Source organism: Mytilus trossulus, chromosome 3 (assembly GCF_036588685.1).
Source record: "Mytilus trossulus isolate FHL-02 chromosome 3, PNRI_Mtr1.1.1.hap1, whole genome shotgun sequence".
Taxonomy (NCBI): domain Eukaryota; kingdom Metazoa; phylum Mollusca; class Bivalvia; order Mytilida; family Mytilidae; genus Mytilus; species Mytilus trossulus.
In genome coordinates this window covers 82,969,473-83,041,561 of record NC_086375.1, presented here as the reverse complement: position 1 = coordinate 83,041,561, position 72,089 = coordinate 82,969,473, and the positions used below count along the sequence as shown (strand labels likewise).

Genomic DNA, 72,089 nt, shown 5'->3' with positions numbered 1-72,089 from the left:
TCCGTCAGTATAATATACCGAACTAACAGTGGAATTACCTTTTGAACAATTGAAAAAGCACTGACCTTTCTTATAAACACAAGTTGACGTTCGAAAATACATAAATTTGTGTTTTAAAATTTCTCGTATGTACAACAAAGGTAGAATATTTTTGTAAAATGTTGATGTCCGAAAAGGACCGTTTATATGATATATAAGTAGTAGGTACTGGCACTGGTAGATCCATGTCCATAGCATTATTTTTTCGTCATCCGATGGGCTTACTTTATCCTGAAAGTGCTAAAAAAATCTACTGTCGTCTTTAACATCATTATTAGTCCTTCTTTGAAATTCAATGAAAATCAAATGAATTATGCTATGTCACGTGAAAACGTGTTACAAAATAGAATTGTTTAAAATATATGTAAGGTATAATTATCCGTAATGCAATAATGTAGTGTAATGTTGATCACAATGAAGCCCTGACCAAAATGTTAACAACTCAATCATCTTCATGAGTAACGCTGAGGCCTTAGGTAAAATTATTTGCTCCTTTTTGCATAGAAGAGACGAAATTGCAATGACAGGATACATCCGATGTGTAGCCTATAAATACTCGATTAGAACAAAGGAGTAGGTTTAGTAAGACCCCTTTTTGGCCCTAAAATATAGCAGTTTTACAAAATTGTTAAAATGTAAACTTTTGGTTATTTATTGAAATGTAGAATGCTTATGCTACATGAATATGGGCTGTTTTTGACAATGCAATGCACATATATCGAGTACTAGCATTATTAAGTCATGCTAAATTAATTAAATTCTCACAATTTTAGCATTTTGGTTAAATTTTATACGATTTCCGTCTCAAATTAAAGCGGCCTCATTTGTGTTCATTCTTAATTTTGAAATGTAAGTTGTATTTGATGACAATACCTAACATACATGAAGGTTGCGGTCATTTTTGACAAAAAACATCTTGAAAGTGACAATTTTTGGCATATTTGAGAGATTTTTATATTTTAGCCTGAATCGGAGTGTTTTAAATGACTAAATCAGTTAAAATCTTTCACGTAAACTAATTGAATCAACTAGTCTAAGAATAGACACTTAAGTGTTTAAAAATTGTCCAAAATCTTTCGTCAGATGAACCTGAATCGGCCCTTACTGAACCTACTCCTTTATTATTCAGTGTATTCCGTCTTTATTGATTTTGATGTTGTGCATTTCAATGCTGATCAGACCGTTTGTTTTCCCGTTTGAATGGGTTTACACCAGTCATGGTGCAGGCCCTATATAATTAGATGTTAGGTTTCAGCTAAGGCTCCGTGTTGTTCTTTGAACTATAGGGGTTACAAATATTGGCACTCAAACCACATCATCTTATTTCTTTCGTAAATAGATATTTACTCCGTGATTATTGTGGAAGTAAACACAGTGTTTTTATCTTTTTAAATGAATTATCCCGCTCGAAATAAATATTCCAACTTTTTGTACAACTAGCTAACGGTATATAATGATATAAGTAAAAAATTAACATTTACCTGCAAACAATCGGCGCAAATGAGAGAAAAAATCGGCCAAAGTGAGAGAAATAAAAAGGGTTCAAGTGAAAATCGCTGCTGTTGAAGTATTATATCAGCGAACTAAAATTGAGTACTAGGATGGACATATATAACTTTCAAATACTGTAATAATTAAAATGATTTTCTAGATGAATCTAGTTTGTCTAGCGAAATAATAATTTTATTTTTTATCTCATTGTAAGTATGTTAAACGTTTTAATATTCATGTACTAAATAGTTAAAACTTTGTTAAAATAACATTGTTAGGCTATTTATAATTTCATTAGAATCTTTTTAAGTTATTAATCCAATTACAATCATAATTTATTAACGTCTCAAAACCAGGCAGAAGCTAGCGAACAATAGCTAGCGAACAATAAGCCAGCGAACAATAAGGCGATATATCGAGAAACCAAAAAAACAGAATAAGACAACAACGGCCGTTAAATAAAAAAATATTCAAAAAGGCAGAAAATCAGTTAAAATATAGCAATTTTAACTCAAATTTGAAATGGTTTTTATCCAATCTATTGATTTAACAAGTCGCATAACTTGTTAGGCTAATATTCAGTACCACAATAACTCTGCATCTATCAAAGGATTATTTGTAGGCGTAGGGCCACCTATGCACCCTCTTCAATTTAGAACGTATGTAAAAGTAGTCCTACCCTGTAAATTATAGCACCTTTTATGTCATTGTTTAAACTAGAGCTAAAAATTTGAAAAAAATGTAAAAAAATTAGGGGGGTCGGCTTATTCTAGGACTTCTAGAGAAAAATAATGAGGGGTGTCACGGGGTATGACTATATAGGTCTTGTAGAGGAGAAACAGGTGCTTCTTTTGCGCTAGGTATCAAACGGAGCTATGTTCAAAAATCAGAAACTAGAGCTCAAAATTTGAAAAAAATGTCAAAAAATTAGGGTGGTCGGCCTATTCCAGGGCTTCTAGAGAAAAATAATGAGGGGTGTCACGGGGTGTGACTATATAGGTCTTGTAGAGGAGAAACAGGTGCTTCTTTTGCGCTAGGTATCAAAGAAAGCTATGTTCAAAAATCTGAAACTAGAGCTAAAAATTTGAAAAAAATGTCAAAAAATTAGGGGGGTCGGCCTATTCGAGGGCTTCTAGAGAAAAATAATGAGGGGTGTCACGGGGAATAACTATATAGGTCTCGAAGAGGAGAAACAGGCGCTTCTTTTGCGCTAGGTATCGAAGGGCGCTATGTTCAAAAATCTGAAACTAGAGCTCGAAATTTGAAAAAAATGTCAAAAAATTAGGGTGTCGGCTTATTCTAGGACTTCTAGAGAAAAATAATGAGGGGTGTCACGGGGTGTGACTATATAGGTCTTGTAGAGGAGAAACAGGTGCTTCTTTTGCGCTAGGTATCAAAGGGAGCTATGTTCAAAAATCTGAAACTAGAGCTAAAAATTTGAAAAAAATGTCAAAAAATTAGGGGGGTCGGCCTATTCCAGGGCTTCTAGAGAAAAATAATGAGGGGTGTCACGGGGAATGACTATATAGGTCTTGAAGAGGAGAAACAGGCGCTTCTTTTGCGCTAGATATCGAAGGGCGCTATGTTCAAAAATCTGAAACTAGAGCTCGAAATTTGAAAAAAATGTCAAAAAATTAGGGGGTCGGCTTATTCTAGGACTTCTAGAGAAAAATAATGAGGGGTGTCACGGGGTGTGACTATATAGGTCTTGTAGAGGAGAAACAGGTGCTTCTTTTGCGCTAGGTATCAAAGGGAGCTATGTTCAAAAATCTGAAACTAGAGCTAAAAATTTGAAAAAAATGTCAAAAAATTAGGGGGGTCGGCTTATTCTAGGACTTCTAGAGAAAAATAATGAGGGGTGTCACGGGGTATGACTATATAGGTCTTGTAGAGGAGAAACAGGTGCTTCTTTTGCGCTAGGTATCAAACGGAGCTATGTTCAAAAATCAGAAACTAGAGCTCAAAATTTGAAAAAAATGTCAAAAAATTAGGGTGGTCGGCCTATTCCAGGGCTTCTAGAGAAAAATAATGAGGGGTGTCACGGGGTGTGACTATATAGGTCTTGTAGAGGAGAAACAGGTGCTTCTTTTGCGCTAGGTATCAAAGAAAGCTATGTTCAAAAATCTGAAACTAGAGCTAAAAATTTGAAAAAAATGTCAAAAAATTAGGGGGGTCGGCCTATTCGAGGGCTTCTAGAGAAAAATAATGAGGGGTGTCACGGGGAATAACTATATAGGTCTCGAAGAGGAGAAACAGGCGCTTCTTTTGCGCTAGGTATCGAAGGGCGCTATGTTCAAAAATCTGAAACTAGAGCTCGAAATTTGAAAAAAATGTCAAAAAATTAGGGGGGTCGGCCTATTCCAGGGCTTCTAGAGAAAAATAATGAGGGGTGTCACGGGGAATGACTATATAGGTCTTGAAGAGGAGAAACAGGCGCTTCTTTTGCGCTAGATATCGAAGGGCGCTATGTTCAAAAATCTGAAACTAGAGCTCGAAATTTGAAAAAAATGTCAAAAAATTAGGGGGTCGGCTTATTCTAGGACTTCTAGAGAAAAATAATGAGGGGTGTCACGGGGTGTGACTATATAGGTCTTGTAGAGGAGAAACAGGTGCTTCTTTTGCGCTAGGTATCAAAGGGAGCTATGTTCAAAAATCTGAAACTAGAGCTAAAAATTTGAAAAAAATGTCAAAAAATTAGGGGGGTCGGCTTATTCTAGGACTTCTAGAGAAAAATAATGAGGGGTGTCACGGGGTATGACTATATAGGTCTTGTAGAGGAGAAACAGGTGCTTCTTTTGCGCTAGGTATCAAACGGAGCTATGTTCAAAAATCAGAAACTAGAGCTCAAAATTTGAAAAAAATGTCAAAAAATTAGGGTGGTCGGCCTATTCCAGGGCTTCTAGAGAAAAATAATGAGGGGTGTCACGGGGTGTGACTATATAGGTCTTGTAGAGGAGAAACAGGTGCTTCTTTTGCGCTAGGTATCAAAGAAAGCTATGTTCAAAAATCTGAAACTAGAGCTAAAAATTTGAAAAAAATGTCAAAAAATTAGGGGGGTCGGCCTATTCGAGGGCTTCTAGAGAAAAATAATGAGGGGTGTCACGGGGAATAACTATATAGGTCTCGAAGAGGAGAAACAGGCGCTTCTTTTGCGCTAGGTATCGAAGGGCGCTATGTTCAAAAATCTGAAACTAGAGCTCGAAATTTGAAAAAAATGTCAAAAAATTAGGGTGTCGGCTTATTCTAGGACTTCTAGAGAAAAATAATGAGGGGTGTCACGGGGTGTGACTATATAGGTCTTGTAGAGGAGAAACAGGTGCTTCTTTTGCGCTAGGTATCAAAGGGAGCTATGTTCAAAAATCTGAAACTAGAGCTAAAAATTTGAAAAAAATGTCAAAAAATTAGGGGGGTCGGCCTATTCCAGGGCTTCTAGAGAAAAATAATGAGGGGTGTCACGGGGAATGACTATATAGGTCTTGAAGAGGAGAAACAGGCGCTTCTTTTGCGCTAGATATCGAAGGGCGCTATGTTCAAAAATCTGAAACTAGAGCTCGAAATTTGAAAAAAATGTCAAAAAATTAGGGGGTCGGCTTATTCTAGGACTTCTAGAGAAAAATAATGAGGGGTGTCACGGGGTGTGACTATATAGGTCTTGTAGAGGAGAAACAGGTGCTTCTTTTGCGCTAGGTATCAAAGGGAGCTATGTTCAAAAATCTGAAACTAGAGCTAAAAATTTGAAAAAAATGTCAAAAAATTAGGGGGGTCGGCTTATTCTAGGACTTCTAGAGAAAAATAATGAGGGGTGTCACGGGGTATGACTATATAGGTCTTGTAGAGGAGAAACAGGTGCTTCTTTTGCGCTAGGTATCAAACGGAGCTATGTTCAAAAATCAGAAACTAGAGCTCAAAATTTGAAAAAAATGTCAAAAAATTAGGGTGGTCGGCCTATTCCAGGGCTTCTAGAGAAAAATAATGAGGGGTGTCACGGGGTGTGACTATATAGGTCTTGTAGAGGAGAAACAGGTGCTTCTTTTGCGCTAGGTATCAAAGAAAGCTATGTTCAAAAATCTGAAACTAGAGCTAAAAATTTGAAAAAAATGTCAAAAAATTAGGGGGGTCGGCCTATTCGAGGGCTTCTAGAGAAAAATAATGAGGGGTGTCACGGGGAATAACTATATAGGTCTCGAAGAGGAGAAACAGGCGCTTCTTTTGCACTAGGTATCGAAGGGCGCTATGTTCAAAAATCTGAAACTAGAGCTCGAAATTTGAAAAAAATGTCAAAAAATTAGGGTGTCGGCTTATTCTAGGACTTCTAGAGAAAAATAATGAGGGGTGTCACGGGGTGTGACTATATAGGTCTTGTAGAGGAGAAACAGGTGCTTCTTTTGCGCTAGGTATCAAAGGGAGCTATGTTCAAAAATCTGAAACTAGAGCTAAAAATTTGAAAAAAATGTCAAAAAATTAGGGGGGTCGGCCTATTCCAGGGCTTCTAGAGAAAAATAATGAGGGGTGTCACGGAGAATGACTATATAGGTCTTGAAGAGGAGAAACAGGCGCTTCTTTTGCGCTAGATATCGAAGGGCGCTATGTTCAAAAATCTGAAACTAGAGCTCGAAATTTGAAAAAAATGTCAAAAAATTAGGGGGTCGGCTTATTCTAGGACTTCTAGAGAAAAATAATGAGGGGTGTCACGGGGTGTGACTATATAGGTCTTGTAGAGGAGAAACAGGTGCTTCTTTTGCGCTAGGTATCAAAGGGAGCTATGTTCAAAAATCTGAAACTAGAGCTAAAAATTTGAAAAAAATGTCAAAAAATTAGGGGGGTCGGCTTATTCTAGGACTTCTAGAGAAAAATAATGAGGGGTGTCACGGGGTATGACTATATAGGTCTTGTAGAGGAGAAACAGGTGCTTCTTTTGCGCTAGGTATCAAACGGAGCTATGTTCAAAAATCAGAAACTAGAGCTCAAAATTTGAAAAAAATGTCAAAAAATTAGGGTGGTCGGCCTATTCCAGGGCTTCTAGAGAAAAATAATGAGGGGTGTCACGGGGTGTGACTATATAGGTCTTGTAGAGGAGAAACAGGTGCTTCTTTTGCGCTAGGTATCAAAGAAAGCTATGTTCAAAAATCTGAAACTAGAGCTAAAAATTTGAAAAAAATGTCAAAAAATTAGGGGGGTCGGCCTATTCGAGGGCTTCTAGAGAAAAATAATGAGGGGTGTCACGGGGAATAACTATATAGGTCTCGAAGAGGAGAAACAGGCGCTTCTTTTGCGCTAGGTATCGAAGGGCGCTATGTTCAAAAATCTGAAACTAGAGCTCGAAATTTGAAAAAAATGTCAAAAAATTAGGGTGTCGGCTTATTCTAGGACTTCTAGAGAAAAATAATGAGGGGTGTCACGGGGTGTGACTATATAGGTCTTGTAGAGGAGAAACAGGTGCTTCTTTTGCGCTAGGTATCAAAGGGAGCTATGTTCAAAAATCTGAAACTAGAGCTAAAAATTTGAAAAAAATGTCAAAAAATTAGGGGGGTCGGCCTATTCCAGGGCTTCTAGAGAAAAATAATGAGGGGTGTCACGGGGAATGACTATATAGGTCTTGAAGAGGAGAAACAGGCGCTTCTTTTGCGCTAGATATCGAAGGGCGCTATGTTCAAAAATCTGAAACTAGAGCTCGAAATTTGAAAAAAATGTCAAAAAATTAGGGGGTCGGCTTATTCTAGGACTTCTAGAGAAAAATAATGAGGGGTGTCACGGGGTGTGACTATATAGGTCTTGTAGAGGAGAAACAGGTGCTTCTTTTGCGCTAGGTATCAAAGGGAGCTATGTTCAAAAATCTGAAACTAGAGCTAAAAATTTGAAAAAAATGTCAAAAAATTAGGGGGGTCGGCTTATTCTAGGACTTCTAGAGAAAAATAATGAGGGGTGTCACGGGGTATGACTATATAGGTCTTGTAGAGGAGAAACAGGTGCTTCTTTTGCGCTAGGTATCAAACGGAGCTATGTTCAAAAATCAGAAACTAGAGCTCAAAATTTGAAAAAAATGTCAAAAAATTAGGGTGGTCGGCCTATTCCAGGGCTTCTAGAGAAAAATAATGAGGGGTGTCACGGGGTGTGACTATATAGGTCTTGTAGAGGAGAAACAGGTGCTTCTTTTGCGCTAGGTATCAAAGAAAGCTATGTTCAAAAATCTGAAACTAGAGCTAAAAATTTGAAAAAAATGTCAAAAAATTAGGGGGGTCGGCCTATTCGAGGGCTTCTAGAGAAAAATAATGAGGGGTGTCACGGGGAATAACTATATAGGTCTCGAAGAGGAGAAACAGGCGCTTCTTTTGCGCTAGGTATCGAAGGGCGCTATGTTCAAAAATCTGAAACTAGAGCTCGAAATTTGAAAAAAATGTCAAAAAATTAGGGTGTCGGCTTATTCTAGGACTTCTAGAGAAAAATAATGAGGGGTGTCACGGGGTGTGACTATATAGGTCTTGTAGAGGAGAAACAGGTGCTTCTTTTGCGCTAGGTATCAAAGGGAGCTATGTTCAAAAATCTGAAACTAGAGCTAAAAATTTGAAAAAAATGTCAAAAAATTAGGGGGGTCGGCCTATTCCAGGGCTTCTAGAGAAAAATAATGAGGGGTGTCACGGGGAATGACTATATAGGTCTTGAAGAGGAGAAACAGGCGCTTCTTTTGCGCTAGATATCGAAGGGCGCTATGTTCAAAAATCTGAAACTAGAGCTCGAAATTTGAAAAAAATGTCAAAAAATTAGGGGGTCGGCTTATTCTAGGACTTCTAGAGAAAAATAATGAGGGGTGTCACGGGGTGTGACTATATAGGTCTTGTAGAGGAGAAACAGGTGCTTCTTTTGCGCTAGGTATCAAAGGGAGCTATGTTCAAAAATCTGAAACTAGAGCTAAAAATTTGAAAAAAATGTCAAAAAATTAGGGGGGTCGGCTTATTCTAGGACTTCTAGAGAAAAATAATGAGGGGTGTCACGGGGTATGACTATATAGGTCTTGTAGAGGAGAAACAGGTGCTTCTTTTGCGCTAGGTATCAAACGGAGCTATGTTCAAAAATCAGAAACTAGAGCTCAAAATTTGAAAAAAATGTCAAAAAATTAGGGTGGTCGGCCTATTCCAGGGCTTCTAGAGAAAAATAATGAGGGGTGTCACGGGGTGTGACTATATAGGTCTTGTAGAGGAGAAACAGGTGCTTCTTTTGCGCTAGGTATCAAAGAAAGCTATGTTCAAAAATCTGAAACTAGAGCTAAAAATTTGAAAAAAATGTCAAAAAATTAGGGGGGTCGGCCTATTCGAGGGCTTCTAGAGAAAAATAATGAGGGGTGTCACGGGGAATAACTATATAGGTCTCGAAGAGGAGAAACAGGCGCTTCTTTTGCACTAGGTATCGAAGGGCGCTATGTTCAAAAATCTGAAACTAGAGCTCGAAATTTGAAAAAAATGTCAAAAAATTAGGGTGTCGGCTTATTCTAGGACTTCTAGAGAAAAATAATGAGGGGTGTCACGGGGTGTGACTATATAGGTCTTGTAGAGGAGAAACAGGTGCTTCTTTTGCGCTAGGTATCAAAGGGAGCTATGTTCAAAAATCTGAAACTAGAGCTAAAAATTTGAAAAAAATGTCAAAAAATTAGGGGGGTCGGCCTATTCCAGGGCTTCTAGAGAAAAATAATGAGGGGTGTCACGGAGAATGACTATATAGGTCTTGAAGAGGAGAAACAGGCGCTTCTTTTGCGCTAGATATCGAAGGGCGCTATGTTCAAAAATCTGAAACTAGAGCTCGAAATTTGAAAAAAATGTCAAAAAATTAGGGGGTCGGCTTATTCTAGGACTTCTAGAGAAAAATAATGAGGGGTGTCACGGGGTGTGACTATATAGGTCTTGTAGAGGAGAAACAGGTGCTTCTTTTGCGCTAGGTATCAAAGGGAGCTATGTTCAAAAATCTGAAACTAGAGCTAAAAATTTGAAAAAAATGTCAAAAAATTAGGGGGGTCGGCTTATTCTAGGACTTCTAGAGAAAAATAATGAGGGGTGTCACGGGGTATGACTATATAGGTCTTGTAGAGGAGAAACAGGTGCTTCTTTTGCGCTAGGTATCAAACGGAGCTATGTTCAAAAATCAGAAACTAGAGCTCAAAATTTGAAAAAAATGTCAAAAAATTAGGGTGGTCGGCCTATTCCAGGGCTTCTAGAGAAAAATAATGAGGGGTGTCACGGGGTGTGACTATATAAGTCTTGTAGAGGAGAAACAGGTGCTTCTTTTGCGCTAGGTATCAAAGAAAGCTATGTTCAAAAATCTGAAACTAGAGCTAAAAATTTGAAAAAAATGTCAAAAAATTAGGGGGGTCGGCCTATTCGAGGGCTTCTAGAGAAAAATAATGAGGGGTGTCACGGGGAATAACTATATAGGTCTCGAAGAGGAGAAACAGGCGCTTCTTTTGCGCTAGGTATCGAAGGGCGCTATGTTCAAAAATCTGAAACTAGAGCTCGAAATTTGAAAAAAATGTCAAAAAATTAGGGTGTCGGCTTATTCTAGGACTTCTAGAGAAAAATAATGAGGGGTGTCACGGGGTGTGACTATATAGGTCTTGTAGAGGAGAAACAGGTGCTTCTTTTGCGCTAGGTATCAAAGGGAGCTATGTTCAAAAATCTGAAACTAGAGCTAAAAATTTGAAAAAAATGTCAAAAAATTAGGGGGGTCGGCCTATTCCAGGGCTTCTAGAGAAAAATAATGAGGGGTGTCACGGGGAATGACTATATAGGTCTTGAAGAGGAGAAACAGGCGCTTCTTTTGCGCTAGATATCGAAGGGCGCTATGTTCAAAAATCTGAAACTAGAGCTCGAAATTTGAAAAAAATGTCAAAAAATTAGGGGGTCGGCTTATTCTAGGACTTCTAGAGAAAAATAATGAGGGGTGTCACGGGGTGTGACTATATAGGTCTTGTAGAGGAGAAACAGGTGCTTCTTTTGCGCTAGGTATCAAAGGGAGCTATGTTCAAAAATCTGAAACTAGAGCTAAAAATTTGAAAAAAATGTCAAAAAATTAGGGGGGTCGGCTTATTCTAGGACTTCTAGAGAAAAATAATGAGGGGTGTCACGGGGTATGACTATATAGGTCTTGTAGAGGAGAAACAGGTGCTTCTTTTGCGCTAGGTATCAAACGGAGCTATGTTCAAAAATCAGAAACTAGAGCTCAAAATTTGAAAAAAATGTCAAAAAATTAGGGTGGTCGGCCTATTCCAGGGCTTCTAGAGAAAAATAATGAGGGGTGTCACGGGGTGTGACTATATAGGTCTTGTAGAGGAGAAACAGGTGCTTCTTTTGCGCTAGGTATCAAAGAAAGCTATGTTCAAAAATCTGAAACTAGAGCTAAAAATTTGAAAAAAATGTCAAAAAATTAGGGGGGTCGGCCTATTCGAGGGCTTCTAGAGAAAAATAATGAGGGGTGTCACGGGGAATAACTATATAGGTCTCGAAGAGGAGAAACAGGCACTTCTTTTGCGCTAGGTATCGAAGGGCGCTATGTTCAAAAATCTGAAACTAGAGCTCGAAATTTGAAAAAAATGTCAAAAAATTAGGGTGTCGGCTTATTCTAGGACTTCTAGAGAAAAATAATGAGGGGTGTCACGGGGTGTGACTATATAGGTCTTGTAGAGGAGAAACAGGTGCTTCTTTTGCGCTAGGTATCAAAGGGAGCTATGTTCAAAAATCTGAAACTAGAGCTAAAAATTTGAAAAAAATGTCAAAAAATTAGGGGGGTCGGCCTATTCCAGGGCTTCTAGAGAAAAATAATGAGGGGTGTCACGGGGAATGACTATATAGGTCTTGAAGAGGAGAAACAGGCGCTTCTTTTGCGCTAGATATCGAAGGGCGCTATGTTCAAAAATCTGAAACTAGAGCTCGAAATTTGAAAAAAATGTCAAAAAATTAGGGGGTCGGCTTATTCTAGGACTTCTAGAGAAAAATAATGAGGGGTGTCACGGGGTGTGACTATATAGGTCTTGTAGAGGAGAAACAGGTGCTTCTTTTGCGCTAGGTATCAAAGGGAGCTATGTTCAAAAATCTGAAACTAGAGCTAAAAATTTGAAAAAAATGTCAAAAAATTAGGGGGGTCGGCTTATTCTAGGACTTCTAGAGAAAAATAATGAGGGGTGTCACGGGGTATGACTATATAGGTCTTGTAGAGGAGAAACAGGTGCTTCTTTTGCGCTAGGTATCAAACGGAGCTATGTTCAAAAATCAGAAACTAGAGCTCAAAATTTGAAAAAAATGTCAAAAAATTAGGGTGGTCGGCCTATTCCAGGGCTTCTAGAGAAAAATAATGAGGGGTGTCACGGGGTGTGACTATATAGGTCTTGTAGAGGAGAAACAGGCGCTTCTTTTGCGCTAGGTATCAAAGAAAGCTATGTTCAAAAATCTGAAACTAGAGCTAAAAATTTGAAAAAAATGTCAAAAAATTAGGGGGGTCGGCCTATTCCAGGGCTTCTAGAGAAAAATAATGTTGGGTGTCACGGGGAATGACGATATAGGTCTTGAAGAGGAGAAACGGGCGCTTCTTTTGCGCTAGGTATCGAAGGGCGCTTTGTTCAAAAATCTGAAACTAGAGCTCGAATTTTGAAAAAAATGTCAAAAAATTAGGGGGGTCGGCTTATTCTAGGACTTCTAGAGAAAAATAATGAGGGGTGTCACGGGGTATGACTATATAGGTCTTGTAGAGGAGAAACAGGTGCTTCTTTTGCGCTAGGTATCAAAGGGAGCTATGTTCAAAAATCAGAAACTAGAGCTCAAAATTTGAAAAAAATGTCAAAAAATTAGGGTGGTCGGCCTATTCCAGGGCTTCTAGAGAAAAATAATGAGGGGTGTCACGGGGAATGACTATATAGGTCTTGAAGAGGAGAAACAGGCGCTTCTTTTGCGCTAGGTATCGAAGGGTGCTATGTTCAAAAATCTGAAACTAGAGCTCAAAATTTGAAAAAAATGTCAAAAAATTAGGGGGTTGGCTTATTCTAGGACTTCTAGAGAAAAATAATGAGGGGCGTCACGGGGTATGACTATATAGGTCTTGTAGAGGAGAAACAGGTGCTTCTTTTGCGCTAGGTATCAAAGGGAGCTATGTTCAAAAATCTGAAACTAGAGCTCAAAATTTGAAAAAAATGTCAAAAAATTAGGGGGGTTGGCCTATTCCATGGCTTCTAGAGAAAAATAATGAGGGGTGTCACGGGGAATGACTATATAGGTCTTGAAGAGGAGAAACAGGCACTTCTTTTGCGCTAGGTATCGAAGGGCGCTATGTTCAAAAATCTGAAACTAGAGCTCAAAATTAGAAAAAAATGTCAAAAATTAGGGGGGTCGGCTTATTCTAGGACTTCTAGAGAAAAATAATGAGGGGTGTCACGGGGTATGACTATATAGGTCTTGTAGAGGAGAAACAGGTGCTTCTTTTGCGCTAGGTATCAAACGGAGCTATGTTCAAAAATCAGAAACTAGAGCTCAAAATTTGAAAAAAATGTCAAAAAATTAGGGTGGTCGGCCTATTCCAGGGCTTCTAGAGAAAAATAATGAGGGGTGTCACGGGGTGTGACTATATAGGTCTTGTAGAGGAGAAACAGGTGCTTCTTTTGCGCTAGGTATCAAAGAAAGCTATGTTCAAAAATCTGAAACTAGAGCTAAAAATTTGAAAAAAATGTCAAAAAATTAGGGGGGTCGGCCTATTCGAGGGCTTCTAGAGAAAAATAATGAGGGGTGTCACGGGGAATGACTATATAGGTCTTGAAGAGGAGAAACAGGCGCTTCTTTTGCGCTAGGTATCGAAGGGTGCTATGTTCAAAAATCTGAAACTAGAGCTCAAAATTTGAAAAAAATGTCAAAAAATTAGGGGGTTGGCTTATTCTAGGACTTCTAGAGAAAAATAATGAGGGGCGTCACGGGGTATGACTATATAGGTCTTGTAGAGGAGAAACAGGTGCTTCTTTTGCGCTAGGTATCAAAGGGAGCTATGTTCAAAAATCTGAAACTAGAGCTCAAAATTTGAAAAAAATGTCAAAAAATTAGGGGGGTTGGCCTATTCCATGGCTTCTAGAGAAAAATAATGAGGGGTGTCACGGGGAATGACTATATAGGTCTTGAAGAGGAGAAACAGGCACTTCTTTTGCGCTAGGTATCGAAGGGCGCTATGTTCAAAAATCTGAAACTAGAGCTCAAAATTAGAAAAAAATGTCAAAAATTAGGGGGGTCGGCTTATTCTAGGACTTCTAGAGAAAAATAATGAGGGGTGTCACGGGGTATGACTATATAGGTCTTGTAGAGGAGAAACAGGTGCTTCTTTTGCGCTAGGTATCAAACGGAGCTATGTTCAAAAATCAGAAACTAGAGCTCAAAATTTGAAAAAAATGTCAAAAAATTAGGGTGGTCGGCCTATTCCAGGGCTTCTAGAGAAAAATAATGAGGGGTGTCACGGGGTGTGACTATATAGGTCTTGTAGAGGAGAAACAGGTGCTTCTTTTGCGCTAGGTATCAAAGAAAGCTATGTTCAAAAATCTGAAACTAGAGCTAAAAATTTGAAAAAAATGTCAAAAAATTAGGGGGGTCGGCCTTTTCGAGGGCTTCTAGAGAAAAATAATGAGGGGTGTCACGGGGAATGACTATATAGGTCTCGAAGAGGAGAAACAGGCGCTTCTTTTGCGCTAGGTATCGAAGGGCGCAATGTTCAAAAATCTGAAACTAGAGCTCGAAATTTGAAAAAAATGTCAAAAAATTAGGGGGGTCGGCTTATTCTAGGACTTCTAGAGAAAAATAATGAGGGGTGTCACGGGGTGTGACTATATAGGTCTTGTAGAGGAGAAACAGGTGCTTCTTTTGCGCTAGGTATCAAAGGGAGCTATGTTCAAAAATCTGAAACTAGAGCTAAAAATTTGAAAAAAATGTCAAAAAATTAGGGGGGTCGGCCTATTCCAGGGCTTCTAGAGAAAAATAATGAGGGGTGTCACGGGGAATGACTATATAGGTCTTGAAGAGGAGAAACAGGCGCTTCTTTTGCGCTAGGTATCGAAGGGCGCTATGTTCAAAACTCTGAAACTAGAGCTCGAAATTTGAAAAAAATGTCAAAAAATTAGGGGGGTCGGCTTATTCTAGGACTTCTAGAGAAAAATAATGAGGGGTGTCACGGGGTATGACTATATAGGTCTTGTAGAGGAGAAACAGGTGCTTCTTTTGCGCTAGGTATCAAAGGGAGCTATGTTCAAAAATCTGAAACTAGAGCTCAAAATTTGAAAAAAATGTCAAAAAATTAGGGGGGTTGGCCTATTCCATGGCTTCTAGAGAAAAATAATGAGGGGTGTCACGGGGAATGACTATATAGGTCTTGAAGAGGAGAAACAGGCACTTCTTTTGCGCTAGGTATCGAAGGGCGCTATGTTCAAAAATCTGAAACTAGAGCTCAAAATTAGAAAAAAATGTCAAAAATTAGGGGGGTCGGCTTATTCTAGGACTTCTAGAGAAAAATAATGAGGGGTGTCACGGGGTATGACTATATAGGTCTTGTAGAGGAGAAACAGGTGCTTCTTTTGCGCTAGGTATCAAACGGAGCTATGTTCAAAAATCAGAAACTAGAGCTCAAAATTTGAAAAAAATGTCAAAAAATTAGGGTGGTCGGCCTATTCCAGGGCTTCTAGAGAAAAATAATGAGGGGTGTCACGGGGTGTGACTATATAGGTCTTGTAGAGGAGAAACAGGTGCTTCTTTTGCGCTAGGTATCAAAGAAAGCTATGTTCAAAAATCTGAAACTAGAGCTAAAAATTTGAAAAAAATGTCAAAAAATTAGGGGGGTCGGCCTATTCGAGGGCTTCTAGAGAAAAATAATGAGGGGTGTCACGGGGAATGACTATATAGGTCTTGAAGAGGAGAAACAGGCGCTTCTTTTGCGCTAGGTATCGAAGGGTGCTATGTTCAAAAATCTGAAACTAGAGCTCAAAATTTGAAAAAAATGTCAAAAAATTAGGGGGTTGGCTTATTCTAGGACTTCTAGAGAAAAATAATGAGGGGCGTCACGGGGTATGACTATATAGGTCTTGTAGAGGAGAAACAGGTGCTTCTTTTGCGCTAGGTATCAAAGGGAGCTATGTTCAAAAATCTGAAACTAGAGCTCAAAATTTGAAAAAAATGTCAAAAAATTAGGGGGGTTGGCCTATTCCATGGCTTCTAGAGAAAAATAATGAGGGGTGTCACGGGGAATGACTATATAGGTCTTGAAGAGGAGAAACAGGCACTTCTTTTGCGCTAGGTATCGAAGGGCGCTATGTTCAAAAATCTGAAACTAGAGCTCAAAATTAGAAAAAAATGTCAAAAATTAGGGGGGTCGGCTTATTCTAGGACTTCTAGAGAAAAATAATGAGGGGTGTCACGGGGTATGACTATATAGGTCTTGTAGAGGAGAAACAGGTGCTTCTTTTGCGCTAGGTATCAAACGGAGCTATGTTCAAAAATCAGAAACTAGAGCTCAAAATTTGAAAAAAATGTCAAAAAATTAGGGTGGTCGGCCTATTCCAGGGCTTCTAGAGAAAAATAATGAGGGGTGTCACGGGGTGTGACTATATAGGTCTTGTAGAGGAGAAACAGGTGCTTCTTTTGCGCTAGGTATCAAAGAAAGCTATGTTCAAAAATCTGAAACTAGAGCTAAAAATTTGAAAAAAATGTCAAAAAATTAGGGGGGTCGGCCTTTTCGAGGGCTTCTAGAGAAAAATAATGAGGGGTGTCACGGGGAATGACTATATAGGTCTCGAAGAGGAGAAACAGGCGCTTCTTTTGCGCTAGGTATCGAAGGGCGCAATGTTCAAAAATCTGAAACTAGAGCTCGAAATTTGAAAAAAATGTCAAAAAATTAGGGGGGTCGGCTTATTCTAGGACTTCTAGAGAAAAATAATGAGGGGTGTCACGGGGTGTGACTATATAGGTCTTGTAGAGGAGAAACAGGTGCTTCTTTTGCGCTAGGTATCAAAGGGAGCTATGTTCAAAAATCTGAAACTAGAGCTAAAAATTTGAAAAAAATGTCAAAAAATTAGGGGGGTCGGCCTATTCCAGGGCTTCTAGAGAAAAATAATGAGGGGTGTCACGGGGAATGACTATATAGGTCTTGAAGAGGAGAAACAGGCGCTTCTTTTGCGCTAGGTATCGAAGGGCGCTATGTTCAAAACTCTGAAACTAGAGCTCGAAATTTGAAAAAAATGTCAAAAAATTAGGGGGGTCGGCTTATTCTAGGACTTCTAGAGAAAAATAATGAGGGGTGTCACGGGGTATGACTATATAGGTCTTGTAGAGGAGAAACAGGTGCTTCTTTTGCGCTAGGTATCAAACGGAGCTATGTTCAAAAATCAGAAACTAGAGCTCAAAATTTGAAAAAAATGTCAAAAAATTAGGGTGGTCGGCCTATTCCAGGGCTTCTAGAGAAAAATAATGAGGGGTGTCACGGGGTGTGACTATATAGGTCTTGTAGAGGAGAAACAGGTGCTTCTTTTGCGCTAGGTATCAAAGAAAGCTATGTTCAAAAATCTGAAACTAGAGCTAAAAATTTGAAAAAAATGTCAAAAAATTAGGGGAGTCGGCCTATTCATGGGCTTCTAGAGAAAAATAATGAGGGGTGTCACGGGGAATGACTATATAGGTCTTGAAGAGGAGAAACAGGCGCTTCTTTTGCGCTAGGTATCGAAGTGCGCTATGTTCAAAAATCTGAAACTAGAGCTCGAAATTTGAAAAAAATGTCAAAAAATTAGGGGGGTCGGCTTATTCTAGGACTTCTAGAGAAAAATAATGAGGGGTGTCACGGGGTATGACTATATAGGTCTTGTAGAGGAGAAACAGGTGCTTCTTTTGCGCTAGGTATCAAAGGGAGCTATGTTCAAAAATCAGAAACTAGAGCTCAAAATTTGAAAAAAATGTCAAAAAATTAGGGTGGTCGGCCTATTCCAGGGCTTCTAGAGAAAAATAATGAGGGGTGTCACGGGGAATGACTATATAGGTCTTGAAGAGGAGAAACAGGCGCTTCTTTTGCGCTAGGTATCGAAGGGTGCTATGTTCAAAAATCTGAAACTACAGCTCAAAATTTGAAAAAAATGTCAAAAAATTAGGGGGTTGGCTTATTCTAGGACTTCTAGAGAAAAATAATGAGGGGCGTCACGGGGTATGACTATATAGGTCTTGTAGAGGAGAAACAGGTGCTTCTTTTGCGCTAGGTATCAAAGGGAGCTATGTTCAAAAATCTGAAACTAGAGCTATAAATTTGAAAAAAATGTCAAAAAATTAGGGGGGTCGGCCTATTCCATGGCTTCTAGAGAAAAATAATGAGGGGTGTCACGGGGAATGACTATATAGGTCTTGAAGAGGAGAAACAGGCGCTTCTTTTGCGCTAGGTATCGAAGGGCGCTATGTTCAAAAATCTGAAACTAGAGCTCGAAATTTGAAAAAAATGTCAAAAAATTAGGGGGGTCGGCTTATTCTAGGACTTCTAGAGAAAAATAATGAGGGGTGTCACGGGGTATGACTATATAGGTCTTGTAGAGGAGAAACAGGTGCTTCTTTTGCGCTAGGTATCAAACGGAGCTATGTTCAAAAATCAGAAACTAGAGCTCAAAATTTGAAAAAAATGTCAAAAAATTAGGGTGGTCGGCCTATTCCAGGGCTTCTAGAGAAAAATAATGAGGGGTGTCACGGGGTGTGACTATATAGGTCTTGTAGAGGAGAAACAGGTGCTTCTTTTGCGCTAGGTATCAAAGAAAGCTATGTTCAAAAATCTGAAACTAGAGCTAAAAATTTGAAAAAAATGTCAAAAAATTAGGGGAGTCGGCCTATTCATGGGCTTCTAGAGAAAAATAATGAGGGGTGTCACGGGGAATGACTATATAGGTCTTGAAGAGGAGAAACAGGCGCTTCTTTTGCGCTAGGTATCGAAGTGCGCTATGTTCAAAAATCTGAAACTAGAGCTCGAAATTTGAAAAAAATGTCAAAAAATTAGGGGGGTCGGCTTATTCTAGGACTTCTAGAGAAAAATAATGAGGGGTGTCACGGGGTATGACTATATAGGTCTTGTAGAGGAGAAACAGGTGCTTCTTTTGCGCTAGGTATCAAAGGGAGCTATGTTCAAAAATCAGAAACTAGAGCTCAAAATTTGAAAAAAATGTCAAAAAATTAGGGTGGTCGGCCTATTCCAGGGCTTCTAGAGAAAAATAATGAGGGGTGTCACGGGGAATGACTATATAGGTCTTGAAGAGGAGAAACAGGCGCTTCTTTTGCGCTAGGTATCGAAGGGTGCTATGTTCAAAAATCTGAAACTACAGCTCAAAATTTGAAAAAAATGTCAAAAAATTAGGGGGTTGGCTTATTCTAGGACTTCTAGAGAAAAATAATGAGGGGTGTCACGGGGTATGACTATATAGGTCTTGTAGAGGAGAAACAGGTGCTTCTTTTGCGCTAGGTATCAAAGGGAGCTATGTTCAAAAATCTGAAACTAGAGCTCAAAATTTGAAAAAAATGTCAAAAAATTAGGGGGGTCGGCCTATTCCATGGCTTCTAGAGAAAAATAATGAGGGGTGTCACGGGGAATGACTATATAGGTCTTGAAGAGGAGAAACAGGCGCTTCTTTTGCGCTAGGTATCGAAGGGCGCTATGTTCAAAAATCTGAAACTAGAGCTCAAAATTAGAAAAAAATGTCAAAAATTAGGGGGGTCGGCTTATTCTAGGACTTCTAGAGAAAAATAATGAGGGGTGTCACGGGGTATGACTATATAGGTCTTGTAGAGGAGAAACAGGTGCTTCTTTTGCGCTAGGTATCAAACGGAGCTATGTCCAAAAATCTGAAACTAGAGCTCAAAATTTGAAAAAAATGTCAAAGAATTAGGGGGGTCAGCCATTAGCGGCATAACAAAAAAAAACTCATCATAAATACCAGACGCGCGTTTCGTCTACAAAAGACTCATAAGTGACACTCGAATCAAAATAATGGTTGAAAAGCCAAAATAAAGGACGAAGTTGAAGATCATTGAGAACAAAACATTCCTAGCAGTTTTGCCAAATACATGTAAGACAGTTTATTCCTGGTGTAGAAAAACATTAGTTTTTTTTCAAAAATTCAAAGCTGTGTTACTTTATAAAATTATATTAATGATAAGCCAAGTCAACACAGGTGCAAACTACTGGGAGGGTGATACCCTCGGGGAAATAAATCTCTACTAGCAGTGGCATCGACTCAGTGGTTGCATTTTAAGTTTTAACTCATCATAGATACAAGTATTTTAATTTTATATTTACGCCAGACGCGCGTTTCGTCTACAATATATCAGTGAATGTCCTGTGAAGGGAAAACAGGCGCATCGTATCGTAAGACTTCAAAAGGTGCTATGTTCAATTTTGTAGAAAGGAACTAAAACAATTTAATGAAAAACTCAACTGTCAGACAAGAACGCGAAAACCAAACAAAAAAAAACATATCAGAGTCAGTAAAAACTAATTTCAAATCTTGTCATATAAAGTCATAATTTCCCCACCCGAATAACATGATAAAAGAGTTTGTAAAATGTGTTATGTAAATACTGATAAAAAGAATGCTGATTACTGGCTGATTTTCTTTTTCAAGGGTATGTCGAAAAGAAAACGACGAAGATAAAGGAACTTTAGTGCAAATGCCAGCTGGTATATAACCTAAAGTTCTATATACACTTACAGACTTAATAGACAGTCTACTTTTTATTCCTTAAACAGTTTTTTCATATCAGATAACCAAAATCACTAAAGAGTACTGCATTGTTAAAAAAAGTATGATAGTAAAACTACATACAGACAGATTAACTTTATCAATGTCAATACAAGCGCCACAACCTTAAAGACGGTATAAGTACCCTCGTCCACGTGCGGGTGTTGTCTGATAAAAATAGATGTATACACATGGAAAAAAGTATTTTGTAAAATGTGTTATGTAAATACTGATAAAAAAAATGCTGATTACTGGCTGATTTTCTTTTTCAAGGGTATGTCGAAAAGAAAACGACGAAGATGAAAGAACTTTAGTGCGAATGCCAGCTGGTATATAACCAAATTGGAATTGAAATTAAAAAAACACTCTTTATTTTTTTCTGATATAATTTGTTAAAATAGAACTAGTTAAACACTATTGAAATATCACCCGAGTTTGATCAACATGCAGCTACTGTACCCGTACACAGCAAAACATGTGTTTTTATCCTCATTGTTTTCAACACTTTAAATAACCCAGTTTATAAAGTTATGCGATTGACACATTGAAATAGGTCCTCCACAACTCATAACAGCAGCAAGATGGTAGATTATCAGCATGAGAGAGGCAGGAATTTCGCTGTGACAACTGTACGTATTGTCGGTCATCACTTTTCCACAATGAGTCGTTTAGAGAATCAAAATCAGGCAAAAAACGATATAAAAGATTATCCGAGATCAAAAAGACCCCCTATGCCACCTGCTAGGGAAAATCAAGCATGATAAAGCTTAGTCAGAAAGAAACCCATTGCATACAATACAATCCTAAAAAGAGAGAGGTGGGCATACAGGAGCCTTTTAACAATAATTATTCGAAATTGAACCATCCCTTCTGGTTATTGTGCGATAAGACCATTTCAGGGACGTTTGCTTACGAACAGACACACAGTTATCCGTATCCAATGTAGTGCAGAGCTCGCCAAAATTGGATATAAGCATTGTGGAGGAAGATCCATTGTTCAAATGGAATTCTGTTTATCTTCCTTGGTCCAATCATGGCCCGGATTTGAACCATATCAAGAATGTATGGGACAATATTGGGCGTAATTTGCACAAAAGGACACCCCAGTCCAAACACGTGATGAAATAAAAAATGCCTTTCATCAGAAATGGTTGCTGCTATCTAAACAACAAATTAGTCGATTTATGGCAGAAATCATAAGACGTTAAGTGGCGGTTGACCGTTTGAATGGAGACTGCGCACAAAGTACTATTTCTTTGGCGTATAAAGATTAACCATGATGTAAATATCATCTTAAGAATAATTTTGAAATGTCTGACATTGTAAAGTTCGACTACAGTTAATGTTGTAAAATGCAGTTTTTTGTACAAAAAAAACACCTCATTTTGGTTTTAGCATTGTGGTTAGATAAATAATTTTTTTTCAAACATTTTTTGTTCGTTAAAATGCCAATGTTTTCATAAACAAGGTTTCAATATTATTTTACAAATATTTTATCATATTCCATCCAAAATAAAAGGCTGATTATTCAAGTTTTAAAAAATCAATATTTTGCAATACTTTTTTCCATGTGTATAAATAAAAAAAGAAACATTACTTTACTTTTTAAGTAAAATATATTTAATATATTAGTTTGTAATATTTTCACGATTAAAACTAATGACCTGAATAATCTATTCATGATCATTTAGTATTTTTTTTTAAATTCGAAGATAACTTTACGCTATTTTCCGATTTCAAACAAATACGCATTTTTTCAACCATTTACCTTTATAGAGATGGAACTGAGTTGTGCTTTTGATCATTAAATGTATCGAGCACTATTCAATGTCTCTAGAATGACTTTGAAAGGCGCTAAAGACTCGTCTTAGAGATACATTCTGGTACAACATTTTAACGTCCCCGAGGTTGCAACTCACGTGAAACGAAGTTATGTGAAGATTGGCAAATCCGCATTATTCATCTCCGTAATCATTTTTGAGAAACTCATGGGTGAAACAAAAATAGGCTATATGCGCAAACAGTTTGTAACCGACTTCATCTAGGCAGCCTAAGAGTTCGTCGTTCGTTGAAGTGAGCTATCCTTACGCAGAATCGAAGGATGTCGCGAGTTAAATGGAGAGGGTACGGATTCGATGACATAGACTAACATGGAGACTAATCCTTTTTACCGCTGAATCCAAATTCAACTTGACATTTATCGATGGCAGAGACATGGTCTGCCGCAGATGCAAAGGCATGCTTTTTGATGCGTACATACAGGAAACAAATTGGCTTTAGGGTGGCGAATTAAGGGTATGTAATGGATAACTTACCAGGAACGCCCCGATCTGACAATTAGTGAAGGAAACCTAAATGCAAAAAGGTATAGGAACGAAATTCTGGCTCCACTAGTTCTCCCGTCTCCCCGAAGGCATCGTTAAACTACATTTTTAACAGAAAACGCCCGTTGTAAACACATTTTAATGAGTTTTGGAGAATAATCGCCATCGACTGTCGCCGTGATGCAGCAACAAAAGAACGTGAGAAAAAATAATGAACAAGCTGGACAAGTATGACCACAAATTCAAACATGCAGAAGCATTGATTTGTTAACTTCACAAAAAGGCAGCTGAGATCCAGGTGATGAATGTTTGGTAAGCAAAATAAGAAGAACAAGAAAGAGAAATTGAATAGATTCACGGAGTGAGATGTGTTGAGACAAACTAGAGTAGATATCGAAACCTTTAAAATTGAGGGTACTACGTTGCATCACACTCATACCTCTCGTAAATACCACACACATGGCGTTTACTATGTGCCGCACTCAATGTAATGTCACGTCACTTTGACATTTTCTATGATTAATACATCTCTCACATAGTTAAGAAGTCCTTTATTTCTATTTTAAGAAAGGAAAAGTAATTCAAAGCTTAAAGCCATTTATTCCGGAAATGAACGAGCACAGTTATTTTGGAAACAAGTTATTATGAGTTAAATTAATCATACCCTTTTCTAGTTTTATTGTGCGAGTGCTGCCTTGTAGCGCCATTAGTCTGCTCTTTTTTGGAAGCTAACAAGTTGTCTTTTACGTGCAAGTGGTATGGCTCTCTTTTAAGACGTGATCAGTCGCGTATCCTTCCGACAGACTATCGTTGTTCCAGATGATAATACTCGCAAATGGTGTGAAGGAAGAGCCGGAAATGTGGTACCTGAAATTGTCTCCCAGAAACGGAGATGGAACCACGAACCTTTGTGTTTGAAAATAGAGGTTGTGACTCCATGTCTTATTGTTTGAACTAAGAAATAAATGACTGAGAATACCTTTCCATTCCTCCAAGAGATAATTTACATCACCCCAAGTATACGATTAAAGATGCGATACGCGGTATTAAGAAGTTCGGGAACCCTGTTTTTCCTCATTGTTAAAATTCTGGAATTGGTAATCACGCGGAACTGACTCTGCTGTATAGTTAGTATGTCTGCATACAAGTTACACTTCACCTTATTATCTTTCATATTTCTTATAAGTTGTGGCCACTTGTCCTAAGTCAATCTCTGTTTGGTGGTGTTTTTTGTTGGTTCATGAGATCATCTAAAGTACCAATCACGCAAGTGCGAATATATATTTGTCTTTAAAGTATTTGTTCATCTTCCCCATCATGGTATGATCTCAGTGGTCGAGAAAAACTCGAGTTTCCTCAAATCTTACGAGATCGACCATTTGTCGATAGAGTAGACATCAAAGCAGTGTTTTATACATAGTACTTTGATCTCTTTGTTGTTGAATTCGGTTATCTTTTCCGTCCATAGTTTTATGAAAATGCTTGACTTGAATATGGTATGAAAAGCAACCTGGATCATCACAACTTCTTGGTCTTGGGCGGCACTTAGTCATATTGGCAAGTAAAACATAAATGATGCGAAGAATAAACGTGAATTCTTTATTCTGTTGAAACAGAACTGTAATCCAAGTTTCACTCAAACGAACAACGATCAAGCATCGTTTCTCGAATTTACGTCAAAATATTTTATCCGTTTAACAAACTTTTCTATAGAGATACCTAGACCGATTTGTACTTTTGTGACGATGAGGTTTGTTAAAAGGCTGACTAGATGAAGTCGGTTATATAGTGCATAGTTAACAACCCATGTTCTTTAACTCACATAGTTGCGAGTCGTTGTATTCTTATGTTGAGGATCGACTGCTTATTTGCAAAAGGCGAGTGACTTATTTCAAAAAGACGCTTAGTTAACAACTCTAATGGACCCATCTTACGCACGGCTGGATTATATATACACTACACATGGAAAAAAGTATTGCAACACCTTGAGTTTTTCAAACTTGAAAAATTAGCCTCTTTTTTTGGATGAAATATAACAAAATATGTGTATGATATTATTGAAACATAGTTTATGATAACATATTGGCAACCACAATTTTAATAACAAAATGTAGTGTTTTTTTGTACAAAAACTGCATTTTTCAACTTTTACTGTAGTCGAACTTTACAATGTCAGGTATTTCAAAATTAATCTTAAGATGATTGTTCGCATCATGGTTAATCTTTATACGCCAAAGAACTAGTAATTTGTGCGCAGCCTCCAATCAAACGAATTACCGCATCTAAACGTCATTTGATTCCTGCCTTGAATCGGCTAATATGTTGTTTAGGTAGCAGCAACCATTTCTGATGAAGGGCATTGTTTATTTCATGATGTGTTTGAACTGGTGTGTCCTTTTGTGCACTTTCCGCCCAATAGTGTTCCAAATATGCTCGATATGGTTCTAATCCGGGCTACGATCAGTCCAAGGAAGATGAACCGAATTCCATTTGAACATTGGATCTTCCTCTACGATGCTAATTTCCAATTTTGGCGAGCTCTGCACTACATTGGATATGGATAACTGTGTGTCTGTTCGTAAGCAAACGTCCCTGAAATGGTCTTATCGCACAATAACCAGTAGAGATGATTCAATGTCGAACAATTATTGTTAAAAGGCTCCTGTATGCCCACCTCTCTCTTTTTAGGATTGTAGTGTATGCAATGGGTTTCTTTCTGACTAAGCTTCATCATGCTTGATTTTCCTTAGCAGGTGGCATAGGGGTCTTTTTGATCTCGGATAGTCTTTTATATCGTGTATTGCCTATTTTTAATCTCTAAACGACTTATAGTGGTAAAGTGATGAACGACAATACGTGCAATTGTCACAGCGACATTCCTGCCTCTCTCATGCTGATAATCTACCATCTTGCTGCTGTTATGAGTTGTCGAGGACCTATTTCAAGGTGTCAATCACATAACTTTTTAAACTTGGTTATTTAAAGTGTTGAAAACAATGACGATGAAACACATGTTATGCTGTGTACGGGTACAGGAGCTGCATGTGCAGATAAGAACTTATCGAGTCGATAGTTATTGATCAAACTCAGGTAATATTTAAATAGTGTTTAAAACTAGTTCTATTTTGACAAATTATATCAGAAAAAAATAAAGAGTGTTTTTTTTAATTTCAATTCCAATTTGGTTATATACCAGCTGGCATTCGCACTAAAGTTTTTTTTATCTTCGTCGTTTTCTTTTCGACATACCCTTGAAAAAGAAAATCAGCCAGTTATCAGCATTCTTTTTATCAGTATTTACATAACAGATTTTACAAACTCTTTTATCATGTTATTCGGATGGGGAAATTATGACTTTGAAGAAATTGAAAATTAGTCTTTGCTGACTATGATATGTTTTTTTTTGGTTTTCGCGTTCTTGTCTGACAGTTGAGTTTTTTATTATTTTTTTTAGTTCCTTTCGACAAAATTGAACATAGCACCCTTTGAAGTCTTACGCAAACGATGTGCCTGGACAAGACATTCACTGATATGTTGTAGACGAAATGCGCGTCTGGCGTAAATATAAAATTTAAATACTGGTATCTATGATGAGTTAAAACCTAAAATGCAACCACTGAGTCGATGCCACTGCTGGCAATGAAGGTTTCACCAGCCCAGTAGTCAGCACTTGTGTTGACTTGGCTTATCATTGATATAATCGTATAAATTAACACCGCTTTGAATTTTTGAAAAAAACTAAGGTTTTTCTACACCAGGAATAGACTGCCTTACCTGTATTTGGCAAAACTGCTAGGAATGTTATGTTCTCAATGTTCTTCAACTTCGTCCTTTATTTTGGCCTTTCAATCATTATATTGATTCGAACATCACTAATGAGTCTTTGTAGATAAAACGCGCGTCTGGTATTTATGATGAGTTTTTTTTATGTTATGCCGCTGCTGGCTGACCCCCCTTTTTTTTACATTTTTTTCAAATTTTGAGCTCTAGTTTCAGATTTTTGAACATAGCGCCGTTCGATACCTAGCGCAAAAAAAAGCGCCTGTTTCTCCTCTACAAGACCTATATAGTCATTCCCCGTGACACCCCTCATTATTTTTCTCTAGAAGCCCTGGAATAGGCCGACCCTACCCCTAATTTTTTGATATTTTTTTCAAATTTTGAGCTCTAGTTTCAGATTTTTGAACATAACGCCCTTTGATACCTAGCGCAAAAGAAGCGCCTGTTTCTCTTCTACAAGACCTATATAGTCATTTCCCGTGACACCCCCATTATTTTTCTCTAGAACTCCTGAAATAGGCCGACCCTACCCCCATTTTTTTACATTTTTTTCGAATTTTGAGCTCTAGTTTCAGATTTTTTAACATAGCACCCTTCGATACCTAGTGCACAAGAAGCGCCTGTTTCTCTTCTACAAAACCTATGTAGTCATACCCCGTGACACCCCTCATTATTTTTCTCTAGAAGTCCTAGAATAGGCCGACCCCCCTAATTCTTTGACATTTTTTTCAAATTTTGAGCTCTAATTTCAGATTTTTGAACATAGCGCCCTTCAATACCTAGCGCAAAAGAAGTGCCTGTTTGTCCTCTACAAGACCTATATAGTCATTCCTCGTGACACCCCTCATTATTTTTCTCTTGAAGCCCTGGAATAGGCCGACCCCCCTAATGTTTTGACATTTTTTTCAAATTTTGAGCTCTAGTTTCAGATTTTTGAACATATCGTCCTTTGATACCTAGCGCAAAAGAATCGCCTGTTTCTCCTTTACAAGACCTTTATAGTCATATCCCGTGACAATCCCCATTATTTTTCTCTAGAACTCCTGGAATAGGCCGACCCTACCACCATTTTTTGACATTTTTTTCGAATTTGAGCTCTAGTTTCAGATTTTTGAACATAGCGCCCTTCGATACCTAGTGCAAAAGAAGCGCCTGTTTCTCCTCTACAAGACCATTATATTGTCATACCCTGTGACACCCTCATTATTTTTCTCTAGAAGTCCTAGAATAAGCCGACCCCCCTAATTTTTGGACATTTTTTTCAAATTTTGAGCTCTAGTTTCAGATTTTTGAACATAGCGCCCTTCGATATCTAGTGCAAAAGAAGCGCCTGTTTCTCCTCTACAAGACCTATATAGTCATACCCCGTAACACTCCTCATTATTTTTCTCTAGAACTCCTGGAATAGGCCGACCCTACCCCCATTTTTTTGACATTTTTTTCGAATTTTGACCTCTAGTTTCAGATTTTTGAACATAACGCTCTTCGATACCTAGTGCAAAAGAAGCGCTTGTTTCTCCTCTACGAGACCTATATAGTCATACCCCGTGACACCCCTCATTATTTTTCTCTAGAAGTCCTAGAATAAGCCGACCACTCTAATTTTTTGACATTTTTTTAAAAATTTTGAGCTCTAGTTTCAGATTTTTGAACATAGCGCCCTTTGATACCTAGCGCAAAAGAAGCACCTGTTTCTCCTCTACAAGACCTACATAGTCATTCCCCGTGACAACCCTCATTATTTTTCTCTAGAAGCCCTGGAATAGGCCGACCCCCCCTAATTTTTTGACATTTTTTTCAAATTTTGAGCTCTAGTTTCAGATTTTTGAACATCGCGCCCTTTGATACCTAGCGCAAAAGAAGCGCCTGTTTCTTTTCTACGATACCTATATAGTCATACCCCGTGACACCCCTCATTATTTTTCTCTAGAACTCCTGGAATAGGCCGACCCTACCCCCATTTTTTTGACATTTTTTTCGAATTTTGAGCTCTAGTTTCAGATTTTTTAACATAGCGCTCTTCGATACCTAGTGCAAAAGAAGCGCCTGTTTCTCTTCTACAAGACCTATATAGTCATACCCCGTGACACCCCTCATTATTTTTCTCTAGAAGTCCTAGAATAAGCCGACCCTTCCCCCATTTTTTTGACATTTTTTTCGAATTTTGAGCTCTAGTTTCAGATTTTTTAACATAGCGCACTTCGATACCTAGTGCAAAAGAAGCGCCTGTTTCTCTTCTACGATACCTATATAGTCATACCCCGTGACACCCCTCATTATTTTTCTCTAGAAGTCCTAGAATAAACCGACCCTTCCCCCATTTTTTTTACATTTTTTTCGAATTTTGAGCTCTAGTTTCAGATTTTTGAACATAGCCCCCTTTGATACCTAGCGCAAAAGAAGCGCCTGTTTCTCCTCTACAAGATCTATATAGTCATATCCCGTGACACCCCTCATTATTTTTCTCTAGAAGCCCTGGAATAGGCCGACCCTACCCCCATTTTTTTCGAATTTTGAGCTCTAGTTTCAGATTTTTTAACATAGCGCCCTTCGATACCTAGTGCAAAAGAAGCGCCTGTTTCTCTTCTACGATACCTATATAGTCATACCCCGTGGCACCCCTCATTATTTTTCTCTAGAACTCCTGGAATAGGCCGACCCTACCCCCATTTTTTGACATTTTTTTCGAATTTTGAGCTCTAGTTTCAGATTTTTGAACATAGCGATCTTCGATACCTAGTGCAAAAGAAGCACCTGTTTCTCCTCTACAAGACCTATATAGTCATACCCCGTGACACCCCTCATTATTTTTCTCTAGAAGTCCTAGAATAAGCCGACCCCCCTAATTTTTTGACATTTTTTTCAAATTTTGAGCTCTAGTTTCAGATTTTTGAACATAGCGCCCTTTGATACCTAGCGCAAAAGAAGTGCCTGTTTCTCCTCTACAAGACCTATATAGTCATTTCCCGTGACACCCCTCATTATTTTTCTCTAGAAGCCCTGGAATAGGCCGACCCCCCTAATTTTTTGACATTTTTTTCAAATTTTGAGCTCTAGTTTAAACAATGACATAAAAGGTGCTATACTTTACAGGGTAGGACTACTTTTACATACGTTCTAAATTGAAGAGGGTGCATAGGTGGCCCTACACCTACAAATAATCCGTTGATAGATGCAGAGTTATTGTGGTACTGAATATTAGCCTAACAAGTTATGCGACTTGTTAAATCAATAGATTGGATAAAAACCATTTCAAATTTGAGTTAAAATTGCTATATTTTAACTGATTTTCTGCCTTTTTGAATATCTTTTTATTTAACGGCCGTTGTTGTCTTATTCTGTTTTTTGGTTTCTCGATATATCGCCTTATTGTTCGCTGGCTTATTGTTCGCTAGCTATTGTTCGCTAGCTTCTGTCTGGTCGTCTCAAACCATCAATTATACAGTATACTCAATTTACATTGTAAAAGTAAACTTTTTTTTAAAATTATTAATGCCATTCTAAAAAGAAGTATGCGAGACGGATTAAAAAGCAACTAGTATTTATACATTTTCATAACATAGAAATTTGTTCCTATAAATAACATAAACATTTGTTTCTCTACATATTAAACATATAAATTTGTTTCTCTGCATAATGAAATCACAATATTTTCATCACTAGACGATTGGTAAACATTAATTGATCATTATGTTTTACTGGCAGTAGGCGGATTTAGGGGGGGCAGGGGGCCCGGCCCCCCCTTTTTGAGAAAATTTTTTGTTGCTTATATATGGAATCACTGAAGCGTGACCGGAGTGGGCCCCCTCTTAGGTCAGTCAGCGGGCCCCCACTTATGAAAAATTCTGGATCCGCCACTGATTATTATTTAATTTAGTCTGCTCCACTATAATATTAATATCATATATTTCATATATATGTCATTAAAAGGGTCTACTGCATATTTGCTATTTTTAATCATACTAGAAAACACCCGCGAAATCGCGGGCATATACAGCTTGTGAACTGTTGTTGGATGATTTTTTGTTAAAGATATCATGTATTGAGAATTACATAAAAGGTATCTCCCCTTTTCCAAAGTCCGATATTTGTTTCCTTTCTGTTAAATTCCATTATATTCGTGTTTCTGGTTCACGACCACCTTTGCTACAATGCTTCTTTTGATAAAGTCTAAATCAAATTAAAAATTTGCACCGTTTCAAACATGAAATAAATGTAACTGTTTATATATAGACCATTATTAGTCTAAAAAATATGCTTCTATGACAATCCTTCAGTGCCTTTTTTAGAGCCTTATTAATATGCCAATGGTAGGATTTGAATCATGTATAAATGACTAATACCGACTAAGGCTAATTTTAGGAGTTGTCGATCGGAGGGGTCCTGATCCCGAAATCCCGGGCTTAAAACCATGAAATCCCGAGATGCAGAATTTAAAGAAATTCATATCCCGAAATCGAAAAATATATTCCCGGATCCCGTAAGTATCAATCCCCAAATCCCGAGCTTAAAAACACCCGATCCTGGCGCCCCGAAAAAGGTCCTGCCTCCCTCTAATCTCTACCTTACTTTCATTTTTGCCAAATCACTATTTTCCCTTTTAACAATAAATCCCTGACATCAAAGTAGTATAATCGTAAACGCGAAAAATATTTGTCCTCTCTAAGGGATATAATAGTTGTGATTTTTGCGATCTAAACACCGTGATAAGGAGAACGCTCTACGATTGGTTGTTCTTGTGTCACATGTTTTACTTATTTTAATATAAGTGCAACTGGTATGACCCCCTGAATAGTAAACATTTAAAAAAACAGTAGACAGAATACAGAGATTCTCTATATTTAAAAAAAGTATAATCGTAGTTTACATGTAGATAAACGCAAACAATAATTGTCCTCTTTAAGGAGGTATAATAGTTGTCGGGTTCTTGCAATGTAAGCACCATGAAATGAAGAACGCTCTGATTGGCTTATCTATTTTCTTTTTTGTTATCTATCATACGATTGGTTGTATTTGCGCATGTTTCAAACAGGAAGTCTTATCTATGACTAAAAGTCAGTCTGATGACGGAATCATTTGCGGACTTCTTTTTTGTCGTTTTTCTCCCAAAATAACTCAATTTGAATAATCATAAGAACGGATGACAAATGCGACTATGCATGTTACCTATAGGACACAGAGGCATGATGATTGATTTATTGTGGAAGGAAGAGAAGCGACACCAAAAATGCGGTCTTCTCGTTTAATAATATAGATTGTCATAATATTGTTATAAAATGATGCTCTTTATGGGTTCTGGATTACAATAATAAAATTCTTTTACAAAAATTGAAAATACGATTTCAATCATTAATGAAAGGGAAATAGTGAAACGACAATTCACTTTTAGCAGCCAGTTCTGTTCATTTTTTTTTCAAAATAAATATAATCATTTATTACTTTAAGTGTCAAAAACGACATCTGAATTTTTTTTGGCATAATTACTTCTAAATTTGATAAATGCACTGTATATTATAGATTATAACTCTACACACTATTATATCTTTAACCATACATTTATTGTTATAAATAGCAACACGATAGTACGTCACGAAGGCATTGATTTATAGACTATGTGTAATAGCCAATTACTATATTTATGTAAAGGAAAATGATCCTAGTTTTTCAACTTGTACTTGTGTGGGTTACAGGGATCGTCTCAAAATGTGTGAAACATTGTAACAGTAAGGTTCTTTTCTTTCTTTTTTGTCTAGTAACAGCCTTACAGGCATCCTACGGGTAATCAAATTAATAATGATATTATGGCGTTTATAAGGGGTTATATCTCTAATTCAATCCAAATTACAAAAAGAACGCCTTGGCATCGTTAGTAGGCATTTTTAAAGACATCCAAGTAAATGTCAAAAGAGCAGAATATTAGAAACTTTATTCTTGTGATCCACTAAATATCTCCAAGCCTACTATACGTCAGATGGTTTGTCAGCTGAATCCTTTAGAAAATAATAAAATAAAAAGAATCCCCAAAAGGTGTGAACTATAAACACGTAACAATTACCCAATTATCATTACGCTACATTCAGGTTTATTTTCGCCGGAGGTGGTGTATTGTTTATTAAATCAAATAAATTCAGTATAAAAGCATATTCATCGAAATGATCGTAGCACGCGACGAACGAATACAAATAACAAATTGAGAATGGAAATGGGGAATGTGTCATAGACAACAACCCGATCATAGAGCAGAAAACAGCTGAAATCCACCCATGTGTCTTCAGTGCAGCGAGGAACTCCTGCACCCGGAGGCGTCCTTCAGCTGACCTTAAAAATTATACTATTTCAGTGATAATGGACGTCATACTAAACTCCGAATTACTTAGTATGCACAAGAAACTAAAATTAAAAATCACAAGACTATTAAACAAAGGCCAGAGGCGGGATTAAATGAGTTTAAATAGATCTCAACCCACCCCCTATACGTCTAGCCAATGTAGAAAAAAACGAACAACAATAAGATATGAATATTCTACTTTATCTATTGAACCTAGAGTGTTTTATGTATGAATAAAATGCAAAGTTTACCCTTTTAACTTTCTTTCACAAATTTAGAATGATAATTCATATTAAGAAAAAAGATATGTCAATTCATTTCATTTAAGGGTTATGGATTAATTGCGCCTACTTAAGGGTGTTGAAGGGGAGAAGGGGGATTCTGAGCCCTTCCCCTCATTTATGAATTTTGTTAAGGGACGACCATTTGATATTCTGGGGGGGGGGGGGGGGGGGCAGGAGGATTTTGAAAAGAAATAACTCAGCCTTGATAATCACAAAAATAAATGGTTTGTTCTGGGGTAGTTTGAAAATAAATAACCTGACTTGCAATGTATTGAAAATAAATAACTTAGCAGGTTTATAGCTTCTTGGGCCTTCAGCGGTTCCAAAACCCTTCAAAATTTTTTTTGCCTAGCTCCGCTCGGCAAATTATGTTGCACACTACTTTTCAAAGAGGCTAGGTAAACTAAATTTACTAAAATTAACTTTAATACTATATATGTAGGCAATACATGTTCAGGCAGCCCATGTTTATTACTTTGGAATATAAATAAATGATTCATTTCGTGAAGAAAATCATAAAATACTTAATCTAATTATACCAATTGTCTTTTATAATATACTTGTTACTATGTATTGGTGTTTCTTTTGTCCTGTATCGCTATGTATCATCTTAAAATGTTGTATATTAAATTGTCCTCTTGTACACAAGTATGTGTCTGAGGTTATGAATGAAATCTTGAATCTTAAAATTTCAGCGGGGAATTATGATCTTTTCTGATTAAATGGTACATAATGACTTGACTATACATGTATTATTCATAATTAACAAATATTTAAAAAAAATTGTATGTTTTCGAATATCATAAATATAGTTGTGAAAATGAATAATCAGTCCCTTGCTTTAATGAAAATGAAAAATCTTGCTTCAATAGTGCAGAAAATGAATAATCTGTCCTCTCAGTTTACAAGTTTACAAAAATAAATAACCGATCAAAAACAAATCCTCCTGTCCCCCCCCCCCCCCCCCCCCCCCCCAGAATATCAAATGGTCGTCACCAAAGTATATTTTTATCTTCATTTTCTGAAGCTTGCTGCTGCTCCAAATATTGTCATTCTATACCATTTTAAACATATAACTGAAGATTCATCACCGCAGTTTCACCCGCACACACAAAGATATAATAATGTTGGATGGATATGTAGCTTCTAAACGTCCAGTGGCAAATGAAATGCATAGTCCGGAAGAATTCATGATGCATTTAAGGAATGACTGTAATATTTTTTCTGTCTATGAAGAAATAACATAAAAAATTTGGTGCTCACTGAATAACGCGCGTAGCGCGTTATTTTACAGTGGCACCACATTTTTTATGTTATTTGGAATAGACAGAAAAAATATTGCAGTCATTTCTTATAATTTAATTCTAAATTCCATTTTAAATCGTAGAAAACCATGAAAAAACGTTGATGCATCACGGTCACATGACTAAATTATGTCTATGGGCTCTTAACAAAATAACGTCAGCCAATCAGAAGACGCGTTACATCCAAAATTAAATTATTAATATATAACGCTACGTACTTGACCGTCACGTTGAATCGTTTTTTCCCCTGCTTATTCTGGTTCACATGGTGACCGTCCACAGGAAGACACGTGATCTTACCATGACACATTATTCTATTTCCGAGCAGACCAGTCTTAGATCATGCTCATAAATGCCGCTTGTTTAGCAGAGAAGCAGCAAAGCAAATACAAATTTCCAAGTCTTTGGTTTTGACCTGATCAGGGTCCAAATCCAAGACCTCCCGCACTCGATTCATCGACGATGCTACAATAAGATCACCGAATAGGTCATATACGATTGTTGAAGATAAACAAATTGTTATATGTCAGTACAAAGACAAATGTATGTATATTGCTAACATTTGTAATTTTAACCTCCTTTTTGGAATGGGAATACTGAAGTATATAAATATTTTACAATGAGATTAAAAAAACTATATATATGAAATGCTTTGATAAAAAAGGTAACTTCATTAGAAGTGAGATGCATTTAAAGAAACTTTTGCAGTTCTTTGTAAATTAAACATTGCTGCAGAAGACACAAGATGAAGTTCAATATTTCTTGTGAGATTTACGAAACCCTTTGTTGAAGTATATTAAATGTGCACGTTCATTGGCCAATACTACTGTATTCAGTAAGACGATATCCCTCATTATAAACTTATTTTTTTATCTTTCCTGTATCCTTTTCTTCGATTTATCCAGACCATAGGGTTATGTCTGAAATATGCCACTAGACGTTTAGCAACCCTATGTCTGAAATATGCCACTAGACGTTTAGCAACAAACAATCAATCTAAAGGAAGGAGCTTATGGATAAAAGTAGTTATTTTTCTCCTGCACGCTATGATGTCCCACTCAAGTGTTCACTTCTATATTGTGAAACATAACTTTATCAAAAGGATGTTTGTTTGAGCGAGGATGTCATCATTGTAAGGGAGCATCAACGGGTATAGTTACTTGCTGATGCTGTAAAATACAAGTAGCCGTACATCAATACATAATTAACCGTACACAAACGAAACTTCGTCTTAATATATATATAAATATATTTGGGATTTAGATATAGTTAAAATACATTTCATGAAATTTGTGTTCCTGTGTAATTATAGTGTAATTTTATAGTGGGTTATAAAAGAATAATAAAGAGAAATATCTAATTTTAGGATGCATTAAACCAGTTACTTTTCTTGATCTGAAATAATCGGTGTTTTTTTCACTGTTACAATATGGTAGTTGTCTATATCCAGATTAAAGTTGTGATGTGGATTTCTCTAACAAGTCCAGCCTTTTAAAAAATGTTTTAAAAATCAATATTCTATAAAAATTGTTCTTTTTATATGATAAAGATGTCGTATTTTTTGTTTCGGTTTTATTTTAATATGCTTTCATTTGGCATTATCGTAATATGTTATTGTACTTTGAGACGACCCCTTGTATTTAAAAATACCAATCATTACGATCATTGAAGTATTTCGAAACTGAGACAGGTATTTAAAAAAGGAGAAACGTCAATTATTGATCATTATTGGTACACAAAGTTGAAACGAAGGTCTAGCCGGATAAATTGACCATAAAATTAAAAACATGGGATACGATGAAGAAGCAGGTACTATTTTAATTATTATGTTAATGATTGTTTTCTCTCATTCATTCAAGGTTGTGTACTAAACAAATCCTTGATTTATTTATGTATTTCTAAAGTGTGTGTACATTGTTTAATTTTTTTTAAATCGTGTATTTATTTATTTACTGGGTCATATTTTGTATAATTAAGTATGACCGTTGTTTAGTTACAACAACTAGACCCTGTTCATTTAATATACATAGATTAAATTCACTAAAAGTCATAAGGAAGTTATAAAAAAAAACCATATATACAAGTTAATAAATGTAGAGAATAATACAACAATCATAAGATACGGAACTTCAATCTTCAACACATTTTACTCAACGTCTAAGTTTTTTGGTAGATTTCATATGAATAAATCTAGTATGTGTCTTGGCGATTTACAAAATACCTCTCTGCTGGTATGTTATTTATCTTTACGTACATGTATTTTAAATCGCATTATCCGACACTCGAGATCTGACTCGAGATCTGACACTACACCATTCCCCTTTATCTGGGGCGTATAAAATTTACTGAATAAAAGCCATTTGTACAGATTTTAAATCTTGTTTTGCATTCTGACATAATTTTTTTTATCTTACAAACCAACGACATTCTGAAAAATATTTTATAAATCAATAATGCAATTTTGAATCAAATTTTTATGGACCATTTTTCACCTGCTGTATTTCCTATGTTTTAAATTAGCTGAATTAAATGATTTTATTTCGCCGTTGCTGTAAATATGTCCTCTAATTAATACTATTCAACAACTGACTAAAAATCAAAATATGACAATGTATTCAACAACTCGGATGAAATAAGAAAGAAATCTAAATAATGAGAATGTATAACATGAATCGACATAAAACAAGCTGTTTGTAAGTCCCATCGACACCCTCATTTGTTCAATTTGAAATTTAAAACTTTCCTCAGTAAGTAAACAATATTCTCGATAGAACATCAAACACCGTACACACGCCCTGTCCTAGTTTTTCACATTCGTCCTATCGATATATGGGTAGAGAGTTCAAATGCCGATAGCTATGTTTGGATATTATGTGTAAATGAAAAGTAAAGAAAGGGAATAATTTTGCATTTGTATAATCAATTCCAACTAACTTTAATATAACATTCAATTGTACCATGTTGATTCAGACTATATGTAGTATTTTAGATTTTTAATTAATATGTTTGTTCTAATAGTCGAAAACTACTCCTAAATTCTGTGATGGATAACAGTACATGTTCATCCCTTTGGTTTTATTGAAATACATTGAAAATTTACAAAGTTCAGATATTAAGTTTTTTTTCTTTCTAAATGTTATCTTTCTCATATGGCAAACTTACGGATAAACCTTCAGCGCTAGCTTGCTTCTCCAGCAAACCTACAGCGCTAGCTTGCGTCTCCAGCTCTTGGCGTAAAAAAACACAAGGCTATATATCTGTATCCAACAGTGCTCCGTATTTTCACCTGAATATATGTTTTGCTAAGAACATGTGCATCTATATTCTTACATTTGAAGGAAAGGGAATTAAATAGTCCTCATAATTCACAACTCTTTAATAAAATAGGGTTCACACTTGTGAACAATAACAGCAATACTTATTGTTATGCTAGGATTTTGTAATATAAAAACACGAAAATATGTAGTAAGTTTTTTTTAGAAAACTCAGGTAAGTTAAGGTATTTTCTTTCAGAGACAATTTTGAATTCATTAATAAATAAATCAGGAAGTCTCGTACAATTTTTGATTTACTATTCCTACATTGTAATGCAAATAAGATTCGCAATTGCAAAGCTAAAACATAATTCTTTGGATTATTCGGAAACACAGAGTACCTCAAATAATTTTACATATATACGGTACAAATATGGAGCGATATACCGTAAATTGGGAGTGACATATCGCAAATAGGGAACCATACATGGTTGATATACCGCAAATTAACCTTTCAAATATATAGGGAGCAATATGCGGTTGGTATTTGTACATGTGTGTAAAACTTCATTATTAAGCATAGCTCAATTTTTATATCTCTTTCCCAGTTAAGTTTTCCTATGTTCTATGCATATTGTAATTCAATTTGACAAAAAAAATTTTTTTAATTTCAGTCGCTCGCAGAAGACAAGGGTTAAAGGTCCAAAAAATAATTTCTTTTATCGTGTGTGTTATTTCTCCGATCGTAACTATTTTGGGAATAGCCATTCTAGCGACCCAGGATGGTGCAAAATACCCTATTATTGGTGGTTCACCTATATATGTCGGAGTTTATGTAAGTACTTGTTATGTTTTTGTGTACTCTTTATGGGCATTATGTTTTCTGTCTGTGCGTCCGTCCGTTCGTCCGTCCTGCTTCAGGTTAAAGTTTTTGGTCGAGGTAATTTTTGATGAAGTTGAAGTCCAATCACCTTGAAACTTAGTAAACATGTTCCCTATGATATGATCTTTCTAATTTTAATGCCAAATTAGAGATTTTATCCCATTTTCACGGTCCAACAAACATAGAAATTGATAGTGCAGATGGGCATCCTTGTACTTGGGACACATTCTTGTTGTAAAATACATTTGTATAAAGAACAACTCAAGATAGGAAACCATAAAGAAGGTTAATAGAAATAATTAAGGCGTGGTATTTGAACATACACATTAAAATAGGTCGAAATTAATCGAGCGTCCGTCTATGTCTTTGAAAGTAAAGTATAATACAAATACCTGTATTGCATGGCTGGTATAATGGAACTTCAAGTATAATACAAATTACTGGGTGTATATGTCAAGAAAGTAGTTCGATTAATAAACGATGGGACATCTACGTCCAAAGTTTGACCAATGGGACATTTATATCCAAAATTTGATTTATAAACGACGGAACATGTATATCCAAAGTTTGATAAATAACAGATGGGATATTTGTATCCAAAGTTCGATTAATAAACGATGGGACAATTATACCTTAAGCTTAATGAACTTTTGGACCTTTTTTTTACTGATAGGTACATTGTAATAAACGATGGGATATTTATCATTAAAGCTTTGATAATGAACGATAAGATATTCATAACTGAAACTTAATAGAGAAATAAATAAATTTCTGGAGAAAACATATATGCATAGATGGTTTATTAGAAGTCTTACTGTATTATATACTATGTGATAATTATTCTGTAACCATACAATTATACCTGCTATACAAATGCCTGGTAATATTTCATGTATACATTGTATTTTTTATACGCTATACAAATGCCTGGTAATATTTCATGTATACATTGTATTTTTTAGGGATTTATTTTAGGATTAATAGGAATTATTGCTAACTTTAAGGCCACTGAATCTATAACAACAGGGGAGGAGTCAGCTAAAGAAAGAAACCTGGTATGTCATTTACTAATCTTTAGGGTAGTGAAAGTTAGTTTTGAATCATTGAAAACATTTAAAATAATCACATATATAATCCAAAACAATACAATGCTGGGCCGTAGGGTTCTTATATAACTATCAAACAATAGATAAACAAATTATATTTCACACAAACAAGTGAAAAAACCTGAAATATACAAACTAAAATGTTTGGTAAAGGTAACTGGTCATGAGAGATCGTGCAGGGGCGGATCCAGCCATTTTAAAAAGGGGTTCCCAACCCAGGACATAGATGGGGTCCAACTATATGTCCCAATTCAAATGCATTGATTGTCAAATAACACAGGGGAATGTGTGGTATAACACAATGATTGAATGAACAAGTTAATGTTTGAGGGTTCGGAGTGGATGGGGTTTAACACAATATATAAGTTTTTTTTATAACACGTACATCACGAGTTTCTTAATAATCTCTATAATTACTGTTTTGTAAAAATTCGTCATTGTACTCGTATATCAAAATGATATCTAATATTAATTATATGTTCTTTAAACCCGTGTATTTTTACTTTGTTTACAGTGGAATGCTTTATTTGGTTTGACGTGTGCTTCGTTTGGATTACTTGGATACCCTTCAAGTGAAATCATACGAGGAGCTGTTACTTGCGGTGAGAAGAAGGAGCAATGTGGATATTCACATCACGATACTCTGATGGCGATGTTTATTGTGGCTGCTGTTTTGGTGATGGTCATTGATTGTTGTAACGCCGTTCTGTTATGTAATTGGCGCAAATTTCGTGGAAGAACAGGAAATGGTCCATGTGTAACAGATAACACTTCTCCTTCAAAATATACATAAATAAATATAATTTGTATTTAATATGTCTGGAGCAAGTAAAAGCGTCCGTTTTATTCTCGTCACATACACCTAGAGCAAAGAAATACACCACTTATGTCTATTAGATTTCTGTTATACTGTGAATTGTCTATAAGCTTTCATTTTATGAGTGAAATTTAATTATGCGTTGTTACACGTTGTTACATACGTAAGAGTTGTCTTCTCTTGTGACATATACGTAATAGTTCTCTCGATATTCCTAGAAAATGTATATTATACTATAATTAAAACATAAATGTTTCCTACCTATAGACAAAGCACTACCTCAGCTGTCGTGAAGGACAATCAATCTAAGTATGTGTTGTTATCTTACTGTGTAGAGACTGATGTGGATCATTTTAAACAATATGAATATGTAAATATAGTTCTGTTGGTACTCGTGAAATGAAATGTGAAACGGGATATAAACATTTAAATATATATTTTTATAAAATGTAAAGATATATTGACCATTATCATCTGAGTATAGATTTAAATGAATAAAAAATATTTCAAATATAAATCACACGGCTTTAATTATTTCTTTACATATTTGTTTTATGTGTTTTATGTGTTTTATACAAGAGTTTACTTACTTCGACGTTGCAGACAAGACAACATTTCAAGTCTCATCTCTTACAAACCATTTACAGTAACACATAATAACGACAACATGAGATAAAGTCATACTCAGATTTATCAAAAAACCTTGTAATTAAATATCATTAAACTGAAATCACTTGTTAAAAATGTTTTTGAATAAGCAATGCAAGTTTTTTTTGTTTTGCAATTGAAAATTGAAATTAATTCTTGCATGAGCATAGCAAGTAAAGGAAGTAAATAGTTTATAGTGTAATATATGGAGAGACATGAAAATAGACAACATCATGTAAATTCATTTACATTAATATCAGCCATACAAATGACTTATAATTACGATATGTTATATTTGAATATCCACAATATTTATACATTTTATCTAAATAGGAGCCAAGTGACTTTTTGTCATATTTCTTCCATTTATCACAAATTTTACAATAGGATAAAAAAAAAAACATCTTATATCACCTGATTACACTCTTTCAAATTTATTTTCAAAAGGGAAATATATTTTGTTTCTTTTTAAACAGTTCATATTTGAAAGAAGATGTGGTATGATTTCCAATGAGACAACTCTCAACAAAAGACCAAAATACACAGAAAGTAACAAGTAAAAGTCACTGTACGACCATTAAGAATGAGCAAATCCAATATATATGTCAGCTATGAAGGCCCTAAAAAGACAAATGTAAAACAATTCAAAAGAGAAAACTAACGGCCTAACTTTATGTACAAAAAAATGAACGAATAACAAATATGTTGCACATCAACAAACGACTACCATTGAATTACAAGTTCCTGACTTGGGACCAAGGACAGTGGTGAAACTACATAATAAGAACAAACTACATGTATAAAAATCAGTTGATGATGGCTCAACTCACCAGATGGATACACATAGAAATCTAACAAATACATAGAGTGGATGTGGCCATGTACTTGTGTATCCCAACAACAAATACATAGAGTGGATGTGGCCATTTACTTGTGTATCCCAACAACACATACATAGAGTGGATGTGGCCATGTACTTGTGTATCCCAACAACAAATACATAGAGTGGATGTGGCCATGTATTTGTGTATCCCAACAACAAATACAGATGTGAGTCAGAGTACTTGAAGCAACTGAAAATTAGTTAAAAACCACTAACTACTAGGAAGATAAATCATGTATCTAAGACTAAATTATCAATCAGTTAACATCCAGAACACTGGACACTTTTAATTTGCAAAACACTCATTTGCAAATCCGCCGCCGCCTCAAACAAGAGCTACAATATCATGTATATAACCAAAATGTGCGGAATTACATGGGATTCAATAATTTCATTGGTTTTATACTGTTACTTTCATATTTATTTTGCAATTTGAATTATAAAAACATGGGATTTTCAATATCCCATGGGACAGGGCAAAATCCCATGGGATTTACCATTATCCCATGGGATTTTGGTTAAATCCCATGGGATTTTTTTTGGTCCCATGGGATTATTGTAGTCCCATGGGATATTTGTTGTCCCATGGGACAAAAAAAATCCCATGGGACTATAATTATCCCATGGGATTTTTAATATCCCATGGGACAAAATAAATTCCTATAGGATTAAAATTATAAATATATATAAATATAAAGTTATGTGTATGTTACAATGAATGCTGTTTGGTAGTAAAATGTTTTAAATGTATACAAGGTTTTTTTATATTTTTTATATATACATATATATATAAAAAAAAAAAATTGTCACAAACATGTTTTTTATTTGTTTATATGACAATAAAGATTATTCTTATTTTGGAATGTATAATAATAATATTTTACAGTCAAAGAATAAAGTCCTTCTTTCACTGAAACAAAATCATGAAATTTCTAAATAAATAAAAAATATTGTTTTGAAATCTTTGTCTTGTTTATTCTATTATGAAAAATAGAACTGAAAACATATTTCATATTCTGACTGAATAGTTCACTCTTTTCATGAGGTAAGATTTTCTTTGTTATAGGTTCATTGCAATACTTGTATAGGCAAACAATTTGAATTATATATACCTTTGTGGTGTACATAATAGTATGCTTATATTTGCAAATTTATAATATAAACACTTTTTGTTAAAGTTTTTGCTTTCTTTATTCCCAACTTGCTATGTACAATTATTCAGTCCACTATATAAGAGTGAAGTCAATAAATAATTTCATTCACTAGAATATTCCTGCAATTCTTAGACAAAACATTTTTTCAATCTGTTCTTCAAAGATCTTCCTCTGTACATCTTTATTGAATGGAGAGATTCAAATGAGAAGACAAAGCAAGTTTATTTGGACAACAACATTCTAATATCTAGTTCATTCGTTCCATCTTTCAATTGATAATTACATTGTTGTATTTATATGATCAAGTTCTTGTGCATCAATGATCGTGATGATATGACTCCTTTTTGTTTATAGTCATAATGTTGAAATTTCTTCTTTCAAATAAATGTAGGAAAAAACATGTTCCATTTCAAATTAATAAAAAAGTCGCACTATGGAAAAAAATACCAGCTTTAAGTTTTCCGTTCATTGATCTGTGAATGATGACCATGAAAATCGATATGTCAGACCTACAAATACACAAACTCAAAAATTATCAGTGAAGAGATCAATAAAATGGCTATTTTATCATGTTGATGATTAATATAATAAACTTTCATTTAAATATTCAAGTACTAAATTAAAGAAATCGCTTGAATTTTATAATAGTTTAGTAAAGTACAGCTTATTCAAAATTATAATAAAAAATATAGGCCACCGATGAGTAAAATAAGATATTACATTTCTAATGCCAAAAAATTGGCATTTTTGCTCCAAAGGGAGATAATTTGGAGCTCTTTCAATGATATATGCATTTTAAAAGTCATCTGGGGCCAAACCGAATCGATTGTTTTGAATGATTTGGTGTACCATATGATAAAGTTATAAATAAAATGAGTTATGAAAAAAAAATATTAAACATTTTTATGAAATTGTTATACGCTAGAGCCTCCTTAAATGTCATTTGATCTCTATTGGAGAAATGTCTCATTGGAAATCAGACTGCTAAGTGTTTCTTATTTTTATATCAACCCAGCCATATTATACCTGTCTAATATCAGGAGCTTGTACATAGTTCAGTGGTTGACGTTGGTTTATATCTGTCATTTTTATTTTTCATAATTTTTTGTTTTATAAATTAGTCTGGTATATTTGACGTTTGAATTGATGCTCTGTTTCAAATTTGGTTAGTGTTGACTTTTATAGATTACTATAACATGTATAGGGTATGGGTTTTCTCATTACTTACAGGCCATCAATGGCCTCTAATAAGTAATTGCAATGCTTACATCCACTAAATTGAACTCTTATGGATAGTTTCCTCTTTCATCATACCACATCTTATTTTAATAAATATTTAATCATTATTCAAGGACAAAAAAATTTATAACAGTGGACTTACCATTTAGACTTTGTTGACCTCTGTAAATCTTATTTTGTTGATAATTTCTTCTGTTTTTAGTTTCCCCTTTATCTTTCATGTTCTTGCCCTACTCATAAAAGGGTAAATATCATTTAATGACAAAAATAACTACTACATGTATTACATAATTAGTAGGCAACTGAAAATTTTGTCTTATTTGTATATAACATCAACTTACTCATCATTCTTGCTGTTCAATATCATGAATATTATCATTATTCTATGAATATGAGGTCACAGTAAAATTATCCTTGGCAGGCAGACATCTTTTTTTTATATGATACCTTGTAGTCATTCCATACAACAAGTAGACCTATGCTTAAAAAATTTAAGGCCAAAATTAAAAATATGTTTGTTTCCCCTCCCCCCACACGGGTAAAAAATAAGCGCCCGGGTCAAAAAATTATTTTCCACAAAAAAAATTTTTTTTTCCTGAAAATAATTTGTTTCCATTTTTCGAAAGTGCTTGAAAGCAGAAGGATTGATAATCTAAATAAATACACTCAAATTGAGCACAAACAACTGATAAGTGGCCTGGACTGGACAAGTCAAACCATTCATGTGACCATGCTATGACAATCACATCCATGACATCCTGTTAAAAAAAACTAGAGGCTTTCAACATGTTCAAGAGCCTGTGTCGCTCACCTGTTAATGTGCTTACTGATGTCGGCCATCTTCGTTGGTAGGCGGGGTCATTAGAAACTTTTTTTAAAATAGATACCCTAGTATTATGATTGTGGCCAAGTTTGGTTAAATTTGGCCAAGTAGTTTTATAAATGATTTTTATACAAGTTACAAAAATGACGAAAAGTTGTTCAATATTGACTATAAAGGGCAATAACTCCTTAAGGGGTCCTCTAACAATTTTGATCATGCTGACTTATTTGTAGATCTTACTTTGCTGAACATTATTGCTGTCTACAGTTTATCTCTATCTATAATAGTATTCAAGATAATAACCAAAAACTGCAAAATTACCTTAAAATCACCAATTTTAGGGCAGCAACCCAACAACAGGTTGTCCAATTCAACTGAAAATTTGTGAGGGGATATATCTTATTCGGATGGACATTTAAATCTAAAAAGATTTGCCCTAAATGTCTTAGTTTCAAAGATATAAAGCAAAACCTGCATTTTACCACTATGTTCTAATTTTAGCCATGTTGGCCATTTTGTTTGGTAGGCTGGGTCATCGGACACATTTTTTAAACTACAAACCACAATGATAATTGTGGCCAAGTTTGGTTAAATTTGGCAAAGTAGTTTCAGAGAAGTAGATTTTTAAAAAAGTTACAAAAAATGATGAAAAGATGTTAAAAATTGACTATAAAGGGCAATAACTCCTTAAGACTGACAATTTTGGTAATGCTGGCTTATTTGTAGGTCTTACTTTGCTGAACATTATTGCTTTTACAGTTTATCACTATCTATAATAGTATTCAAGATAATAACCAAAAACTGCAAAATTGCCTTAAAATAACCATTTCACAGGCAGCAACCCATCAACAGGTTGTCCAATTCGTCTGAAAATTTCAGGGCAGATAGATCTTGACCTGATCAACAATTTTACCCCATTTCAGATTTGCTGTAAATGCTTTGGTTTTTGAGTTATAAGCCAAAAACTGCATTTTACCCCTATGTTCTATTTTTAGCCATGGTGGCCATCTTGGTTGGTTTGAAGGGTCACGCTACACATTTTTTAAACTAGATACCCCAAGGATGATTGTGGCCAAGTTTGGTAGAATTTGGCCAAGTAGTTTCAGAGGAGAAGATTTTTGTAAAAGTTTACAGACGACGGATGACAGACGCAGGACGACAGACGACGGACGCCAAGTGATGAGAAAAGCTCACTTGACCTTTCAGGTCAGGTGAGCTAACAAGAACCTGCCTTCCTGGTCTGTTTACAAAGGGTAGACCAGGGGGAGGGGAAACAGACATTCTTTTAATTGTGGCCTGATAAAATGACAAAACCAAGAAAACTTATCATTGACCAAAGAACAATAAAATATATGAATCTGCCATTCAGAAATGCACACCTCACAATTGTTTCATATCTACCAAATATAATCTACCTGTAACTTTAAACATATGATAAACTGACAAAAACAATGCAGTGTTTCATTGACCAATGAACCATGAAAATGAGGTCAAGGTCATATAAAATATGACAGACAGCTAAGTGCATCTTACAATTATTTCAGTCTCTAAATAAAGGGGCCTTATTGCTTACAGTATCCGGAAAATAGACCAAACCACAAAAACTAAATATTTTCAAAGTTCCTTATACCATGTATACCCTGCCAATTTGTTATGGTTGTGCCTGTTCCAAGTCAGGATCCGATAATTCAGTGATTGTCGTTTGTTTATATGTAACATATCTGTTTTTCAATTTTTTTGTACATAAATTAGGTTGTTAGTTTTCAACTTTCAACTTGGCTATCATGTGTAAAATCATAGGACTGACTGACGCAAGGATGGATGGACAGAGTCCGACAGACAGGGGTAAAACAGAATACACCCCCCCCTTTTTTTTTAAATGGGGGCATAATTTTAATACGGGGCTATAAAAAACCATGCAAGATGTCAAAATAAACATATAAGAGGTCTGTAGAGCTTTTATCCGACATACATATATGACAAGCACAATACATTTGTACATGAAACATAAAGCTCATCACTGAGATAGTAGTCTCAGATAGAGGGAGGCGGGGTCAACCAAACACCCCTATTCAATCTGAATGTAGGACAGAAAGTCACAGTCAAAAAGTCACACACTGTCACAGGACAAAAAGTCACAATTTAGTTTTGAGATTATTTTTCTTTGAACAAGAAAACACTCTTTTTGTATTTTTCTTAAAGTTTTATACATGAACATGATGTAGCTAGCAACTTTAAATTAAAATTTATTAAAAACAAATAAATCAGTGCATTAGGTTTGCGCACATTACCATTACATTTGCGCACAAAAATCATTACGTTTGTGTGCAGCTTTTGATTACATTTGCACGCAATTTTTTAACATGTAAATATAAAAAAAAGATATAGTATGATTGCCTTTTACAGCTGACTATGCGGTATGGGCTTTACCTTGGGCTTTGATCATTGTTGAAGGCTGTATGATGACCTATGGTTGTTAATGTCTGTGTCATTTTGGTCTCTTGTGGACAGTTGTCTCATTGGCAATCATACCATATCTTCTTTATATTGGCTTATTGTTGAAGGCCATAAAGACCTCTAGTTGTTAATGTCTGTGTCATTTTGGTCTCTTGTGGACAGTTGTCTCATTGGCAATCATACCACATCTTCTTTTTTATATTATGAACAATTTCCTAAAATTAAAAATGAATATATGTAATAAAAAGAAGATGTTTCAAAATCTTTTTTCATTTATATTCAATCAATTATCAACAAATTGTTTGTGACTTTTTGTCCTATCAACTTTGTTACTTTATGCCTGAGTTTGACATGTGTTTGACTTTTTGTCCTGTGACTTTTTGTCGGAATGTCCTGTGACTTTCTGTTCGTTTACCTTCCATCTTAATCAGTGAACTGAATAATTGTTTTTTGCAGAAGTCCGGGGAGTGTTAAAAATCACATGTGCAAGTTGAGAGTCAACACTTACACAGGGACTACACAATACTTTTTCAGAATGTCAGCAAAAAAGAATCACTGGTGACAGGGGAGTGTAACTGATGAATTGATCCCGAATCAGATAAGATTTTCCCGGTACGTCTAAACACCGCTCAGGAGGACCTCCTGGGTGCACACATGCAGGGCATACAAAGTGCACTCATGGCAGACCCTATATAGTCGCCGTCGTATCTGCACACATGATGGATGTATAACGTTATATTCGTTATAGATCGTCATACACTTCTCATTTTAGAGTTAAATTTGCAAGCAACCTCTTAAGATTTTAAAATAAAAATGCTACTAAAAATATATTATTTCCCCCAATTTTCGCAATTTTTTCGCCATACAAAATATTTAGGCGACTGTGCTTTTAGTGAATATAAACGATGACGAGGCCTCACGAATAAATATAAATATGAAATATACTGGAACATCGATTAGCATAGATCGAGCAGCAGAGTAAACTTCCACATAAATCTCGAAGTTATTTACGCCGGATAATATAGACTGTGCTCCCGAATAAAGTTGTCAAATACATTAATTTGTGTTTTTTACTTCTTCAAGAAATTTGATTCAAATGCTAATTACGCACCATTTGCTGAGCAGAGAATCATTCTAAGCCAGGAACAGTCTATACTAACTGATAACAGTAAGAATAGAAAGTCTCTGTAAAAAGGCAGTCAATCCTAACAGAACTGTATTAACTTAATGATACATGTACATCAAGTTCCAGCACCTCACCAAGCACCCTTGCCTTGCATACTGAGATGGCAAACTGGTGTGTGTCAGTATTTTAATATAAAACTGCGTATGTTCATATCGTTTAATTCAACGTTTGTTTGGTTATTTTTTAAGGATCGTTGTAAAATTATACCTAAATCTTTGTTAAAATACGATTTTAAATTGTTCAATTCTTTCTATTTCATAATTTTGTCAAAGTCTACTTTTAAAAGTTTTAAATTTTACAGAAAAATGAATATTCCATTTTAATTTGAAGAAAATCTTTTTGAACTGTCATGACATGGTGTTGCAAAGCTGATTACAGGTAACTATAACATACAGTAATTTTCCATTACGACAGTGCGTGTATTCTCGGGTGTGTATAACGTATAGTTTTCTAGAGAACATCCTGTCTACGTGTAATACAGATTTATGACATTATACAACATTTTTTTGGTTAAATGTGATAAGGTATCTGTGTCCATTCCCTATTTCAACACCACTAATTTTTCGAAGAAAAAAAAATCAAAAAAAATTATATGAAATTAAGAAGAAAAGTAGCAAATATAAACTTCAGTAATTGCGCATTGAGTAAACATAATTTCAATATCGCATGAACAAATCCGTGAGAAAACGTATATATACATTTATGAATAAAGATGTGTTTAAAAAGACCTATTGGCTTTATTTCCCCCTGGGTCTAAGATAACTAGAACTAAGCAATGATTGATCCAGAAATTTTCATAAGTGGGGACTCATTGACTGCCTTAGAGGGGTCACGTCCAGTCATGCTTCCGTGTTTCCCTATATAATCTACCATTTGTTTCCCAAGATTTAGGAGGGGCTGGTACACACACATATTTATATAAATATACCTCTGCGGCGGAGCCAGCCATTTGAAAAGGAGGGGTCCCAACCCAGAACAAAAGGGGGAGGGGGTGGTTCCTACCATATGTCACCATTCAAATGCATTGATCGTTAAAAAAAAAGGGGTGGTTCCAACCCCCGAAACCCTCCCCCAGGATCCGCCACTGATACCTAGTATGCATATAATTAAGAACAGCTTTGAATATATGCATGTAAAATAATGGTACGTTTAAAGACCGTTCAGGATCTCCTGGTTGCACACAGGACATTAAGTAACTTAGGACATGTATATATAATAGTAAGAGTTCAGGGTATACATTCGATAACTAATATATTTTATAATTTTGTAATTTTTGTTTTGATAAAATCAGAGACATATAATACATGTATTGAGACATATATAATACATGTGTCTCTGAAAAAAATCAAACCATCTTTAAAGAAGTTATTTCAGTTTGAATCGACTGTCTTTTGCATTAGAATTCCAAAGCGTTAATGTTATTTACAAATGCGAAAACCTGCAAGAAAGAAACATTTATATTCGGTGATTTTTACACTAAACGTTTTCGTAATTTGTTTTAAAAATATTAAAAAGTACATGTACATCTTTTTTTCAAGATTTGTATAGTAACTGGTTTAATTAAGTCCCCTTGATGAAATTTAAATTGCGAGACTATGATTGTATTGTATTGTATTGTATATGATCTATCTATCGGCATGCGTCGTTATTTGGGATACGTCACGGATGACCGATTGTCATATTCAATACGATATACCAATCATCATTTGAATTTGGTCAATTGATCTTTAATAATTAGGACTAATTAGTGATGGCAGAAAATAAGTCGCTGGTGATGGTTAAAAACATATAGAAGTAAACTTTGTAAAAAAAAGATTTCCTTGGAAAAAAATATGAAAATATATGAATATGCTAAATAATTTTTGTTTCCGAAATAATAATTAAAGACTTTTAGAAATAACAAATTTTCACAGTTGGGAAATTTTCAATTCAAGTTATTTCATTTTGAAAACGTTGAAAAATATAGATCTTATTATATGTACAATGTGGGCCGCTTGGAGATCAAATTGTGAAACCCTGCATAATTAGGGTTTGTCTACTTTCGTCTTTTTATATTGCCAAACATTCTATAATCAAGGATTCGTACAAGGCCTTGTTATAATGAATATTATCGCCAATATCACCATAATTACATAAAGAACAGATAAAATATTCTCCTAAAGAGTTTGCCATCTAACAATTCAAAATGAAATGTTGAGTCGAAACTGAGGTACCAAATCTATAACAAGAATCACTATTTTAGTCGAAATATATTCTTTTTTTAAAACTCCTGAAATAATTTAACATTATCTATAGAGAGCTTACATATGCAAATCTGTTTAGAAGTATGTGAGCGTAAATAAAATTTGTTTATTACCCCCCCCCCCCCCTTTTTTTTTCCTTCTATAAAATTTAATTGTAAACGATTTTAATTCTTAATTTGTGTTTGCTCATTAACTGGGGTTCATGCGGTCAAAAAACAAAAAATTTTCCTTGTGTAAAAGTAATTGATAAAAAAAAATTTGAAGCTTCCAGAAGAATAACGGTACGTCTAAACACCGCTTGAAGGACCTCCTGATTGCACTCATGACATACGAAGTGCACTCAGGACACTTTATAGTCATCGCACACAGGATGGATGCATATATTCTTTATACGCTTCTTATAATTTTAGAGTTAAATTTGGCAGAATTTGAAATCGAACTTAGATAGATATGTTACATTTGTAATTCTTAGTAAATAATAAGGGCACGTGTCTCTGATTACACAACTACTGAGCCATGAATTATCAAATCAACAAAATTAATTGGATTATCTTTATTGTTGTTTTATATATTGTGTTGTTAGTACAGTGTGACCATGCAGGAAGTAATATTGTGACGTGTAGAATGAATATCACGATGTTTTAAGATTTTCGTCTTTTATTAAAATTTCGTTCCATAAATTTTTAAGTTTTATTCTTAATTTTATTATCATGTCCTGGACCAGTAATTAATTCTTTGCACGAATTTGAAAAGGGAAATAAATGTTCATACTTTAAAAGAATTTATATTAATTAAAGTTTTGTATATGGAATCCGTTCTTAACGGTAAAAGCTGTACTTTTCAAACAATCAAACTCATATACATGTAGTTAGATGTAATTTCTCATTTTTATCGAACTTGTCCAGGAATTCTATTTTTGAGTTATACGAATATTTTAAGAAATCCGTTTTTATTAAGTTTTTTTTTCTAATTAAAGTCGTTTAGTCCAGTTTCAGAAGCCTGAAACGAATTTCAATGCGAAAATAAATTCTGAAAATGAACTTGTCTCCGTTTTTTGAAAATTATGATATTTTGGGTATAATTATTTCTAGAAAATATGTAAGTTAGATTGTAGTAGCGAGAAATTATAATAAAAGAAGATGTGGTATGATTGCTAATGAGACAACTATCCACAAAATACCAAAATGACACAAACATTAACAAAGAAAGACTATTTCGAAGACAGTTTATTGACACGAAATCCGTTCAAACCACGACTAAGTCTTCGTGCACAGATTTCCGTTAAGGTTAAACTGAATATTGTACATAATTGTCTTCTCTTGTGTAATGGTTTGTTGAGAATAAAGATATACAAATGTAATAAAATTTGATATTCAGTCAACATTGTGTTTGTTTAAAAACTTGATTTAGAGAGAGAGAAAAGAATCACACTGAAAAACAAAAATCGAACTTGTTACAGAAAAAACGCAACTATAAAATAATTTTCTTTATTCGTGAACTGCAAAACACAACAAATTAATTTACCCGTCATCATGAAAAATAAACTGAAAAAGCACATCGAATGAGATATATATTTTATTTGTTCTATATGCAAATTCATGTGAAAGGTAAAACTGAACTAAACAATAAAATTCCTAAAAAACAATAAAGATAATCCAATCAATTTTGTTGATTGGATAATTCATGGCTCAGTAGTTGTGTAATCAGTGACACGTGCCCTCATTATTTTATAAGAATTAACATATCTATCCAAGTTCGATTCAGGAGCGGATTCAGAGGGGGGAGGGGGGTTCCGGGGGGTTGGAACCCCCCTTTTTTGGCCGATCAATGCATTTGAATGGGGACATGTAGTTGACCCCCTTTTTTTTGTCCTGGGTTGGGCCCCCCCTCTTTAAAATGGCTGGATCCGCCCCAGCGATTTCAATTCTACCAAAATTTAACTCTAAAATAAGAAGCGTATAACGAATATAAACATCCATCATGTGTGCAGATATGATTACCGACCGTGCAAGGGCTGTATAGCCAGTCAAGGTCGTTAAAAACTTCCATTTGTGATATGATTACGGTAATGGGTCTTGAGTGCAACTTTGTGGAGCGGCCGGCTGTTTAGACGTACCTGAAGAATAAATCATTTCCTGAACCTAAAATACATTTATCTGTAATTAAAGAAAATTCGCCTAAAACATTCTCTCATATATTTAAACAATTAATTGTAAAATAATTAATTCAACGTCGGACTTTCTGCCTGTTTACTAATACTTGTTCAGTTTAGTTTATACCCATAATAGATGAACAGAAATAAGTACTCTTTTAGGAAAATTTACAACTAGATGAACGGAATTAAGTACTTTTTAGGAAAATTTACAACTCAAATTTTCAAAAACAAAATTCTACACTTTTTACCTGGATGTTTTTCTCTGTCTCGAAGCCGCAACCGTTGACCCCGTATCAAACGTAGCGACCAACACCTCACATGACGTATTCTCGATTTTGAGGTATTGACAATATACAATCACATTTATCAATATACAGCAAGTAAGTAATTTGGTGTTGAATGCCAGTAGATCAGAATTTGTTAATTGAACTTTACCTGTTTAAGGGGCACTAGCTGCCAAGTTCATGTTCTTCATCGATTTTAATAAAATGCACATAACGTGTATAGTGTTGAATTGTTTATTAAAATGTTGCCCACAATCTTGGCTGATATGGATAAAACCATTATATTTCATGACACTGCATGAAAAAGAAATGGACTTATCGCATAATACCAGAACCAGAGACATATATATTGTATCTAATCTCTGCCAGAACTAAAAAATAAACTACAGTAAGTCCACATACACATAAGAGGGTATGGATGTGAATTAACAGAATAGAGTACAAAGGACAAAGAAAAAAAGGAATAAAGAATAGTGAATGAATGGAAAGAAAGTGTAAGTTATTAAAAATATAACTAAAAAAAGAAGACAGAAAAAAAAGACACCCCTCCGAGACGAGCCTTACATGCACTGTTATTACCCAAGGTTAATTTTACGGCGGCCCATTTTATTTTGGCTTAGAAATAAACATAATTGACAAGTTTCCTTCCCCTGCATTCTCGATCCCACATGTAAATAGCACGGTGATTTCAAAAAGACATTGATACATCATCACAACACTTGCCGTCAGTGTTTGAATATATTGATTAAGAAGGTATAGAAGATTAATGCACGCACACTATTATCCACCACTGGCCTAAATAGTTAGTCCGCAAACAACGAGGGTCATAAAAACCCAGCACTTTGAACACAGCCACCGGCACGGTGTGAATCTGAAAGCTTCCCACTATCCATTTCTACCCATAGAAAACTTTTGCCTTTCATTTATCAAAAATGAAATATGTTGATATTAATGGTATATAAGAATTATTGGGGAATTCAAACCATTCCTATTGTAAGTGATAAAACTAAATTTATATCAGGGTGATTGAAATGAGGGGAAAAAAGGGGGGATCAGGAGTTCAGGGCCCCCTGTTTGGGAAAAGAATTGGTTGATTATATATGGAATCACTGAGTCATGGCAGGAGCAGGCCCCTCTTAGGCAGTCGGTGGGCCCCACTTTTGAAAAATTCTGGATCCACCACTGTGGTCATGGACTCATGGTAGTCTTCAGTTGTATTATCTTTTAAAAAAAAAATACACCTGTATAGTGTATATTCTTTAGTGTAGATCAAGAGAAATACTGTGAACTATCTGTGCATTGGGGCTTATTAAAAGGTATTTCGTGGGGAAGAAAGAAGGGAGGGTGAGTCCATGGGAGGTAATCCCCACCCCTTTCAATTGGAGAATATGCTATTATCTTGTAAACGGTCCAGATCCCCATTCCTAAACCATATATATTCTTGAATGGGACGATAAAACAAATCAAATGAAATTAAAATGAGGTCTTTGGGGGTTACCCCACCCTGTTCAATTTGAGAATGTGCTATTATCTTGTGAACGATCCAGATCCCCACCCTAAACCATATATATTCTTGTCGGGGACAATAAAATTAATAATGAAATAAAATAAAAGTGAAGTCCCACCCCCTCTAGTTTGAAAACTTGTAAACGGTCAAGATCCCCACCCCTAAACCATATTTATATATTCTTGTATAGAACAATAAGACAAATCAAAGAAAATATAGGGAGAGTCCATGGGGTTCACCCCCACCCCCCCATGTTTGAGAAACTTTTAAACGGTTGAGATCCCCTGTCATCCAGTGGTTAGGTGAAAAAATTTCAGGATCCCTGATCCCCACCCTCAACCCATATATATTCTTGTATGAGACAATAAAACAAATCAAATGAATATAGGACCATCCCCTTTGTCTTGGGTTGGGAACCCCCCCTTTTTAAAATGGCTGGATCCGCCCCGGCATACCATCTAGCTAGCTATAAAGGCTTTAAAAATATGAAATCAAACAAGGAAATTAACAGTGTAGGCAACTGTTTTGAATTTAAAAAAAAGTCTTTTACATATATAACAATGTTAAATTTTTTGTGCATTTATTTTTGCTTATCGTATTTTCAATAATGGACAAAATTGCATGATTGAATATTGTAATTTAAGAAAAATCAGCATACATGATATAAAATGGGAAGTTGAAACTGGGAATTTGACAAAGAGACAACAACCCAATCAAAGAACAGACAAAGGCTGAAGGTCACCTATATATATGGGTCTTCAATGCAGTGAGAAAAATTCGGCACTGGTCTTCAGCTCATAAATATGTATCAGAAATGAAAACGAGATACAGCTTTCAGTTGTATTAATAAAAACCTCACAATAAGTTCTGAATATCAGAATATATATATACAGTATTGCAAGATTCTCTCAAAATGTACACATAGAGCTGAAAAACTGTCAGTGACTGTAAAATTAATCATGCTTACATTAAAGTCCATGGAGTCCATCTTAATATGCATACTCACGTACAAAGGAATATAAGTATGCAATAGACATCAAGTTTTCAAAAATAAGAGTATCTATGCCATTAATTTACGACAAGATCTTAATCAATCTTAAGTAATAATTTCGGTTTGTTTAAATATTTCGGAGGTTAGTATGACCTCCTCTTTGGTGATGATGTTTTCGTTTTAAAGTTGGGAAAATTGTTTGTACATGTACCAACAAAAATAAAAACACAAAGTCAATCTAGAATTATGTTTTTATCATTTTTTTATGTTTAGGTTGTCAGCAAGATGAAAAGGACAAGTATGCAGTTAAAAATTCAAAATGTGGATAAGTTACCTTTGCAGATTTTCATACTTTGCATGAATGAATTCAAAGAGTATATGATGGACAGCAGAGAAAGAAAAATACAACTTTTCAATTATCCTGCTCCTGGATAAATGTAAAACATCTTGTTCTTCGGTAAGTTTTATGCTCTGTTTTGATAGTGTTAGTGCATGTATCTTTCCAGTCTTTCCTCTAAATTTTAAGTTTTTGGTGAGTGTTCACCATGAATTTCAGTAAGTAACTGGTGGATTTACATGTATATACTCAAAATTTAGTACTAATATTAATGGGATTTTAGCATGACATCCTGCCAAATGCTTATTAATCATGTTTATGTTCCAGAACATACAAGTATTTGGACTGTACGCATACAGTCTGCCCAATTTTAAGAAGTTGGTCAAGTTTATTACAAACAAATGTACAGTACAGATCAACATAACTGAAATCTTTAATAGATTTATACAAAAAGTTTAATTGCAGTTAAAATAAAAACACAGGTTTGGTCGAGCTGGTACCAGACAGTACAAGTATACTTAAATGGTCTGACTGTACACATATGGTGGGACTGTAAGTTCTGGACTGTAAAAGTAAGATTCGAATACTGATATGGTCTGGAACATTTATACATGTCTTAAAATTAATATCAAACACATTGGTGTTTTTGAACTTGGTAATAAGTTATTTGATAGAACTATAATGTTTTGGGATATCAAAATCAAAAATATCCCATTTTTACTTTTAATAAAGAAGAAGATTATTGATGTATGTTTAAATGTATATCAAAATGAGACAGCAAGCCAACAACACAAAAAATAAGGATAAAACATACATATTTTTTTTGTATCAATGTTAAAATTTCCAATATGTTCAAAGAGTTCAAGGTATTTTTTCATTGAAATAAAACACAAATTGAAATCTGTCTGAACTTCAAAAGCTTAAAGAAATATTGTTTCTGTTGTCTGCATTTTGTATAATATATTGCAAATTCTTGTGAATAATGGAATGTTATTATAGTTGTCTAAAGATTCAACATTGATCTTTATACTGTAAATTCATAAATTATTGCGTGTATTTATTATTGTGATTCTGTCATTTTAGACTTAAATGCGATTTTAAATTTTACGCTTTTGAGAAAAATCCTGTTTAATCCATATAAAATATTTCATAATGCGAGTTTAAATTATTGCATTTACAACTCTGTTGCATTTTTCGCAAAAAAAAAAAAACTCGCATTAATTCCGAATTTTCAGTATATATATATATTATGTATATAACTTGGGAAAATACCCAAATGTTATAAAGAAGAATAAATTAATTGATTGGTATATGGTATAAGAATAGGAAGATGTGGTATATTGCTAATTTGACAACCCTCCATCAGAGACCAAAGGATGTAGGCCGTTAGCAACTGATGACACTGGACAACCTTTAACAATCAGTAAAATCCATACCGCATAGCTATTTTTATTGAAAATCATATAATTGCTACATGTATGAAAACAATTTTGTATAATCCATTACTTTAGATTTTATTGGTTCTTTTTCAGAAGGATTGAAATTCACCACCTAGAATACATGGAGAAAACATAGAAACAAGACCAGAATAAATTCAAAGACAAAAGTTGGATCAGTTATTATTTTCATCACTCTGTCAATGATTTGAAGTTCTTTTAAATTCAAAAAAATATTGAAACCACAATAATGTCAAAGTTTTGTGCTGAATGTCTAAAAAGTGGACTATACCATCAAACAATGCTGGATGATAAGAAACTATTAATGTTTTGTGTTGAGGGATATTGTGAAAAAAATAGATTTACTTAAATAGATACTAGTATGTTAAGCCTAACAATAGAGTTTTTATTGATTTCAAATGGCAAATAATTGTGTTTCAAGAAAGTATTCTATAATTCATGAATAAACATATATTGATACTTACATTATCTGCTTTGTTGTTTAAAATTTTAGTTTTGAACAGTTAAAGAACAATATGCTAAATTAACATTTCCCAAGAAAAAAAGATATTCAATTAAAAAGATTCATTTTATAATAATTTACTACCAAATAGAACACATTGTAACATACACATTACTGTTTATTTATATCTATATATTTACAATTAGAATCCCATAGGATTTTAATTTGTCCCATGGGATATTAAAAATCCCATGGGATAATAAAAATCCCATGGGATTTTTTTGGTCCCATGGGACAACAAATATCCCATGGGACTACAATAATCCCATGGGACAAAAAAAAATCCCATGGGATTTAACCAAAATCCCATGGGATAATGGTAAATCCCATGGGATTTTGCCCTGTCCCATGGGATATTGAAAATCCCATGTTTTTATAATTCAAATTGCAAAATAAATATGAAAGTAACTGTATAAAACCAATGAAATTATTGAATCCCATGTAATTCCGCACATTTTGGTTATATACATGATATTGTAGCTCTTGTTTGAGGCCGCAGCGGATTTGCAAATGAGTGTTTTGCAAATTAAAAGTGTCCAGTGTTCCAACATCACTTGGATTTAGAGTCAAGATAAACAGTCAGTGAAAAACATCACCATGTGCAAGGCCAAGATACAGTTTTCGACATATTGTAGATTCATGAATGTGTATATGTATATAACAATAATGTTAAGTTTCCTTTTAATTTACTGCTGACAAAATCAATATTAATACCAATAAAACAATATTCAATGATCTAATTACATTGTTGAATTGATAAACTTTAAGAATAAGTTTATTTGAAAGATCGACAAGTTTACCAGGATCGTTTCTTTATTTCCGGCCACAGTAAACAACATCTCCGTAAAAATGAGGATATGCTGTCCCGCTTGTGTCCAACAATGCTGAAGTACATTATAAATACTTGACCATTAGGAACCTTTTCAACCCTCATGTACGATATTTTACAGTCTCGTGTTGAAGGAGTAATGCTTTCTATGATGACAACTGATGTTACACACGAACAATTTTTAACATAAACCCTTTCACGTTCCGACAAATTGGACATACACTTATGGAAAAGACACTATATAAATTCAATCGAATATAGCAGTCGCACAAAAGCTCACACCAGTGGCGTAGATAGGGTTAAACTGATGTGCATGCAAAACTGTCGAAAACATTTTGGGACCATTTTATGCAGAAAATATTTTTTCGGATGATTTTCCCTGTATGCATTTCAAGTTATGATTTCGTTGGTACACTTTAAATCACTTAACTAACATGTGCACAAGTTTTAATCATACTATAAATAGTTTCCCTCCAAAATACACAGCATAGTTAATAAAAAAAAGTCATACTGCTCCCGAAATCATCAGTATACTTTACCATTCTCTATGGATATATTATGTTCAAATTATTTAAAAAATCGGTTTTCACTGGCAAAAATGTTGTCCGTTAGTGGTGATTTGTTACCAATCAGTACTCGATAGAAGTCTCAGGCACCATGAATCACACATCTGTGATATATAGAGTATTGATTTGAGCCCTTAGCCAATTCTTTACGTAAGCAAATGTCAAAGATTCAATACTTTACGCAAGCTAGTTGGCCAAAAACATAGTCCATCAGTATCAGAGTACCAAAGACAGTACCGACGGGAACGTGAAGGGGTTAATCAAGTCATGTACTCGGATTGTAGTGTCTATTCGAAATCAAAGGTGGCTCTTATGTTGTTAAGATATGGAGGTATCAACTATCAAGTCATGAATGGTCATTAAAATACAAGATAGATTAATTTGAAAGTCCCAATTAACAGTAAACAAATCAATAGAACAAAAAATCGAATTCAATATTCATATAAACACAAAATCGTTAACTTTTCAAACAGTTCAGTTTATAAAAGACGCTGCCATCTTGAACGTCATACCATTTTTGTAAATTGTACCAATGATTATCAAGAATAAATCACGGGAACAAACAATTTGGAGTTTTTCTGTTTACTTACGTAATAAAGTGAGTCCACATCTGATTCAACATACGATTTCAAACAAACAAAAGGAGTTCTCTGTGTAAATTGAGCTCTTATCAATCAGTGAAATTGTTCTTTCTGTACAGAGATCAGTAATTATATGTATATTTGTTGTTTTTAGGTATAAATTATTCCAATTATATGAGGTTACTTCGACCAAAAAAAGATATGTTTTGCCTCGCCTGCGACAAAGTCGCGGAACGCTAGATATAGGGATTGCTTTTTCGAAAACGACGTCAGCAATTTTTAAGTTTTTAAGTTACTTTGGTAGGAACTACTTGCGATTGATCATCATTGATATTAATGTAATTTGCATTACTATCGCTGCATGGTTCAAAGAATAATAATAATTAAACCACCTTGCTGTCCTTTGGATTGTATAGTTTCTACATTTTATGCTGACAGGCTGGACATATCTCTGTGTCAACAGTTTATTTATTTTATTTTTCTGTAAACGCGCATGTATTTTTGTCACGTAATTTTTTCGTAATCACCGAATTTTGTATCAAACTGAAGCATCTGAACTGTTTTGTTAACATTAATTATCTAAACCAAACCAAGTGACATATTTGAAAATCAAATCGCATTAAGGTTCATGTGGACCCTATGGCTAAAATGGCCGTATTTTCACCTCAAATTTTTCTCTGAGTACAGGCAAACCTGTGCATCTGGAAAAGTTTTAAGGCATAGCATGCCCTAGATAAATAGAATTCAAATGCATTGTATGATTTAGAAAATTCATAACTTAACTGGATTTTGCCGTACACTTTTTTTCGTCTCTGGAGAAGATGATAAAATTAACAAACAGTTGAGTTTACCTTGATATGCTCCACTCAGGTACACAGTTTAAATAACAAATTATTGTCAGGTATCTATTGTCCATCTAATGTCCATGTCAATTAAAAATGCTCACTTTAATTTTTACCTGTGGGGAAGTTCTCAAACCTGTTTCCCAACTTAGTTTATTTGGCACCTTCTGGAGGAATGAAAAAAAGTGCACGGCAAAATCCTGGTAAGTTTTTATTTTTCTAAAACATAAAACATACTTAAAATTCATTTATCTAGGGCATGCTATGCCTGAACTTTTTTACAGATGTCCAGGTTTGTCTGTACTCAGAGTAAATTTTGAGGTAAAAATACGGCCATTTTAGCCATAGGGTCCACATGAACCTTAAATCCCATTAGGAAAATTTGCAAGCTGAGGCAATTATGTTATAAGTTTGTATGATAAAAAGTAAAATCACAAAAATACTGAGCTCAGAGGAAAATTCAAAATGGAAAGTCTCTAATCAAATGGAAAAAATCAAATGATAAAACATATCAAACGAATGGACAACAACTGGGTATATATCTTACAGGCAACCTTATATTCCATTGATATATAAATGAAACAAATATTAAAATTTACCCAATGCTGTCACATAGTGACCCTTTGTGAAGATGAAACTCCCACTCTTCTACATATATTATGGCAGTAAGTACCTACAATCATCCATAACTATTTCCACTTTTTCAGTCATTGCTGTTACAATTCTGGTCTCTGGAAATTAACAACTTTTAAAAATTCTTACTCTTTTAATTTTTTGTTGTCTTTCTGTCCTGTCAATTCGGTCTTAATCTTTCATCATGTATAATTTATTCAATATACTTTCATGAATAACGAACTTTCTAACAGCAAAACTTACCATGGATACGTTTACTTTATTCACCTATCAATATTCTATATTATTAAAGCGGACATTTATGTACCAAAAATATACAGTTTTCAAGAAAAATGTATCGATGGGTCTTTTCAAAATCTGTTTATATTCTTGTACAAAACATACGACTTTATCATCATTTGAAAGTTAGTTTTAACATATTTATTTATAGTAGATTGGGAAACAAGTTTTGCAACTTGTTTTAATCCCTTTCCACTTTGCGGGTGCAAGTGCTGCCTTGTAGCGGCATTAGCCTACTCTTTTTCGAAATCTTCGGGGTGTCTTTAACGTGCAGGAGATATGGCTCTCTCTTAACACGGGTCAGCCATTTTTCGTCCCCTTCCGACGGACTATAATCGTTTCCTTAAGACCATACTCGCAAATGGTGTCAAGGGAGAGCCGAAAATCGAGTTCCTGATAATTTGAAAGTTGGTGTCCTACATAGTGTAACGTAAGTTCTACTACTTGCAGAAAATAAGAAATACGTTCGTGGATTTTCTTGAAAAATCGTGCTCAAAGCTCTAAAACCCTAAACTGCGTGACCCAGAAATTTTTACAATTATACACATCTTACAATGTTCTGTTTTTTTTTTAAGATAGAACATTCAATGTACACAGGCAAATTTCTCTTGTACATCAATTTAAATTCATGTGAATCTCACGTGAATTTCACATCAATTTCACCTCAAACGAGCTTAGGGAGCTACCATTTGATTTTTATGGGGGGGGGGGGGGGGGGGGGGGCTAGGATGAAAAATTTTGTCCTGCATTTTTTTTAGCTGTAATCTCTGTCCTGCCTTTTTATTTTTCACTCTGTTCGATCCTGCCTTTTTTTTTTAGTTTATCCTGATTTTTTTTACCTAAATTGTCGTCCTGCCTTTTTTTTTTTTGCAAGTGTCTCATCCTGCCTTTTTTTTTACTCAAAACTCCTGTCCTGCCTATTTTTTTCAAATTTCATCCTAGCCCCCCCCATAAAAATCAAATGGTAGCTCCCTTATACGTGAAACTCACGTGAAACAATTTTTATGAGTTTCACATAATTCTCATTTTTTTTTAGAATAGAGTAATTCAAATAACATCTAAATTTTCAAATTTAATTAAAATGATGAAAGTTGAAAAAAAAAATTGTTGTAAATTTCACGTGAAATTTATGTGACAAATTTCACATCAGATTCACGTGAAATTCACATAAATATTTTCACGTGAGTTTCATGTATAAGCTCGATTGAGGTGAATCTCATATGAAATTTTTCATGTGAATTTCACGTGAGATTGATGTGAAATTCATGTGAGCAAATTTTGCCTGTGTAGATTGATTTTATAACGCCTAAAAATAGTAGTTGGTTTTGGTTTCAGATTTATCCTAATGTTTTATAGCGTACTTGATATTTTTTCAACTACATAACAAAAACGTATTTGCTTTCTATGATATAACTTTTGGCAATTCTTTTTTTTTTTTATCTAGATTGTGCCTCAGTTATAACTCTACATACCATTATAATAATGAAAGTATAACTCTGTAAATGGTACCAACAATATTTTGACATTTAAGTTAGCAGATGTATCCCGTATTTTAACTTTAACTTTTAACATCACGTCACAATAATAATCAATATTCTGTGTTTTATAGAAACAAGCACAGTGTTAGTGATGTCAAAGTATCAGTGGTATGAACGAATGCCCCAAAGAATGAATATGTCCACTACGTAACGGTCAACTAATTGACATAATTTTGTTATGAAGTGGACATTTAGAACAGTACTGTAATATCTGAAGTAATCAGAGAGAGAGAGAGAGTAAATTGATCTTATAATATTCAAGGAAAATGTTATCATTTATTATTGGGGTTGTTTTTTTTTTGGGGGGGGGGGGGGTCTTAACTTTTTTGGATTCGACCGTCACTGATGAGTCTTTTGCAGAAAAAAAACGCGCGTTTGGTGTGAATACAAAATTAATCCTGGTATCTATGACGAGTTTATTTACAACCACTGGCGCAATGTCACTGCTGGTGGAGTTTTAATTCCCCAAAGGTACCCCCAGCCTAGTAGTCAGGACTTCTGTGAAGACAAGAAAATTCATTGATATGGTCATATTTATAAATAAAATGTTTACAAAACTTTTGAAGCTTTGAAGTACTAAGGCTTACAGTTTTCTACCTCAGTAATAGACAACCGTAGCTGTATTTGGCAAAACTTTTAGGAATTTTGGTCCTCAATGATCTTCTTTCTTGTCTTTTATTTTTCCTTTTTTACTGTTTTAGATTCAAGCGTCCCTGAGTCTTTTGTACAGTAACCGAAACGCGCGTCTTGCGAAAATATAAATTGTTATCCTTGTATTTATGATCAGTTTATTTACAACCATTGGATCGATGCCACAGTTTTAATTCCCCGAGGGTTTCACCAGTCCAGTAGTCAGGACTTCTAGGCTGACATGAATAATCAATGATATGGTCATATCTATAAATTCACTGTTTACAAAACTATTGAATTTTTGAAATACTAAGGCTTTTCTTCCCCCGGAATAGATAACCTTAGCTGTATTTTGCTAACCTTTTAGGAATTTTGGTCCTGAATGCTTTTCAACTTCGTACGTTATTTGACCGTGTTAACTTTTTTGGATGTGAGCGTCACTGATGAGTCTTTTATAGACAAAACGCGCGTCTGGCGTAAATATAAAATTTGATCCTGGAATCTTTGTAGAGATTATTTATAAGCAATGGGTCGATGACACTGCCTGTGGGGTTTGAATTCCCCGAGGGTGTCCAAACAAGTGAAAATACCAAATGAAAAAGTACGAAGTTGAAGAGCGTTAAGGACCAAAATTTCCTAAAAGTGTTACCAAATACAGCTTCGATAGTCCATTCCTGCGGTTGAACAGTATTGCTAATTCAAATTTCAAAGTTTTGTAAATAGTTAATTTATAATTATGAGAATATTATTTTACTGATTGTATTCGCTCCGCTCAGTGTACAAATAATATCCTGTTGTTTAAAGAATTTATTCGAAACTATTTCAGACAATAAAAGAGATAAATGCATTATGTTTTCAATTTACAGTTATATATAATAGTTCAACGAGCCGAAATTGTATATCTTATCAAAATATGTGACATATCCCATTTAAACATAACACCAAATTGAAAACAACTTCACTGACGTACCCAAGTGTGATAATATGCTTCAGCATAAACTTATAAATAGATTCGTAAATAAAATACGTTTCTGAAACAGAAATTACTTTTCGTTTTTTTTCTCTAAAAAAAAACTCTCTTTCGGAATGGGCTATCTGTGTCAATATAGCGTGATCAGCAGCACATCCCAATATTCCAATGTAGACGTCAACCAAGCAATGTGATCATATTCAGCTGATACCAAAAAAACTAAAAATTAGAGATATCAGGTTTATAATTAAATGTCGAAAAACACTCACCAGTGACGCTCGAATCAGTAAAGGTAAAATTAAGTACGAAGTACGAAAGCATTCAGGACCAAAACTTCTTTAAGTTACTCATTATAAACCTACCGATAGGATGACATTATAATATTATTACAAAATTGATAATAAGAAACAGAAAATATTCAAGAGTCTTTTCGACTATAAACTAACAACTGGTTTTTTTTATAATTATTTTACCAATACAAATATACAATGAATATAACCTTCCTCGATGAAACTATTCTTTATTTCTAAGACCATTTGACAGACGGCGAACATCGAGTCGGCACTTTCTGATAAAGTATTTAATACACCAGAATTTTATCAAAAAAATAGTTCCAGTCCTGGGTCTAATATATGGAAACTACATTCCTTATGTGTTTGGAAGTATGTATTGTTTTTGATGTTGTTAATTATTTTTTTACGACCTTGACTAGCAATATAGCTTTGGCACGTTGGTGGTGTTGTTGTTGTTGTACTATATATACTTGATGCTAACGGAATCTGGAATCAATGATTTCTTTTAGATACTCACGCATGCGTTATACACAATAATTCTATAAACTAAATAACATTATAACGAGTAAGGAAATACATTCTAATGTAAATGTTTACGAGACTTTTAACACATCACTATAAAACAGATATAATACTGTCCATTTATCGCTTGTTTTCACCGTATAATGCCTCTGAATAAGACGGCGGCGAATGTGAAAAAGTTGTTCCATATCCTGTTCCGGTATTTGAGAACTGCGTTCCTTGTATATTGGGATAATACGGTTGCTGTTGTGATTGGCTTAACATTGCAATTTGATGTTGTTGTTGTTGTAATATTAGCTGCATTTGAGCCACTCTTTCCTGTCTTGACTGGAACAGAAAAGCTTTTCTATAGTAACAAAACATGACACACACGGTGAGGCAACAAATGAAAAGACCAATTGCTGTTACAATTGCAACAGCATTCATTCCCACTTGTAGGTCAAAACTTGTACTACATGCAGTATTCTTTTCGTTCCTACTAGCACATTCTGCCATTGACCATGCTGAATATCCAATACACAATCCCATAAATGAGAAAGATGTTACAGCAAAAACATAAAACACGACAACCTGAAAAAAAAAGTTGTTTTCTAACTTATGTATTTTATTATTAAGTTAACATATGTTTAAAGATCCACCCGAACTCATACACAGAAACACAGACACATATGTGTTGAAATCATTGATTTCCGTGTTCGCTATCTATTGTTTTATTTTGATGCTTTAGAAACGTTAGTTTTGTTTGCAACATGCATCTTCAAAATTCCTGTCACGACACTAAATCAGCATAATCTCTATAATTCTTCCTAATTACATAATAAATATAAAAGTCTTACTCATACAACCATCTACCAATTTGGTTAATACAAAAGCTGTTTCTACTATTTCCACTTGTTTGTCAATATCTCTTGTTTGATAGTCCCTTGTTAGACAAGTCTAGTGAAAACAAAATCTCAGGTAGGATATGTCTCATGTGAGTTATGGCTCGTGTTAGCTATGTGTCTTGTAAAATATGTCCCATGTAAGCTATTTCTCGTGCAAAATATGTCCCTTGTATTGGTTACCTAAACTACAAAAAAAAAAAACCAGTAAAATATTGTTTCATCTCGGCTCTAGAAAGTGTTCAGCAACCAATCTTTTACTGCTTTTAATTAGTTCCTTCTCTACTATCAAATAACATAAAATCAACTTTTGGCTATAAAACTTTATGAAAATAGTCAAATATTAATTATGTGTTTTGGAGTGTTATTTGTTCTTGGTGTTTTAAAAATCACTCGCCTTTGGTGGTCATTTTGATTCTGTTGACAATTGTTATTTTTTTTTTAATTATTAACACTACACTTTTAAATTAACACTACAATTTTAAAGCCTGTTGTCTCTAATGATAAAGGTAAATATAATAAATATACTTCAGGCGGGGTGACGAGATGATTGAAGCTGTTATTATCTACATTTCAGCAATAAAGTTTATCGACAGGTTTAAGTCAGTCCTAAGGGCACCAATTGCACCCCTTCTAAAGTAGACTTCTTCGTGTACTTTTATGAATCACTGTTTATGGTCAGTAAAGACCCGTCTAAATTACATTTAATTGACAACAACGCTTGTCGTTATCTTGCTGATATATTATCGTTCAATAATCAAGAACTGTAGAAATATACTGTCGAAATATACCCCCAAAAAATATAATCAAAAACGAGCATCTTGACATTGCATAAGTTAGTGTTTATCTCTGCCATGTGAATGAAGTATTTATACTAAATCCATTTGGATTTGTACTGATTGATATGACAGTTTTAAATGTATAACTTTTATAATATTTGTTATTGGCTTTGAACTAGCTGTCATTAACTGCAGGTACTCTCATATTTGCACTTGGCGTCTGCTATGTTGTGGGATTGTGAAAGTTCCCTGCCACGTTTTCTTTATGATTCTGTTTGATATATTCTGCTTTGGATGGATCTGATGAGCTTAACTTTTTTGAACTGATTTTTATAGTTTGTTCTTATGTTGTACTGTGACATCACTGTCCCAGGTTTAGGAGGATTCGTGCGCCTCCACCTAGTTTTTATCCCGCCATATTCTGTGTAAGCTTGTAATGAAATTGTTGTCGTTTGCTCTCAGAGGATGATTAAGAGGAAGCCAGAGGGAAATTCATATATGACAAATGCATAGTCTTTTTTTACTCCAAACCTACGCGTTGACCTTCCTGTCCACCTTTTAAAAGCTTGGCTCTACATTTGTTAATGATTAAAAACAACTCGTATATTTTTGACTTTTTAAAATACGTTTTTGTTTGCTTACAAGACATCGTTGTTTTGTTTTGTCACTTTCTGTTTTCCAGTCTGAATTACTTGATCCAAGTGCAAGTCCAAAGATAGCTCCTATCAAGATCTAAAAATACCAAAAAATAGCTTATTTAAATGGCCAGCAATATTGCATCAGAGGTTACAAAGAAAAGTCAATATCTTCGGTGGTAACCTTTAACCGAGAGTATGCGTTTGATTGTAAAAGGGTTGTTTCGAGATTAAACAGTACTTTATGATATGTTTATTGAAGTGGAGTACTTTGTGTATCGTTTTGTGTACATATCACGATGATCTTACGAAGTTCCCAGTGGTTAGGCTCAAAGATGTTGTTCAGAAAAGTACTTGTTTCCCCTTTCTTATATACAGTTAAACGTCCATGTTTCCGCATTATAGATTCGTCCTTTAAAATAAAACTTGCCTGTACTGTAACTTCAAAACCAAATTGACAGACTGATTCTTGATCTTTGAACTGAGCGAAAACAAAAACAAAGTTAATCGCAAAAGTGTTTTCCGGTTTGCAATTGTCGTATTACATATAAATACACATGTCTGAGGGTGACAAACACAAATGCAACATTTGGAAAATCAAAGATAAACAAGTATATAAAAATTACCGACTTTTGTCATAAAACTATAATTAAGTAGAAAGTTAACATGCGAGTTTTCTTACTAACGATACGGACCAAATAGGAGAAATTAACAGTCAAACTTTCGTACCAATGATCCGGCCCAAATAGGAGATCCAGCTGTTAAGGGGAAGCCACCTCCTGTGCTCTTAGAAACTATAACTATACCAGCAATAATTAACAGTACAGCACCAGCTGTCATCGCCATAGCAATTATCTTATACTTTTTCACTACATTTAGGCGTAGTGCTAAAAATCTGGCTGAAAAATTAAAAATGTTGTTATATCACAAATATTTCTATAAAAAGTTTACAAATTATATCATTTATCATTATCACAGTACGAGAGAGATTCGTACATCTTTACATTTTCGAACATCGATTGATGGTAACAACGTTTCTGAAGTTGTTTTGTTATTGTTATTTTAATCAAAGTTACATAGTAAAATCTCTGAAATGTATATATGTATGTACACCCACTCAAATGGGATTTTTTAAATGTCTTTGCTCACTCTACGCGCTCATTGTATATAGTTTAATGTTTATTCGAAATATATCTGCTATATGTTCCACAGATATCGTTAGTATATCTGTCAGAAGCAGAATAAGTCGACTCCTTCGCTAAAATTAAAAATAGATATCGAGTAAGTATATATGTGTGAAGTAGGATACTGTTTTTATCTTTCATTCTTCAAAGTTGTTTAAATAGGAGAAAATGAGGATAACAGGGCTTCATCAAAATTATCAAGAAATAGTACTCTGGTGTTCTTCTAACATGAATTAAAAAAATTCCAGATTGAATTCAAAATTAAAGTTAAGGATTGAGATATTAATATTGAATGCGATGTGATTCGTGTATCAATAAAGGCAACAGTAGTATATATACCGGTGTTCAAAAGTGATAGATCGATTGAGAGAAATTAAATCCGGATTACAAAATGAAACGGAGGGAGGGAAACATATCAACTCAACTATAAGAGGAAATAAATGAACAACAGGAACATTAAAATGCAATAAAAAAACAAACGCCAACATACAACAAAACACAAACTATTCAATAACAAGTGTCATATTTCTGACTTGGTAATGGCATTCGGAAAAAATGATGGATTGAACCTGGTTGAACTGCTAGCCGAACCTCCCAATTTATCGCTGAAATGGCAACACTACGTGACAGAAATGCAGCTCATCATACACAAGACCATTCATCTCAGCGGAACGCACCAACAAATAATATTATAGTCAACATGCAAACTGCAAAACAAAAAAGAACATATTCCATCAACGACAAACACCACAGGATATTAAAAAACAGTTATGCGCTGATGGTATTAACATGCACTGTCGAATTTTATACAATAACAATTATTTTCACAAAACTCGTCCACAGAAGAATTTTCAGGATATTGATGTCATGGAAAGTCAATCCAATATCATTTGGACCCTAAACTACAAGACATATTAGATTATCCAACCGAATTCATAACTGAAACCTCAAAAACTATTATATGAATGCCGGATGTACAAAACACTAAAACACGTCGTTTAGCAATTATTCAAAATATTGAGCTAGTGTCCCAATGAATTATGCTTCATGCACAGTCTTGTTCAGATTCCTTATAGTTTGTTATTGTCCCCTATAATTATGCGTATAAACAGTGAAGTTCAAATTATGCCGTACAGTATGTTAGTGTGCCTTAGATAAAGCCTTTGTAAAACAGTGTGGTTCAGATCAATACAGTGGGTTTTGTCCTCTACAGCTATACGCCTGAACAGTTGATTCAGATTCGATACAGCGGGTCCGTGTCCCCTAGATTTATGCTTATGAGCAATGAGGTTCGGATTCCATATAGTGGGTTAGTGTTTGTTAGAATAATGCTGATGAACAGATTGTTAAAGATTCCAAACAGGTTATGCTTCTCTTAAAATTAGACCTTTGAACAGTGTCGTTCAAATCCAAACAGTGGGTTAGTGTTTTTTGGAATTATGCTTATGAACAATGTGGTTCAGTTTCAAGATAGTGGGTTCTTGTCCCCTTAAATAAGGTATAGAAACAGATTGGTTTAGATTTCAACCAGTAGGTCGTGTCCCCTACAGCTATGTACATGAAGAGTGTGATTCAGATGTCATACAGTAGGTAAGAGTCCCGTAGATTTATGATGAACAATGAGGTCAATATTCCAAACAGTGTGTAAGTGTAACATATTCAGATCCATACAGTAGTTTTGTGTCCCCCATAATTATTCTGATGAACAGTGTGGTTCAGATTCCATACAAAGGGTTAGTGATCCCTAGAATAATGTTTATGAACAGTGTGGTTACAAAATTGGTTCGTGTCTCGTAGAATTATAATTATGAACAGTAAGGTTTAAATTATGTACGGAAGGTTTGTGTCCCCCATGATTATGCTTTATGAACAGTGTGGTTAAGATTCAATATATTGGGTAAGTGTTCCAAAGAATTATACTTATGAACAGTGTTGTTCAAATCATTCCGTACAATGGACGATTTTCCCCTATAATGAGGCCTCTGAACAGTTTATATTCAATACAGTAGATTGTTCAGATTCCATACAGTGAGATTGTATACACAATTTTATGCTTATACAGTGAGTTAGTGTTCCCTAGAATTTGACGAATGATCAGTGTGGTTCAGATTACGTATAGAGGGTCAGTGTCCCATTTAGAATTAGGCTTTATGGACAGTTAATTAAAAGCTTTATATATATGTCCTTACCTTCCTCCTCGGTTGTTAACTGCTGTTGAGGAAATTGACATCCTCTCAGATCCACTCCCGAAATATGCATTTCTATATATTAAATCTCCCTTAAAAGCTTTATACCGTAGATTTATATTAGTTTTCGTTATTACGAAATGTGTATTGAAAATACAGGTAAAAATTCTAAAAATAATTTTTCTGTTTACGTGTTATTTTATTGACTATATCATGCTATATTTATACTTTAACAACACAAAAAGTTACCCAGAGCAGTATCAAGGAATATTTCGTTTAAATCATCTTGTATCCCGAGTACTCAGGTAGTATAAAAAGCAATCCGTTATTTCCAGAAAGTTGGGTCCTTTAATTGATATAAGTTGAATCATATTTATAATTGCAAAAGAAATGTTTGATACATGAATCCGAATTTTTTTTTTATAGGGATTGTAATTATTAAACGATTTGTTGAAGACCCATTGGTGGCTTTGGGCTGTGGTCTGGCTTTTGATTGGGTTATTGTCTTTTTGACACA

At 34.8% G+C, this 72,089-nt stretch overlaps 2 protein-coding genes and 1 long non-coding RNA gene across 3 annotated transcripts; 2 read left to right on the top strand and 1 right to left on the bottom strand.

Moving 5' to 3' along the window:
* Positions 1 to 35,931: 35,931 nt before the first annotated feature.
* On the top strand, positions 35,932 to 40,875 carry LOC134712646 (uncharacterized). Its single transcript, XM_063574388.1, has 4 exons — positions 35,932 to 36,107; positions 38,227 to 38,387; positions 39,398 to 39,490; positions 40,056 to 40,875. Exons 1-4 carry the CDS (start codon positions 36,086 to 36,088, stop codon positions 40,332 to 40,334), a joined length of 555 nt encoding a protein of 184 aa, XP_063430458.1. The 5' UTR covers positions 35,932 to 36,085; the 3' UTR covers positions 40,335 to 40,875.
* A 13,015-nt stretch (positions 40,876 to 53,890) lies between these two features.
* LOC134709778 (uncharacterized) lies at positions 53,891 to 58,190 on the top strand. The gene is made up of 3 exons (XR_010106038.1): positions 53,891 to 54,183; positions 56,202 to 56,385; positions 57,798 to 58,190. It is a non-coding gene; the product is annotated as an uncharacterized LOC134709778 (long non-coding RNA).
* A 6,711-nt stretch (positions 58,191 to 64,901) lies between these two features.
* Positions 64,902 to 71,711, bottom strand: LOC134712645 (uncharacterized). Its single transcript, XM_063574387.1, has 4 exons — positions 71,576 to 71,711; positions 68,932 to 69,101; positions 68,210 to 68,299; positions 64,902 to 66,477 (listed from the first exon to the last, which is right to left on the bottom strand). The coding sequence occupies exons 1-4, from the start codon at positions 71,643 to 71,645 to the stop codon at positions 66,028 to 66,030; spliced, it is 780 nt and encodes a 259-aa protein (XP_063430457.1). The 5' UTR covers positions 71,646 to 71,711; the 3' UTR covers positions 64,902 to 66,027.
* Between the last annotated feature and the right edge of the window lie 378 nt (positions 71,712 to 72,089).

What these genes read in the sequence shown, in the direction of transcription:
- LOC134712646 (XM_063574388.1), top strand. Translation starts at nt 36,086, where the DNA reads ATGGGATACGATGAAGAAGCAG. An exon ending in CTATATATGTCGGAGTTTAT is followed by an intron (nt 38,388 to 39,397) that starts GTAAGTACTTGT and finishes TGTATTTTTTAG; the next exon opens with GGATTTATTTTAGGATTAAT. An exon ending in CAGCTAAAGAAAGAAACCTG is followed by an intron (nt 39,491 to 40,055) that starts GTATGTCATTTA and finishes CTTTGTTTACAG; the next exon opens with TGGAATGCTTTATTTGGTTT.
- LOC134712645 (XM_063574387.1), bottom strand. Translation starts at nt 71,645, where the DNA reads ATGCATATTTCGGGAGTGGATCTGAGAGGATGTCAATTTCCTCAACAG. An exon ending in CTATTTGGGCCGGATCATTG is followed by an intron (nt 68,300 to 68,931) that starts GTACGAAAGTTT and finishes TGGTATTTTTAG; the next exon opens with ATCTTGATAGGAGCTATCTT. An exon ending in AAACAAAACAACGATGTCTT is followed by an intron (nt 66,478 to 68,209) that starts GTAAGCAAACAA and finishes TTTTTTTTTCAG; the next exon opens with GTTGTCGTGTTTTATGTTTT.